A 72,089-nucleotide genomic window follows, 5' to 3' on the forward strand; every position below is an offset into this window, starting at 1 on the left:
AAACAATGGGGCTTTACACCTACAGGGTAGGCTGTAGGCCTGGTGCTCGAGCCCTAATGATAATAAAATAGAGGGGCGGTACTTCCGGTTTGCGGCTCAATAGAAGTCAATTAGGTGTTTTGTTTTGTTTTTTAACTAAAAAGTATTATAAGAAAAATATTGTCATTCTGGCGATTAGAAATATTTAAAATAATAATAATAATAATAATAATAATAATAATAATAATAATAATTTGAATGAAATAAAGTGAAGGGGTTTCCGGCTCAATAGAAGTCAATTAGATGTTTTTTTTAAAACTAAAAGTATTATAAGAAAAATATTATCATTCTGGCGATTAGAAATATTTTAAATAATAATTATAATAATTTGAATGAAATAAAGTGAAAGGGCGGTACTTCCGGTCTGCAGTTCAATAGAAGTCAATTCGGTGTTTTGTTTTGTTTTTAACTAAAAAGTGTTATAAGAAAATATTGTCATTATGGCGATTATAAATATGTAAAATAATAATAATAATTTGAATGAAATAAAGTGAAGGGGTGGTACTTCCGGTTCCCGGCTCAATAGAAGTCAATTAGGTGTTTTTAACTAAAAAGTATTATAAGAAAAAAATATTGTCATTCTGGCGATTAGAAATATTTAAAATAATCGTAATAATTTGAATGAAATAAAGTGAAGGGGCGGTACTTCCGGTTTGGGAGCGGATCAGTGCTGCGTCACAGCCTTGTGACTCCGCAGCCATGTTGGGTGAGAGGAAGCGTCCAGTCACCGCAGCAGATGTGTTTTTCCGTAACTGATAACGCTGGATATAAATTTGTTGCTCGGTCGCCTTCAGAGAGTGAATTTCTCTCGGACAGACCTCAACGCTGTGTTCGCGGTTTGACAGTGAAGCGGCGGAAGCAGGTGGGGTTTATTCTTCCGTGTCTGGTTTCCTTTAGGAAAATCACAGAAATGCAGGAGGAGATGAGCTTAGAGGCTGCAGCTGATTTATGCTTCACAGTCATCTTAATATAATAAAGTCTGTGACTCTGAGCTGCTTTAGGCACAGGATATATGGCATTAAACTTCTGCAGATATTTTCCTTTTTAAAGATTCATCTACATCTAGTATGTTAAAAAAAAGCCTTCTTTTTTTTTAAGTGTTTGTACTTGATATAATTCCATTAGGGACAAACAAATTCCCTGAAAAAAATTTATATTAAAAAAAATCTTATTTCCGCGTTTAAAATATCCCGAGAATCCTCAAGCTTTTCACATTCGTCACTGTGGATGTTTTTTTTAATGTTGTGACGTCACTGGCTTGGAGCCGCTTGATTTATTTATTGATATTTGTGGCAGCTCCAGCCTTAGCAACAGTGTTTGTGCCGAACGACCGTGTTTTGGCATTTGAAACTCTCTAATAATGGTAGTGTTGCTAAAAATAACAGCTCTGTCAATGTTCAAGCGTCCCTAACTGAGTCCTGTCCCCCCACCAAACCCTGCAGGTCAGCTGCCTTTCACTAATGATGCACCATTCCCAGAGTTCCCTTAACTCTTCCTGAGGATGAGTAGGAATCCCAGGATCTGTAAGTGGTTTGTAAAGTGAGTGATAACGAGCTGTTTGTGTCTGATCTTCAGATCTGGTCTGGACGACATGGCCTCTCGCAAAAAGGTGCTGCTTAAGGTGATCATCCTTGGTGATTCTGGGTAAGTCTCTCTCTCGCACACTCTCTCTTGCTCTCTCGCATGATTTTGGGTAAGTATATCTCTCGCTCTACATACACATGATTTTGGGTAAGTATCTCTAGCTTTCTCTCACTCTACATGCATGTGATTCTGGGTAACTCTTTCGTACACGCTCCGTCTCTCTTTCACGTGTGATTCTGGGTAGGTAATGTTTGCTTTCTCTCTCTCGATTCTGGGTAACTCTCACATTCTGTCTCTTACTCATGATTGAGTGAGTAACACTCATGTGATTCTGGGTAGGTAATGTGTGTTCTCTCTCTCTCTCATATATGAGAGTGATTCCATGCTTATGGGGACATGAACTTATTTTTAAAAATTCACCTAAAACCTTTTTTTTTTTTTTAACCATCAGGTCACAAAACATGTAATCTTTAATGAATGATATGTTAAAAGATAACTTTAATTTTCTGAGATGTAATAAAAACATTTATATGCCAAAGTCAGAACGTAACAAGTGTTGTGGACATATATATTCTCAATTTTAACAATGTAGAATTACTTTTTGAAACATAGGAAGGTGATGTTTTAGCAAATATAATTAATAAACATGTGCAGTAGAATAAACATACACATTCTTTCAATAAGATTAACATGGTATATAGCTAGATTGTCCATCTCGCGTCTGTTACAAATTACAGTCATAACAGAAGTAATGTAACAGACATCATTTTGGAACTCATAGGCTTGACTTTGGCATATAAATGTTTTTATTACATCTCAGAAAATTGGTTATCTTTTAACATATCATTCATTAAAGATTACATGTTTTGTGACCTGATGGTAAAAAAAAGAAATGGTTTTAGGTGAAGAAGTTCATGTCCCCATTTCAGTACCCATAAGCGTGGAATCATTGTGTGTATGTATGTATTTCTAGGTAACTTTCTCACATTTACTCTCACACTTGTATGATTTCTAGGTAACTCATACACTCTCTTTCACATGTGATTCTGGGTAACCTTTTTCACATTCTGTCTGTTAGGCCATGTACACATAGCCGGGTATTTTTAAAACTGACCCCCCCGGTTTATAAAAATGTTTTATCCACACCACCTCGTCTTCGAAAAAAATCCCTTCCACACATAACCGAACATCTGCGTTTTTCAATCACATTCATAAGCATTCCAAACCTGTAGATGGGATTATTTCCCCAAATCCTACCCCCTAATCACATCAGAATAGCCCTCTGTTGGCGTCACTTCCGCCTAAACATAAAACATGGCGCCAAGCTCATTCGTCTGGACAGACTCGGAGACAGAATTGCTTCTAAACACAATTTTGGAGTATAAGCTTCAAAAGACGCAAGAAAACATTGATTGGGAATCTTGTCAAAGCAAATATGTGGACATATTGACCTTGTTTTTGGAGCAGTAGTTGGGCTTCTAAAATTAAACCTGTAAATAGCACCTGCACAATAATTAACGCTTTCAAGGCACTACTCCGATCCATTACTCTTTGTCCATGCTTAATCTGGCTTCTGCAGTAAACAAAGGTCGCACGTTTGACGTCAGGGCAGATTTGTCGTCTTTTTTTTTTTTGGCGCAGATTGTGACGTTCTAAAATGCAAGACTCCGGTTATCTCTGCCTACACGAAAAGGCATACACGCAGTTTTCAAAAATCTTCACTTTGCCTGGAGTTTTTTAAAATATTCGTTTTTGATGTGTTTTCATGTGGATGACAGGCCAAAACGTAGAAAAATATCTTCGATTTAGCAGATACCCGGCTACGTGTGGACGGGGTCTTACTCATGATTAACATGTGATTCTGGGTAGGTAATGCACGCACTCATAAATAAAAAAAGAGATTCTGGGTAACTTTCTCATGTTTGCTCTCACACTCATGATTCTGGGTAACTCGCATTCTGTTATGATTCTGTGTATCTCTGTCACATGATTCTGGGTAATGCTTTCTCTCTGGGTAAGTATCTCTCCTGTCTCTCTCTCTCTCTCTCTCTCTCTCTCACAAACATGCCACACTACTACTTTCATGAGGAAATGGGCTTGTCACTAAAAAAAAAAAAGTGGCAGTTGATTTTAAATTAAGTCTTAGAAAGAGGATGAGTGTCTCTAAAGGCACCATGGAGCTTTACACTCTCTCGCTTGTTAAAGGGACAGTGTTTTTCAACCTAATCTCTTGCTACACCATGTGTCGCAATTACTGCAATCAATTTTATCACATTCTAATGTTCTTTAAAAAAAATCACTTTGCTTTTAAATACAATACAGTGATGGAACTCAAAGGGCAGTTGAGTTTTGTCAATAAAGGTTCAGCGATAGTCTGTGAATGTTGGAGAGTTGGGCAAAACTTCAGGATAACATCCCAACACTGATTCGTGCAATTCTGGTTAATTAGACATTCCTGGGAATTCCTGAAGCATGTTGATAACACGTTGATGTAACACGTGCACATTCCTTCTGAAGAGGGGGGGAAAAAAACCCCTGTATCTAAAGGAAGAGATTATAGGGTCACTCAATGAAACCTGCAGCCAAACTGCGACTGAAGAGCAACATTCCATCCAGGAAAAGGAGTTCTGTAGAATGAGTCCCATCAGACATGTGGGTCAAAAGATAACATCACATTTACTGTGTATATGTAACAAGGACACAAATAAGAATTTCAGTACATTAAAAAAAATTTAACTTTTTTTTTTTTTTTCCCCCAAGCCAGTAAGTGACTTTAACAGACAATTGAGTAATAAATTTGAACCAATCTGAAGATCTGTTAACTTGAATATTTCAAATGAATGAGTTTGTCTTTAGTCTCTGTAATGAATACATGTTGTGAAGGAAGCTGGGACTTGGTGTCTCCAGTTATCTTCAGAATGCTTGAATGAATCCCCAAGTCAAATTCAGACTGAAGTACCTTAAAGCTCGTAGGCAACAGTTTTCAATTTATGCACGCTTGAAACTGTTAAACCCTCTTTTTTTTTTTTTTTATTCTGGTCCAAAGAAGTATTAAGTAATTAAAATAAGTTGGTGCGGATCACAGCAAGTTTGTTTGATTTTTGTGACTACTTGGCGCGTGACGTCATTCAAGACAGACAAACCGCTTGAGTTGAGTCACTTGTGTTTACTTGCGTTGCCATTTGGCTTGAGTGCAGACGTGCGTTCGGGAATTTCCAAAGAAAACCCATGCCTTATTGTGCAATGGACTGTAACAACAGGACCGGTTCAGGAAGAAGTTTTTACCTTTTTCTGAGAGAGAAGAGACAGAGTGCAGTGGCTTTTTCCGGAAGAGAAGAGGCGGAGTGAGTGGGTTGGCTCTTTCCAAAAGAGGAGACAAGGTGGAGAGAGTGGATTGTGCACGTAAAGCCAGAGTTTTTTTTTTTTTTTTTTTTTCCCCAGAAGAGGTGGAGAAAGTAGATTGCTTGATTTTGTTTCACGCGCACAGTCAAAGAAGAAACGGAGCAGCAACGCTTTTTACTTTGGCTTGCAATTGACAAGTCAAGAGTCCTGAGGGATCCTGTACAATCATTGTGGAAATGAGACACAGGGATATTTCCTCGCTTAGAGTCGGCTATAAATGGTATAATGCCGCGGATGGCAGGCTAATGTGGCCTACCGGCGCACTGTCCAGTAATCGTTCCCTATATCCACTAGGGAGGGCGGTTTAATTATTCTTCAAAAGGGCTCTTATTTGGTATTATGATGAAAGTAGGAATTTATCATAACTACCAGGATAAATCGTTTGGGTGCGAGTCTTGTTGAGGTCCGGGGTCACCGCGATCAGAGTCGGCCGAGTCGCTGTCCGATTCCGAGGCCGCACGGTCAAACCAGTGAGCCACATTCACCGATTGCTTTGCAACGGCCATAGGGTCATACATGTGTGGTTTCTCCTCTCGATATTCAATTTGGAGAGTTCCTACTTCAAAATCACTATCAGACATTTTACACAACCTCTCACGACCAAAGTTCGTACACGTGTGCTCGGTTCGCAGGTAACCACAGAGCTGCTCCCAGTCTGTTTGGTTTGAATGACGTCATGACGACGGTCCCCTGGTGGTGAAAGTGCACATAAGCGAGATGGAAACAAACCTTCGGAAATTGGGCAAACCAGTATATTTTAGTCATTTTATTCAATTTTAGGGTGCAAATTGGACACTAGGAAGCTTAAGTTTGCTTTTTGGGTCGTTCTTCTAGAGAATAAAGTTGATATTCTACGTTTTGCCTATGGTCTTTAATAGGGTCCTGACATAGTATTGTGCAAAAGTCTTGGGGCCCTTTTTTCATACAATGTTCTAGGTTTCTATTTTATGATTTCTACATTATCGAGTCAGTACAAAAACACGAGTTCCAGATGTGTTTTCCAGCACAAAATTGAATGTTGCAGAGAAGTTTGTATCTGAGCAGCATATTCCATAAGAGCCCACTTTTCAGATTAAAAAAAAAAAAGGCTACTGGGTTTTGGTGCAAAATTTAAAGAAGAACTGAAGGCAATTTTTATTAATTCTATTTCTCTCACTTATAGGAATGCTTTTTTGATAGCCATTTTGTCACTGCTGTAGCAAGTTGAATGTTTGATCTGCTATGTAATATCAGTCCATATGTCAAAGCAATGGCCATAAACAAGATTCGGTGAGACCTGTGCGAGACGTCATAGGACGGAAGTAAAACGTACAGCGGAGATCAAAGTGAGCAACATCTGCCAACGTTGTCAAGACGCGCGTACCTTCTTTCGAATGCTGACGTAATCAAGCTGGAGGTTGTTTGATAGCATCAGGAAAGTTTGAGAAGTACATGGTAATTGTCATTTAAACTTGTTTTTGTGCGATATTTCGTTTGGAAAACAGTTTTCAAAGTGGTGGCGCTGACGCTTCACGTTTCGAAGTCTCGCACAAGTCTTGTGTGGATAGCGATGCCTGCCGTGGACCAAATTAACTAAATTCAACGTGGCTAAAAACCAAATAGGCCGATAAGTATATTTAATTGCAATTAGTTGCCAGTATGAGTCACGATGTAAGGTTACTAAAACCGAAAACATAATTGACTAACATGGTAAGAAATAAAGCAAGTTTAAAAATGACTTTGCTTCTCCTTTAAGAAGCAAGTGTGAGAGTGTCCAGAAGAACTGTGGCTGGTTCTGCAAGATGCTCAGTAAAACCTACAGCTCATTTTGTTATAAAACTGCACTCCTTGTACCTGAGACTACTATACCCCCCCCCCCCCCCAAGCCAGAGTTCTCACACCAAATATTGACTTGTCGCTTACTGTTTTTTGTTTTTCATTTCATTATTAAGTCTTATTTGGTCTCCAGCACTTCTATACATGTGCCCACGACTTTTGTACAGTACTGTATAATGACCTCCAAACCTTCTGGGGGGGGGGACTGGTAGTATTCAATGGTGAGAAATTGCTGCTTAAATTCATGTGTGAACATTTGCATAGTTCAGTGCCACACGAAAATGACCGAGTCTGCTGTACACTTTTTTTTTTCTAAATTTCCTGATTTCAAGAGCTGAACACAACAGTGGACACGACCCATGTTCATGTCTCCCAACATGCACATCTTTATTAAGCTTGAATGTAACCCATACAGACACTGTTACATACACAACTTTTGGAAGACCTCACACCCAAAATGGCCTCTGAACAATTTCCATGGATCAAGTAGCTTTTGTATTAAAATGGAAAGGGGAGGAGTTAAACATTGCTTTATTAGGTAAATAAAGCCCCAGTGTCCAGCGCCATGCCATAAAATTTATACTAAACTATCCTTCTAGAGACGTTACACACAGGGATGGGTTTGGACATTAATACCCTGTCCACACTAGGGATTTTGTACCGATACAAAACTACTTTCGTACCGCAACACCTGTCCACACTAGCAACTGTAGCAGTATAACTATCGGTACGAAACCCACAAATGTATGGGTTTCGTATCGGTACTGTAGCGCTTCACTGTAGTGTGGACAGATGAAGCGGCTCTGTATCGATACAAATATAATGCACATGTGCAATGAACTGGGCGGCACGGTGGTGTAGTGGTTAGCACTGTCGCCTCACAGCAAGAAGGTCCTGGGTTCGAGCCCCGTGGCCGGCGAGGGCCTTTCTGTGCGGAGTTTGCATGTTCTCCCCGTGTCCGCGTGGGTTTCCTCCGGGTGCTCCGGTTTCCCCCACAGTCCAAAGACATGCAGGTTAGGTTAACTGGTGACTCTAAATTGACCGTAGATGTGAGTGTGAATGGTTGTCCTGTGTCTATGTGTCAGCCCTGTGATGACCTGGCGACTTGTCCAGGGTGTACCCCGCCTTCCGCCCGTAGTCAGCTGGGATGGGCTCCAGCTTGCCTGCGACCCTGTAGAAGGATAAAGCGGCTACAGATAATGAGAGAGAGAGAGAGAGAGAGAGATGTGCAATGAACCATTCCTACATCTTCCGGGTTATTCATACAATACAATACGCACGTGCTTTCCAGCTGTAAATAAAATGTCAAAATGGCTCAAAACGACCGTGGAGCTACATGGAGCAAAGAAAGGGGGAGGGGGAGAAAGGAGGAGGAAAGGGAGATTCATTTTCTGTTTCTTTCTCAACTGCCTCGTGCATTTTATACGATTCGACTGAATAAATGACCACCAGAAATACACTGTACATTGTTTCATCCGCCATATTCTTGGAAGGAAGTTACTCGGTAACCACGGAAACATTTCACGCACACGCATTTCAACTACCGTGAAGGAGAACCGCAAACATTTCTCACTAGTGTGGACAGATGCACTAAACTGTACCGGTATACTTTGTATCGATACAGTTATACCACTTTCGTACCGGTATAAGTGTGAACACGGCAATAGATTCTCTTCTGTTTGAATTCTGAAGAGAAATGTCTGTCCTGGTTCCCTGTTGGTGGAATGACCTTCCCATTGAGGTCAGAACTGCTGACCACCTTTAAGTGCAGGCTGAAGACGTGCCTCTTCAGGTTGCACCTCTCCCCTGCGTCCCTGCCCACTGTGTAACCGCATGTCGATCTAGATCAACCAAGGCTGTGTACTGTCTAGCCTGCGGTTAGTCACTTAGTTTTATGTTTGTCTATTTGTTTTGTATGGCTGGTTTTGTTTCCTTGGTTGAGTGTTGGTATATCAACAGTATTTCACAAAGCATTATTCTGTCGCTTCATTTGGCACTAGGATGTTCTTCTCTAGAAGTTCAGCACATTCTTGTACCTGACTTTTGCATTTGTCGTACAGTGGTGCTTGAAGGTTTGTGAATCCTTTAGAAGTGTCTAGATTTTTGCGTAAGTGACCTAAAACAGAATTTCACACATCCTAAAAATAAGAACTGTTAAACAAATGAGACAAAAATATTAGATTTGGTCACTTATTGAGACGTGATCCAATATTGCATATCTGAGTGGCAAAGGTATGTGAACCTCTCAAATTAGCAGTTAATTTGAGGGTGAGATTAGTCAGGGGTTTTCAGTCAATGGGATGACAATCAGGTGTGAGTGGGCACCCAGTTTTATTTAAAGAACAGGGATCTATCAAAGTCTGATCTTCACAACATGTTTGTGGAAGTGGATCATGGCACGAGCAAAGATTTCTGAGGACCTCAGAAAAAGCATTGTGGATACTCATCAGGCTGGAAAAGGTTACAAAACCATCTGAGTTTGGACTCCACCAATCCACAGTCAGATTGTGTACAAATGGAGGAAATTCAAGACTATTGTTACCCTCCTCAGGAGTGGTCAACCAACAAAGATCACTCCAAGAGCAAGGTGTTGAATAGTCGGCAAGGTCACAAAGGACCCCAGGGTAACTTCTAGGCAACTGAAGGCCTCTCTCACATTGGCAGTTTGCTAAAGATAATGTGAACAAGCCAGAAGGCTATTGGGAAAATGTTTTGTGGATGGATGAGACCAAAATACAACTTTTTGGTTTAAATGAGCGGTATGTTTGGAGAAAGGAAAACGCTGCATTCCAGCATAAGAACCTTATCCCATCTGTGAAACATGGTGGTGGTAGTATCATGGTTTGGGCCTGTTTTGCTGCATCTGGGCCAGGATGGCTTGCCATCATTGATGGAACGATGAATTCTGAATGATCCCAGCGAATTCTAAAGGAAAATGTCAGGACATCTGTCCATGAACTGAATCTCAAGAGAAGGTGGGTCATGCAGCAAGACAACGACCCTAAGCACACAAGTTGTTCTACCTAAGAATGGCTAAAGAAGAATAGTGAATGTTTTGGAATGGCCAAGTCAAAGTCCTGACCTTAATCCAATCAATGTTGTGGAAGGACCTGAAGCGAGCAGTTCATGTGAGGAAACCCACCAACATCCCAGAGTTGAAGCTGTTCTGTACGGAGGAACGGGCTAAAATTCCTCCAAGCCGGTGTGCAGGACTGATCAAACGTTTAGTTGCAGTTATTGCTGCACAAGGGTCAAACCAGATATCGAAAGCAAAGGTTCACATACTTTTGCCACACTGATGTATATTTTTCTCACTTGTTTTAACTGGGTTCTTTTATCTACTTGTGTGAAACTGTTTTAGGTAGCTTATGCAGAAATATAGGAAGTTCTTGATCAACTCAAATTCTTGTGGTTTGTGTCACAGCTTTCAAAAATAAATTTTGCAGGTCAACTTTTAATCCTTTCACCACACAATGGCTTTAGATCACATGCACTGTAGCATGACTTCAGAACAGTAGTTTTGCCCATGTTCAAAGTACATGGGACGAGGCTTTACTTTCGTTTTTAATTTGCACAGTCAAAAGTAAAACTTGTTTCTAAGAGGGGGTTTTACTTTGTCATTCAGGAGTTCCCCAGGTTTTCCAGGTTTTTGTTCCACCAGTCTGTCTGGCTTTAGGTGTGGTTGGTATTTCCACAGTCAAGCCAAAGCCACAGTGTAGAAACTATCTTCTCTTCTGGGGCTTCATACATATTTTTTTTATATCCAGATATAACCAGATCAACTCCTGACTTCAGATTTGTGGTCTCAGTTATTGGGGGGGGGGGGGGGGGGGGGGGAGTTAAAAAAAAAAAATCAGCACTGCCAGAGCTGATTTGTTATTCAAATCCCAGGTTGGTGACTTGAATGAATCTGCAGTTTCTAATGCGTTTTCTTGACACAATCTCTTTTAGGCTAATAAACATTTTTGTATTCAAAGAAATGTACCGAAGCTTTGTAAGGAGATGTTTGTCCTTCCATCGCTGGAAAGTCTTCAGGAGTTTTTGCATCCTGGTTTCTCAGTAACATGACTAGCAGGGTTTACTTTTTCTTAAAGAAATGGGGCTGGAAAAGGATCAAGCGTGTTTCGTGGAGGTTCCATGACGAAATGGTTTTTAATAGTAAATTGTAATCACTGGTTATTTGCTGTAGTACAAGAGGAATAAAAGACTTCAAAACATGCTGGCTTATTCCTTCTCACATCAGAAAATTGCAGGGGCCTCCAGATGATCCTCCTCGGGTAGTTAAGGTTAAATTTAATGAGTAGCTGTTGAGTGAAGTTATGCTTTAACAGAACATAAATACCACCAGAGTGACGTTTCTGTTCCTGAGGAGAGGAATCGTATTCATTTTCCTCCTGCTTGTGTTGAGAATTTAAGCAATAATGCTCGGCTACGCTATTTGCCGAGTCATCACTGTTCAATCCCTGCTGATCGGTTTGTTTATGGTGGCCTGGCTAATTGTTTAGTGTAATGCTAGGTTGTCTTATAGATGAGGTAATGTGAATTTTCTTTTTTTTCAGGGTTGGAAAGACTTCGTTAATGAACCAGTATGTCAATAACAAGTTCAGCAACCAGTATAAGGCCACGATTGGCGCTGACTTTTTGACCAAAGAGGTGATGGTTGATGACCGGCTGGTCACCATGCAGGTTTGTTTTTCATCTTATTGCTGGTTTTGAAGATTTTCAGTTGCTAGACCTTTATTATTGTACTTGTGCATTACAGTACAATGAAATTGGTTGGCTGTCCTTTGCTGGTGTAAGTGGTATAAAAGAGAAACGGATCAATACTAAGATTCCAATACACACTTTTCAAAGTTTATATATAACTTTGATGGGTGTCCAATGTGTGTCTTCTGACTCAATTCATCAGCTAATTATGTATGCTGGATTTGTTAGGAAAAAGAAATCAAAATCCTTGTCCAGCTGTGGTTCTCCAGGATCTGTGATATAACTTTTTTTTTTTTTTTTTATATATAGTTAATTTAAACTTTAACTTTTTAATAAAACTGCACACTTGCACTATTCTGATTGCTTTCAGTAGTTAAAGGGTGACTTTTTTGGGTGGGGTTCATTTTAGTTATTCGAGCAGAGTGCACAAAGCCTTCAATGTTTTTCCAAGTCTGGCACCATAAACCGCTACGCTTACATAGCTTTGGATAAACAGCTAGTCTGACTGAATGGCAACAATTAAATTTAATGCTTCTAAATAAAGCAATTTGAAGTAGCTTTGTTTCATGTTACCAGTTTTGATGAACCCCATGGACTCTGAACAGATGAGACCTCATGATTGTCAGCCCTTGTAAAGATTAGTAAAATGGGTTGGGTTGGGGGAGCCATGTTTTGGTGAAGTTGCTTCATCTTGCACTGAAAGTGAAGTCCAACCTTTAATAGAAAATCTATTCAAAGGGGGAAAAACAAATCCCTCAAGTTTTCAATCACATGCCACTACTGGCACTCCTGAGTCTTCAGCATTTAAGGTTGGAGATGCAGGGCATCGGAGTCCATTCCGCTTTACACAATCTCTCCAGATCTTCCAGGGTCCTCAGCTCTCTTGCGCGCTCTCGCTTTCATCTGAGGACTGAGATGGCCAGGGCAGAAGCTTGATTCTGTGCTCAGCAAGTCACTTTGTTGATTTGGACATTGGATCATTGTCCTGCTGGAAGATCCAATGATGACCCAGTTTTAGTTTCCTGGTAGAGGAGCCAGATTTTGATTTAATGTCCTGGTGTTTCATGGAGTCCATGATGCCGTGCACCCTAACAAGGTTTCCAGGGCCTCTGAAGGAACAGCCTCCAAACATCACAGAACCTCGATCATATTTTACAGTTGGGATTGGGTTCTTTTTCATTATAGTCATCCTCCTTTTTACACCAAACCCATCTGAGCGTTTCTTGCCAATAAAGCTCCTTTTTGTTTTCATCAGACCAGAGAACACTGCAGCATTTCACAAAACTTGGGTGTTTAGGTTTGTGGTAAACTGACAGACTTTCCTCCCCGGCAAGCCTTCTGAATAATCTGGCATGGAGGTGGTGTCCGGAGGTTTGAGATTTGGAAACCCCAAGATTTGACGTTCTTGTAATTCACCAACAGTGATCCTTGAAGGGGTGTGGGTTTTTTTTCTCTTGCTCCTCTTACCCTCACTGTATGTGGGAGCAAAATAAACTTGGCTCCTCTTCCAGGCAAGTTTGTTCCGGTTGGTGTCCACGTTTTATTTTTTTTAAATCACCATTCCCTGACTCATGGTCAACACACTACTTCATTTGATTTGTGTGTTCTCTCATCTTTCCCATGTTAGACAACTAAGGGAATTTGGTCTCAGTCTCGTATTTGTTCCCCAGTTAATCAGGAAGTCATGGATTACAGCTTGAAAGTTCCTCCACACTCCAATCAACTCAAATGCACAATTTTAAATGGGGAACATGCTTCAATTATGTTTTACTATAATTTCCAGAGGTGCCAGTAATGGTGGTGCACACAGTTGTGTTGAAGGTAATTATTTCTTGACGAGGGATTTGGTTTTCCTCTGAAATTTTTCAAATAAAGGTTGGATTCCCCCCCTCCAGTGTGAGATGAAGCAACTTCACCAAAAGGTGAATTTATTTTTTTGAAACTTTGAGGGGGGCAATAATCATGGAGGGCTTTGTACATCTATTTTGAATTTGTTAATCTTTTAAAGTGTCTTCTATTGTGGCTCTGTTGGCAGGTCATGAATCTGACCAGAGAAGGTGCATGAAATGAAAAGGTTAAACCTTCCTTCCTTTCCGAGCCAATGTCTCAACTCGAGTCTTATAGCCAGGCTCTGGTCTGATGAGCTGTATTCAGCTAAATTTCCATAAACAAATGTGATTGGCTAAACGGAGTATCTATGACCGAAGCTGCACTAGTTTGTGTGTAGAAAACTAGTCCCTGAACTTGTGTACTCAAATTCTTTGCTGGGCCTGCAAGTAGAGGTCAGAAGTCCACCAGTTAATGATCGTTTTCTGTTGTCAGAGACGAGTAATTTAACCTTTACAAGTATTTATGGCATCTACAGTCTTATTTGGAAGTCTAAACTTGGTATGTAACAACTCATGATTTGGTTCAGTATATTGGGTTCAATTTTCCTGCAATATCTTTTTTTGAAGAAATATTAAATGAAATTCAAAGAATAAAGTTAAATTTAACTTTCTGTATAACTGCGTATTTACACATACTTGTAAAGGTTGGAGTAACATAACTTCATTAAACTTATTTTAAAGGTTAACATTTGTACTTCCTCTAATCCCTTTTTCTTTCAGCAGTCTGTAAAGGGAGCTCTCTTGTTAAATCTGTTTGTACAGTTAATCACACAGCAGCTCGTTCCCATTTTACATCTCTTTTCATGGCAATGAAGCTCTGTTACTTCCACTTACAGTGAAGTCATGTGTATTCCTGCTATTGTACCTTGTTTAGCCAACAGAGGGCAGAATGATGTAATTACAGCTAGGAAAAACGAATTACTCAGCCTGATCACAGTTCACTTTCGAATCATAAACTTGTGATTTCCTGTCACACGATATATTGTTGTGTGCCTATTATATAAACTTGTTGTAATGCACTAAAAAGCATGATACTGACTTGCATGTTAGAAGCCTCCTTAAAATCCTGTTCATTGATCTTGTGTCTGGAGATAATGTATCTGAAATACGTTTGTTTAGCAGCTTTATCAGCATCTCCAAATATCAGTAAAGGTCAATGTGAACACTAAGGTATTTCTGATATAGCTGCATGTTTCTTTTGGGTATGAGCCTTGCGTAAGACTTGTCAAGCTATAAAATTGCAAGCTCCAAGTCCCCAAGTGACAAATGTTGAGGTGGCAGTTTTGTTGTCATAGTTCCTTAGTCACCGTCTTGTTTTGGAAACCAGCCACATGCCTTTTTCTCATTTAATCACGCAAGGCAGACCGTATTGACTGACTTGTTTTGGAGATCAGGCATCTCAAAATTCCTAATTATCTTGATCTTGTGTCATAAGCAGAGTGAGCGAGTGGCCCTTTACTCACTTTGAGCTGTGATCAGCAGGCTCTGATAGACTCTCAGAGCTGTGAAATTCTGCAGATTTGATCACTCGTACCATTTTTTTGGGGGGGGGCAGTGGGGTACTCTAATGGTTGGGGACTGTAATTGCTGACGAGTACATTGTTTACTGGATGGGGGGGATCTAATGCCAGGCGTCTCGTGTGTGTATACATACGATATCGTAGACTGACACGGCACCATTTCTTAGCATTTTCAGATTACTCTCCAAATGTGTTGACAATATAGCTTGCGATAAAGTGACAAGTTTATTTGGTATGGCCGTGTCGTGGAGAGACCTTGTACAGAGGGAGGATGGTGATTAATGACTATATATGAAAAAAGTAGACAAGGAAAACAGTATAAAGAATCTGTGGAATTGGCATCGACTGACTGGAATTTAAAGTCGGAAACAAACCTCTTTATGAACATATCTGAAAGATCAAGGAAGCAGGCGAGGCGTACTGCATGTTATGCCATCAGGATGTCAAATACGGATCAGGAGGAAGAACATGCTTGGCCAATCATGTGCAGGGAAAGAAACTCGCGGAACTGGTGAAATTAAAGCTGTCAAATTGGATTACCAGGTATTTATCTTTTATCTGATCATGCATGTTTGTGTAACTTATTTTTAATTTGCCACGCTGATCGTCATAAATGCCTTTAGCATGATCTCGCAGGTTTTATTTAGTAGTGCGAGTTATCTTCGGATTTAACTTTTTTCCACAGCCCTGCACGCTATATTCACTGGAACCTGTGGAGTCAAACCTAGTCAGTGTCCTCACAAGCCCAGTGTATTTGCAATGTCTCTCATATGCCTGCCAGGTGACTTCCTGGTTTTGTAAGAACAAATTTGGTGCATGAGTGCTGTGCCATGAAATGCTGATCCTTGTCTGATGGAAAGTGCGTGACTCGCTAACCTGTGTAAAAGGGCTGTAATGGGACCAAAAAGGGAAGTACAGGCAGAAGAGTGCTTGGTTCATCTCTTGTTATTTTTATTTTATTTATTTTTTTAAATATGGGCACGCTAGAGCTGTAACTGAATAAATCATCCAGAATGTTGTAAACGGATACAAATTCTCCCCAACAGGGCCTCTGGATTAGAGTTGTGTGCACGGGGACTGGGTTTTGTTCATATTCAGGCACATGCTGTCGGATATGAAGTTTGCAGGATTTTTTTTTTTTTAATATCTGGTTTGTTTAGCTTATCTTAAGAAATGGAACTAATGGCCCTTTTCCACTACCCTTTTTCAGCTCACTTCAGCCCGACACGGCTCGCGTTTCGACTATCTAAGAACAGCACAACTCGGCTCGCTTCAGCCCTGCTCAGCCCCCAAAACTCGCACGGTTTTGGAGTGGGGCTGAAGCGAGCCGAGTGGGGCTAGGGGCGTGAAGAGACACTCCCCTGTGCACTGATTGGTGAGGAGTGTCCTCACATGCCCCCACACGCCCCGCGAGCACGCTGGGATCTGTAAACCCGGAAGAAGGAGAATCACGAATTACGAGAATTTCTGAAGCCTTATGCGCCTCGCCTCATCTATATGCTCTTGCCAGTATCTGTTGTCGGTGACAACAAGCCACAGCACCAAGACCAGCAACACTAACGACACCATGTCCTCCATGTTTATTGTTTACTATCCGGGTCGTGAGACTACCGCTTAAAAGCTCACGGTCACTGTTTGCGCCGCCTAACGACATCACGTGACGTCCACCCACTTTCGCTAACTCCACCCAATGTGTCCACCCACTTCCAGCCAGCACGGTTGTAATCGAAATGCAGCCCCCCTCAGCTCGACACGGCACGGCTCAGCCCGACTCAGCCGCGTTGGTAGTGGAAAAGTGGCATAATTGAACTGACTTAAGCCGCACCCACTTTGGGTTTAAAGCTGGATACAGGCACAAGTGTTTGGAGCAGTAAGTATATACAGTAAGCCCTCAGTATTCGCAGGGGTTAGGGACCCAACATGGCCGCGAATAAGCCAAAATCGCAAATACTTGTAATCCCCCCCCCCCCCCCCCCCCCCCCCCCGTAGTGACGAGCCACTGCTGCAAAAGTCTACCCTTCCTTTAGCATATCAATTAGTTCTACGTTCTCCTGCGGCGTCATTACCTTCTTCTGGCGCTTAGGTTCCTTGGCAGGAGCCTTAGAAGATGCAGAGCGTTTAGGAGCCATTGTAGGGCATAAAAATTATTCAAAAATACCAAGAACGCACAACATGTGAACAGGTCTGAACTACGGGAACCGCGAGACTGTACTGTACAATGCGCTCATTCGTATCAGCCAATGAGCAGCAGCCCGCCATTCAAACTTCAGCCAATAGCGAGCGAGCATTCGGCTCCAAGAATGTAGCAGTGCGTAAACGTTCGATATGTTCGCCGCAAATGACCGCGAATGGCTGAGATTTCCGTGAATGTATAGGAGATGTTCTATGTAATTCCGTGAACATGTGAATTCGCAAATACTGAACCGCAAATAGGCGGGGATCTACTGTAGTGGTAATGCATTTTAATGCACTGTCGTATACAAACCTTTTTGCAGTTTGTATGAATTCATGAACGCTGGATGTACTTTGGTGTAGTCAGGTCCGGGGATCTACAAAGCATGATCGTTTTGTGTGTGGATGTGTGCGCCGCCTTACAGTGGTGGAAATCACAACCCATTGTGTTCCTATTGCATTTTAGGGAATAGTGGGTATTTAAAATAAACCAGGTTCTGACCTTATCGACTGATTTTAGCCATATTATTAAAGAAACCTATTCATTCAAGTAGAAATGTATTTAAAATATATTAACTAGGACAAATTAAACTCCAGCCATTAGGATTGCTGCTCTGTCAGACAGTCGTGCAGGCTTGAATTTACATGGGCATTTTAAACTAGTAAACACCAGAATTACTTTAATTAGGTCTATATACGCATGTATGTGTCCCCAAATGAATTGTTTTATTGGTGGGGGGAGTTTAATCAGTCTTATGCATTCATATGTAATGTTGCTATAACTATGAAATACCTTATTCTATTATAGGAACTGTACAAATTATTTAAAACCCAAATATGAATTGTGCCGGTTAGTTTCATTTGTACACAAACTGACTTTTTTAATAGCTGGATGCTTTAATCTGTGACTGCTTGGGTCAGCTGATTGTTGATGCTTGTATTGCCAAGAGTGGAGGTGCAGTGTGCCCTCTGGTGGTTAAACTGCAGTGGTTGAAAAATCCATCCTCCAACTTTTGTTTCATTTTGTCATTGGCAATTATAAATGCTGATACTGATTTTAGTGGCAATTGGCTTATATTGGCACCAATTTATCAGGCCCTTCACTGGTTTGACTGGTTACTTGAATTGAACTGGACATGATAAACTTCAATAACCATAAACACAACTTGGACCTAATGTGCACTACCGGTGTAATGTTCTGGAGTTACTCTCTGGTGCTTATAAATATTGTAAACATTTTTAAATAATGAGCTTCCAGTATGAGTAACTGGATTATGTTCCTAATTGCGTTATCAGGTGGGTCTATGGATGGACTTCATCCACTTTTCTTACTGTGTTGATAGATTTGGGACACAGCCGGACAGGAGCGTTTTCAGTCTTTGGGCGTGGCATTCTATAGGGGCGCTGACTGCTGTGTGCTGGTCTACGATGTCACATCTCCAAACACCTTTAAGACTCTGGACAGCTGGAGGGATGAGTTCCTGATCCAAGCTAGCCCTCGCGACCCTGAGAACTTCCCGTTCGTCGTGCTGGGAAACAAGATCGACTTGGAGAACAGACAGGTCAGTGTGGGCTCCAGAGGAATGATGTTTTATAGTCAAACGCGTTCCTTTTAGGTTCTGGAAATGAAGAATTTTACTGGTTTCATTTTGCTGGACTTTATTTATACATGCTGCTCGCTGATTACAGTTGTGACAATTCTAGTCTAGTGTTTAACTCAAAGATGGTCTTTTTTTTCATCTAGAGTTGGAAAAATCTAAATTTTGGTTAATTTAAAAAAAAAAAAGCACTTGAAATGAGGTGTATGGTCACTTCATTACATATGCTCCTTACATAGGGTATAACATAATGGCATTATTTAACACTGTTGGTTCTACAGCACCATTAAGCCAGTATCTCAGTGGGCTGCGACAGTTTGTGACAAATTGCGAACATCATTCGAAAGTGTTTTGAAACATTTGCAGGGTTTCTCGATTTCCTCGCATGAGTTGCGAAGTGTTACTCCTTCGTTGCTGAAACTTTGAACATGTTCAAAAAAATTCGTGCGACAATTTCTCTCCAAATAGCCGCAAATACGTCGGTGTCGCAAACCCTTCTCAAGTCCGTTTCTATAACCCTTCCGTGCCTGCCGAGGGAAAGCCAGGCTGCAACAGCCTGCGATTAGTTGGAGACGCAATTGCGGTAAAATATGCGAATATCAAATCCGTGTGATTCCAAGTGAAAATTGCTGTTAGTTTGCATATTTTATCGCAGTAGTCGTGGGCTGTCGCAGCTCAGTGAGATGTTCCACACACAAGGTGTAGCATATGTAGACAATAGACCCCTTCGCATGTTTGTAAACAAACCGACCGTTGCCAGGATGCGTGCGCAGCTTGGACTCAAACAATGGCGCTGCCCATAGACCGGCATTATGAGCTGTCAGATTATGCAAAACAATTGTCATTACAAGATCGAGTGCTACATAAATAAGTTAACTCTAACAAGTGGACGTCGCCTACCGGATCCGTATTTAATTAAAGAGTGGACGGACGATGTTAGTAAGTTCCCTGGTATACAATGGCCAGATATATACTCGTACCTTATTGACAAGACTTCAGTGTACACCCACGAAAAACTTCATGCCTACAAGTCTTTAGACGCATATGATTTGTGCTGGCATGTACAGAACGTGTTACACTGAAATTGATAACTTCTGTGCTCTGAAGTCAAAAATCTTACCAAGTCAGCGTCAAGGTCAGAAGGTTGCCATGTATGAAGCCTGGGTGGTATACAAGAAGCTGGAAGGCTATGTTTTGACAGTCAATTGCACATGTATGGCAGGGTAAGTAATCTACTGTATCGAGCAAGTTGTCTCCTACAAACAAAATTGCATGCAAAGCTAAGTTAACATGCTAACAATTTTCATTACATTGTGTAACTATGACCCAGCTAATCAAACAAACATTACCAAAGTATTTTGCTACATCAATAAACGAAGACTAGAAAGAATAAAAAAAAAAAAGATTTAATAAATAGCCTGATCTTACCTGTGATGAAGTGGGCGCTGCAAACCCGCGCATAGTGCTTTCATCCCAGTCTACACATTTGATGGCTTGTAGTCATAGATGTTGGTGCTTTTTTGGAATGGGTGAGATCCTGCTGGAATTCTGTACATTTTAACCCCATCACTGCTACGATTCTGACACCCGACAACACAACTAGGCATTTCTTCCAAACGTTTCTTCTCGTCTCTACCGTCGCGGAGTCTTTTTTGGGTCCAGGCTGCGCGTGCAATTTCCTCTTGCGTATGAATGACGTTTACTGCGAAGGGGTTTATAGGAAACACTTTGCAGTGTGTGGTGGTGTCTTCGTTTCCCGAAGCAAGGCAGTAGCCTGTCGGTGTTGTAACAATAGCACATGAGCATTACAATCACCAGAATGGCGAATTGTGATCTCATGATACGAACATTTGATAACGAGATCAAAGGTACACAAGAACGAATGGTGAAGCCACGGTCATCGTGTTGTAAGAATGAGTCTAACGATAGTGAAACTTCGTAGCCAATCAGCACTTATCCTGATCAAGTTCGATTACCTGTTCTACTTGATAAACTTCAGAACCAGAAACGAAATAAGAGAAACTTCATAGTATCGGAAGATAATTGGCAGATAAAAAGAAACGAAATTCACCTCCTGGTTCGTCAAGGCTACTGATTCGATATCAAGTGGTGTTTATTTTAAGAAAATTGACCTTTTTCATTATCACAGCTTTTGTTTGGTCCTTCTGAAAGGTTAAGGGTTTTTTAGCGGATATATTGAAAAGCTGACTTCAAACTTCTAGTCACTTTAATTTTATTTTAGTCTTTACACTAGACTTGTGAAACAATGTGTTCATTAGTACTAAATGATGCTTCTAAGGCAATTCATGAACAGGTGCCTTCTTGCTATTTTGAATATTTTACTGCATTTTTTTTTTAACAAAATGCAGTAAACAAAACACTACAAGCCCTGATGCTGCTTGCAAGAGATGAGGTGAATATAATTGTGTGCCATAGCCTATTTACTGTATGGACATGGTATCGGAAAACAAATTTATTTATAAGCAGTAGCCATGTGTACCCACAGGGTACCTATTTTTAATTCATGAGGACAATTGGTTGATTTTATTTATGGGTCTCGATTAGTATGAGACTGTAATTAGATTTTCAGTGATGACTTGCTGTAGGTGGATAATTAAGGTGTTAATTTGTATTGTCCGTGTTTTAAGGTGGGGTTTACATTAGACCGTATCAGCGGATCATCAGATTAACGTTTTTAAAACGATTAGCATGCACACAGCAACACCAATACACAATTAGCGTGCACACAGCAACACCAATACACGGATACGCTCGGCTCCGCAGGCATCCTGCGCTCCAAATCACTCCGCCCTGAACAGCGAGTGCCCTCTGGAGGGTGTGCACTCCGGCCCTGCGCAGCTCACAGAGCGCGCGAGTGAAGCGCATGAGCAGTGATTCGGGACTGAGCCGCTGTGTGTGTGATCCCAGCGCATATCACTTACCACTTGCAAGTGGAAGGATGGCAAGCCCTAAAGACAATCGTAACTACACAATGGGCAGTATTTGCATCAGTATTTGCAGTATTTTCATACTTTTTAATGAAAGGTGATACAAGGCGGAAGTCCGTGCCGTTTTTCAGCAGTCGCATCACATGACCAACACCAGCGAATCAGGAAGGTGGATGTCAGTGACGTTGTCCAATGACGACGCCAGCTAGAGCTCAGCACAGCGTATCCGCGTATTCTCAATGTTTACACAGCACCGGACCAGACACGATCTGGATTGAATACGTGGACCCTGGCGGATTCCCGTTTCCAGGCATTTTAATGTAAACGGACAGTGCATCGCGAAGAAAACGAGACAGATACGGTCTAATGTAAACTTGGCCAAAGACAGCACAATTTTCACCTTCTTTGGTTTCTAGTATATTAATACTTGGCGTAATGCTGCTGCTCACGTTAGACTTTTTCTTTCTTGGGAATCCTAAAACAATGGGTGCTTTGGAAGTGTTCATGTATTATTGCGGTCGTTATTCATACTGTCGTCTTTGGGAGACCATTAGAAGGAAAAAGAAAATAGAATCAATGAAAAGGGTATGACCTTGGTTAAACAAGCTGTTATGGAGACAGCAGGAGGTCTGAAAACTCACTATACTTGCAAATGCTACAGGATTTAACGATTTACCGAAGGGTGAAGTAAATCTCACTGAAGTGGAGGTTTTTTTTTTTTTAAATCACCTGTGCATTTGTGCTAAAACTTTTCAAACTTCAAAAGCAGTATGCAAATGTGAGACACACAGACTTGTCCCTTATCTACACCAACTCACACATACTTTGTTTTGAAATGGATAAAATAAATTTCAACTCCACCTTTTAAATGGTTTTAGACCAAACTTCGTAGCATCTTTAGTGCTTTTTAGGAACAGCATTTCATTTCTTTTGTAATTCTTCGCTTCCAGTGACTGAGTTGGCAGCCATTTTGCTGAGTTGCTCAAGGTGATTATCAAGAAATTTCTTGACTAATCAGCGTGCGTGATTAGTATAAACACGCAGGTGATTTTTCTATAATGTATGAAATTTACCTCACCTACGTCAACCTCTCAATCGGACTCCAACAATACTCCTCCAGATGTCACAATCCTTCTTTGAGCTCTCCGAACATCTGTCTTTTTGTCCAGAGTCTTTCAGTGAAGTAGCTACAGAAGTTTTGTCTTCTGCCTTTATTCACCTTCCTGAATTTGGGCTGCCACAGAACAAGTTGTGATGCTATCTCCATCTTGTGTCTGATGCCATTTCCAGCAAATCCAAGTCTGTGTTGTCTAACTTTCTCACCCATGTGGTGGGTCCCCATAAAGCTCATCATTTGTCATGTGTTGCTGCCATGATGCATTGAGAACCATCCTCAGTATTTTGGTATGTGCTGTCTAACAACCTTTCAAAAGCATTGAGTGTCCAAATTTCCTCACCATACAGAAAGGACTACTGTACCCAGAAATGGTCTGATCTTTGACTGATGGTCCCCCCCCCCCCCCCCCCAAATATCGCTCAGTTTGTGATGTGCTTTCCTTGTGTGAGCCAAGATACTTCAGAATCATCACTTCTTTCCTTGCTTGCAGCTTCTAACTCCATGCTTGTCAGAAGTTCCTGTGCCTTGGCCTCTAAATTGTGCTTCACTCCCTCAATGAGCCTTCATGGTGCAAGAATATGGGCTGCTGATTGTTTAGGCCAACCCATTTTGGTTGGGTTGCAAGAGAGGGTCTAAAATTGGTTATACTTGATTTGGTATCTTGATGGTCTTTGCAGTCATTGAGGATGGTAGCCCCTGTAGTTGATGTCTAGACGGCCTTTCTTAGGTAGCGGAACGATGTCGATTTGGTAGACCACTGATCCAATTTGAATCGTTGATTGGCAAACAGCAAGGTGACGTCAGCTCTTGGGCCACTGTTATAACATTTTTAAAACCATTAGCAGCTGAAGTGAATAACACTTCATTCCAATGGCATCTCCAAGTTGTGTTGGAAGCAGGAGAAATGGGCAAGCGTAAGGATCTTGGAGGCTTTAACAAGGGCCAAATTGTGACGGCTGAATGACCTGGGTCTGAGCATCTCCAAAATGGCACATCTTGTGGGGTGTTCCCAGTATGCAGTAGTTAGTACCTACCAAAAGTGGTCCAAGGAAGGATAACCAGTGACAGGGTCATGGGTGTTGAAGGCTCATTGATTTTTTGCATGGGGTACAACTGATATCCCAGAGAAGAGCTACTGTGGCATATACTGCTCAAAAAGTTGCTTACTAACAGGTGTTGGCACACCTTTTGTGGTATAGTAGTGTCCGCTTGATGAGGTGGCAGTGTCTTATTGGTGTCTGCACCTGTTGACAGTTCAGAAAGTTATGCATTGGCTGTATAACTGTTGTAGATCTTGGCACTGACCAGTCATCATTCTTCCACCTTGGAGATGTTTTGCTACAGTGGAGTTTTTCACAAAAGCTGTTGCTCTACAATAGCCTGAGCCAAGATGATAAATGAGCTGTATGCTTCTACATTTGTGACGGAATTGATCCACTCGATCAAGCTGTAGTCCACCTGCCTCTCCATGCCACTTATCAAATGTGCATGTCCAGAGTTTCCTCATCTTTTTCTGACAGCTAGTGTTGGTCACTTTGAATTCACAGAGAACAATCTTGCATCAGTTTACTCTTTTGGTGGTAGCTGTAGATAGTGTTGTCTTTCCCAAAGTGTCTGAAGTCTCCGATTAACAAGACTGTTTAGGCACCTGACTAACTGCCCTTGCTAAAGTTTGATGGTGTTCCTCAACTTCATCTCCTTCCATGGGTGAATAGTGAGCTTTGATTGCAGAATTATTGCTTAAGTTTGCAGTCAATATCCTTTTTGATGGTTTTAAAGACATTTGAGTGTATTTGTAGCATTCTGGTCTAGCAGGAAACCAACTCCACCAGATGCTGCATTTTGGTTATTTCACCAAGCACTTCCTGTAGTTGGTGTGCATCTCTTGAGTGCTTCAGCTGGAGTCTGATCATGGACAATTTTGTGATTGATTACTCCAAGCACCTTCAGCAAGTGTTGAAACCTGGTTGGCTAGTTGAAGTTTTTCTTTCAGAGTTGGAATGTTCATTGACTGTGTGGTTTACAATCTGGTAAATCCCTTCCATTTGGATTTACCTGACCTTGGTGATTCCATTTTCATTCATGGTCACTTAATATCCAGTTGTATCAGGATGTGAATGTTTTAGGGGCTTTAACCCTAGTGCTGGGAGTATTATGGCAAAGTCTAGTGCACTTTTGCATTGGGTGCTACTTCATCTGATAGCTGTAGTCTCTCCCTAACTGGGAGGATTGATTTTGATCAAGCACAATGTGAATTTGGAACATCGGTTTATTGGTCATGTCCCTTTCATGCAACTCCCCTGCATTCCAAGAGTTTGAGTATTGGTGTTGGACTATTCTTGGTCTGGCCTCTTACCTTTGACTTGTCGGGCTTGGGTGGCCCTACCAGGGGCATTTGTTCCTGCAGGATCATTGAGGCAAACAAGGTGGTAGTCCATGGGGGGGGGGTTTAATATTTAGAGAACTTGGAGATCTATAAAGAAGTTTGTGATCCAGTCTAACATTCATGGCAGAGAATTGTATTCTAGAGGAGATGGGCAATATTTTATAGGAGTAGTGTTTTATGATCTAATTTGAATTGGGCGAGTTTGTTGACCCAGGGCCTTTTGTCTTGAGCAGGTTACTACAAAGCGAGCCCAGGCATGGTGTCAAAGCAAGAACAGCATCCCTTATTTTGAGACCAGTGCCAAAGAAGCGATCAACGTGGACCAGGCTTTCCAGACTATTGCTCGCAATGCACTCAAACAGGTACAGACACAAAGAAGCATGCGCACAGAGCATGTAACACCTTTCTATAACACAGTACTATGTTGGGGTAAATGAGAAGCATGCATTACTCTGCAGCCTTTGGAAACAGTGCATTTGTATCCTGTTCTTTCCATTGGTTGTAGCGGTTTTGTTCCTTTTCATTAGTGTAACCATGTATCGGAATGAAGTCATCAATCCTCTCTTCCATTTACGTTGAGTTCAGTTCCTCACGTCTCAAGCGGATTCCAATCTATACATCCCGGTCCAGTCTGATTCAAATCGGTCTCTCCAATCTAACTCCTCCAAATTACCCATCCTGAGCCATCTATCCTTCCTTGTCCAGTGATGTTTCATTCAGTCCGGTCCTGTTCCAACCCAAAATGCCATCAAAATCAAATCCGATTAAAATGCTGTGCTAATCCAGTCCATCCACTCCAATTCCAGGCCAGCCTAATCCTATCAAATTGCAATCCATCCCAATTATATCCAGTTCTAATCTCTTTAACAAATTGTCCATCCTAATCCAATTCCAGTCTCTATCCCAACGGAGTTAAATTTTGCCCCTTTTCCACCAAAGCAGTTCCAGGGCTGGTTCGGGGCCGGTGCTTAGTTTGGAACCGGGTTTTCTGTTTCCACTGACAGAACTGGCTCTGGGGCCAGAAAAACCAGTTCCAGGCTAGCACCAACTCTCTGCTGGGCCAGAGGAAAGAACCGCTTACGTCAGCGGGGGGGACGGAGTTGTTAAGACCAACAACAATAAGACCGCGAAAGATCGCCATTTTTAAGTGACGAGAAGCCGCAGCTGTACAAACCCGAAGTCACTTATTATTGTTGCTGCTGCTTCCATGTTTTTGCTTCGATATCTGCACCAAGGTTTATGCAAACGTAGCGACGTAACTGACGTGTCTTCCCTTAGCACCGCGAGCTATGGAAAAGCAAACTGGTTCTCAGCTGGCTCGCAAGTTGAACGAGTTGTGAACCAGCACCAGCCCTGGAACTGATTTGGTGGAAAAGGGGTATCCGAGTCCATCCATCACATTCCCATTCTAATCTAATTCCTGTCATAGTATCACTTTCTATCTATCCCACCCCTTTCATCCAGAAACCATGAACTATCTCTGGAACAAAGTGCATCAATATTGGCTAACTTCTTGAGCCAGATAACTTAACCTGTTTTAATCAGCCCTTCTCATTCCATCCTCCAGGAGACAGAGGTGGAGCCGTACGATTTTCCTGACCAGATCAAGCTGAAAGACAACAAACCTCCTGCCTCAAACGACAGCTGCAGCTGCTGAGGGAGGAAAACGAAGCTAATGGCAAGGAGGGACGACAGTGATCAAGCAGAGACCGGGGCAGGGGGGGGGAATAAATGCAGCTATCACCACCACCACCCTTGCCATGTTTGTCTCCTCTTCTTCCTGCAAGACCTCCAGGATTTGAAGATCATGTGATGACATCCCTTTCTTTCAAAGTCCCATGCAACACCTGGCATCATGAAGCTACTTCAAGGAAGCGGGAGAGAACAACGTTCCTGCAGCATAGCGAACCTTTTAAGAACAACTCCAGCTCTCAGTATCACTACTCTGTCAAAGACTCACTATGCCCTTTTTCCCCTTAAGCTTTTTTTTTTTTTTTTTTCCAGATCATTGTGCCTTTTGGTTCTACACTATTCCATGTGTCTATGTATTTCGATGTTGATCATGCATTCCCTACTGTATAAAGTCCACCAGTGATAGACATGCATGTCATGAATATATGAAAGGCAATCGAGGACTCTGAATACTGGCTTAACCATGAGGTTGCTTAATAATGTACCGAATGTGGTGCGAATGGTGTTCACTAACAATCCTAGCCACCTGCGATCACGTTACACAATTTTGACTTGTACACTAGAGGATTTTGCATTTACTTACTTGATGCTGATGCTTTAAACTTGGTGACACTATCAGGCGATCCGGTGCATTTAGTTTAGGAAAAAACACGTAGAAGTGAGTCACACGAGAGGAAAAGCGGAAGCACAGAACTTTACCTGCAGCCAAGTCTTTTCATTCATTGCTTCTCCTTTCATGTCTTTGTACATTTACATATTGTACTTGTATTAATATATACACCTTATATCAGAGAACTTGTTTTATATTCCAGGATGAATATGGCTTAAACAAGAGTTTAAAAAAAAAAACTTTGGCCAAATGTGCCGTTGTAACTTGGTAGTGTATATTCTAAACCAAATAAAGATACATTTACAACCAGACTGTCCGGTGTTTTACATGAAGCAGCTTTCATTGTTGGCTTGTAAAGCTGATTGGCTGTTGCCATCTGTCCACAATTCAGTTAAATCGTATCTCCCATCAATTCTCAACAGCTTTCGGTTCTGATTGTTTTGCTTGAAAGAACATCATGCCACAGAGAACATGGTCGTTGTTTTTGTCCAAGTTTGAGTTCGTTAGGCCAAATTTAATGAGGGCTTTTTTTTTTTTTTTTTTTTCCCCCTCCTCCCCAAGCGCCTCTAGACTTAGGGTACATCCACACGACAACACCAAGATTTTCAGTTCCAGGGCTGGTGCTGGTTCACAACTCGTTCAACTTGCGAGCCAGCTGAGAACCAGTTTGCTTTTCCATAGCTCGCGGTGCTAAGGGAAGACACGTCAGTTACGTCGCTACGTTTGCATAAACCTTGGTGCGAATATCGAAGCAAAAACATGGAAGAAGCAACAATAAGTGACTTCGGGTTTGTACAGCTGCGGCTTCTCGTCACTTAAAAATGGCGATCTTTCGCGGTCTTATTGTTGTCGGTCTTAACAACTCCGCCCCCCTGCTGACGCAAGCGGTTCTTTCCTCTGGCCCAGCAGAGAGTTGGTGCTAGCCTGGAACTGGTTTTTCTGGCCCCAGAGCCAGTTCTTTGTCAGTGGAAACAGAAAACCCGGTTCCAAACTAAGCACTGGCCCCGAACCAGCCCTGGAACTGCTTTGGGTTTTTTTAGCAGGTAAAAAAAAATCGCGTCCATATGGGCAACGGATCAGTAAAATATCAGGTACATATGGCAACGCTTGCTGAAAACGATGCAATACACATGCCACACCTCTACATGTGCTGTAAAGGCCAATTTATGCTGACAACCCAGTCCTTGCAGACGGTGTCAGTGTCTGCGTAGCCCCCCCACCTTCGCAGACGCTCTGCGCGCACCTCCCAAAAATTGTGACCACCGCAGAAGCCTCGCAGACGAGGGCTCTGATTGGTCCGCTGTACACGCACTTCCGCTTCTCTACTTTCCCGGTTTGGTTTGTTTTCACGACCGGCATTTTTAAAAACATGAGCGAAGATGGAACAGCACAGAGAGCAGTTGATTGAGGAAGTACGTACATCTATACGACTCCAGTTCTAGTCATTATAAAAAGTTCTAGTCATTATAAGTAACCGGAGGATAAACACTCCACTAACCACACTCACCAACTACTCCTAGCGACTTCGCGCCCCCTTGCGTTGTGCCGGTGAATAACATCGCGCACGCCTATTATCCCCGCTCAACAATAAATTACAACTGTCTGCGAAAAGCTATCTGCGAAAGCCTTGTCACACGAGCATGCAGAGGCCTTAAGACGGTCCCAGCGGAGACACCAGAACAATAGAAGTAGGACGCATGCGCAAAAACCCCTCCTACTCGGCATGAAGCACTCACAGGAACAAACACACAACAACAAGAAGATGGCTGCGACTACTATTTTGCTTCAATAATGTGAATAAACTTAGCAGCGACTGCAGCACTGAAACTACTACTACTCTGGGGTCCGCCATTGTTGCTGCTGCTGTGCGCACGAGAGTGCTGCTTGTTCTAGTCATGTGGTTGACGTCATCGTAAACAAATCCGTTCTACTCATCCAGACGACTTTGCAACGGCACCGTTGCCAGGTTTTTCCACTCTGGAAACCGTTCTCAAAAAACATCGTTTTGGGGCACCCAAAACACCGGTGCCGTGTGGACGCCAGGCCGAAACGATAAATTTTATCAGATTCACCTGAATCCGTTGCCGTGTAGACAGGGCCTTAAGGCCAATTTATGCTGACAACCCAGTCCTCACAGATAGCATCTGCGTAGCCCCCCCCACCTTCGCAGACGCTCTGCGTGCACCTCCCAAAAATTGTGACCACCGCAGAAGCCTCGCAGATAGCGTCGCAGATAAGAGGGCTCTGATTGGTCCACTCTACATCCGCTGTACACGCACTTCCGCTTCCCTACTTTCCTGGTTTGGTTTGTTTTCACGACCGCCATTTTTAAAAACACGAGCGAAGATGGAGGAAGTGAGGAAGTACGTACATCTATACGACTCCAGTTCTAGTCATTATAAGTAACTGGAGGATAAACACTCCACTAACCACACCCACCAACTACTCCTAGCGATTTCGTGCCCCCTTGCGTTGTGGCGGTGAATAACATCGCGCACGCCTATTACTCCCCGCTCAACGATAAATTACAACTGTCTGCGAAAGCCTTGTCGCAAGAGCATGCAGAGGCCCTTAATCTCCTCTCAGTTCTCACCTGATACCAGTTCTGATTGATGTTTTGGGTAGATCTTCCCATGAGGAACAAAATTTGGTTGTTTTCTTGCAAACAAATTGTTTACCACTCACTTTCAGTTAAATATTCCCCCTCCCCCCATGTTCTCATGGACTTTATTTGAAAGAACTCTATCTCCTGCACACAACTTGGTAACGGTGTTTAATTTTTTGCTAACAAATTAGTAACGAGTGCTCTGAGAGCATAATATCCCCTGTTGGCAACTATGCTGTAACTCTGGTAAAATACAGTTGAACTGAATGACATTGCAAATGTGTATTACTGACATACAGGTGCTGGTCATTAGGGTGCCACTCAAAAATGAAGTTTCTAATTTTCGTTGTCCCACCCCCTAAATGTGTTCATAATGTGAAAAGAAAAAAATGTGACAAAGTGTGGATGTATTATAATATTTACTGGTAGCTCAACAGTTCTAAAGTTATACAATATGCGTAATTTCCCGAAAAATTCTGATATCTAATGTTAAATTTAACATTATCTCATTATTTTCTCTAGCCGCTTTATCCTGTTCTGCAGGGTCGCAGGCAAGCCGGAGCCTATCCCAGCTGACTACGGGTGAAAGGCGGGGTACACCCTGGACAAGTCGCCAGGTCATCACAGGGCTGACACATAGACACAGACAACCATTCACACTCACATTCACACCTACGGTCAATTTAGAGTCACCAGTTAACCTAACCTGCATGTCTTTGGACTGTGGGGGAAACCAGAGCACCCGGAGGAAACCCACGCAGACACGGGGAGAACATGCAAACTCCGCACAGAAAGGCCCTCGCCGGCCACAGGGCTCGAACCCGGACCTTCTTGCTGTGAGGCGACAGCGCTAACCACTACACCACCGTGCCACCATAAACCAGAATACTGCAGAAATCATGAAAATCAAACAGTTACTTCAAAAGTCAACAAATGATTTTTGAACACAGTGACCAAAATGTCACAATGTAAATTAGTTGTCCGCAATTTAGTTGTCAACAGCAGCTGCAGTGAGTGCAGTCAAGGTGGATTTGTTACTGTTTGGAAAGTCATGGCGGTGTTTCTCCATGACTTGCAACAAGAACTGTTTTTGTTCTTCTTGATTGGTCAGGACTCCATTGAACGTCTGAATCAAGGCCACCCGTCGCTCAGCTGCATCGTTGACGACTTTCAGACTTCTCACTTGCTGTTGGCCAACAATGTAATCATTGTCAGTGCTCCATGTATCTGGGCTGTTCATGAGGAATTTCTGTGGTATGTTAAAGGCTGGGCGGCACGGTGGTGTAGTGGTTAGCGCTGTCGCCTCACAGCAAGAAGGTCCGGGTTCGAGCCCCGTGGCCGGCGAGGGCCTTTCTGTGCGGAGTTTGCATGTTCTCCCCGTGTCGGCGTGGGTTTCCCCCACAGTCCAAAGACATGCAGGTTAGGTTAACTGGTGACTCTAAATTGAGCGTAGGTGTGAATGTGAGTGTGAATGGTTGTCTGTGTCTATGTGTCAGCCCTGTGATGACCTGGCGACTTGTCCAGGGTGTACCCCGCCTTTCGCCTGTAGTCAGCTGGGATAGGCTCCAGCTTGCCTGCGACCCTGTAGAACAGGATAAAGCGGCTAGAGATGATGAGATGAGATGAGCTGTTAAAGGCTGTGAAAAGCTGTTTGGTGTGTTGTGATACAAAGTCAAACAACTGCTTCTGGGGTTGAAGACAATGCATCGAGGATATGTTATTTTCTTGTCAAGGGCTTTCACCATGGCTGACTTCACCTCAGCTGACACTGCAGAGTCAAAGAATGCTAAACCGACCAGGATTTCACAGGGATGAGAGTTTTCCGCTTTTCGGCGGATTTCCGCTTTTTCTGAGCGAAAATCGATATTATGCCAAATCCGTTATGTTTTTTTCATTGAGGGGGGTTGGGGTGTGTTCCTTCGTGATACTCAAGCGTACGACGATGTTTACATTTTCGCCATCTTTAGTCTCGCTAAGTCTCGCGGTAGAATACGTGTTATCTACAATGTAATTGGCCAAAACACCGCTGGCGAGAGCATGATAGCCAATCATAACAGTTCTTACAAGAGTGTGGGAGAGAACAAAAGCCAATCATAACAGTTCTTATAAAAGTACCCGCATCTGTTCTATTTTATCGAAACTTGCACATGTTCATCGTCGCTGCGCTTCAAAAATACGTTTCTCTTTCATATCGGCTTTTTTACTCAAAATGCCGAATACAATTGACGAGCGAGACGAAGCGAAGGTACGTGAAATCGATGCTGGTATAAAAAACAGAGAGAGGACTGACAAGCTCTTGTCTTTGGCCAAAAGGCTGAAGAAGTCGAAATGATTAAATGAAAATGAGGAGTGACTGCGAACTATAAATAATTGTATAAAGTGTACATAGACATTATCCCATAAACTTAGCATTCGTTTGATTTCATACATTGAACATGTATATGATGGTCAGTAAATCTGAATTAATGCTGACAGTTTTGAAAACTTAAATATTTCAAAAGACTTTGAAATCATATGCAACTAATGAGGACATAGGGTGACTGACCTTTTCTCCCTAAGAAATTTTATTTAATATAGGAACATTTTGATAATTAATAAAACTTACGTTTAATGTGAATTTAGTTTGTCATTTTTGTTGATCATAAATTATAACCGTACCCTTGAATGTAGAATGTGATTTTATTTTGAATTCAAACAATACTCCTATTGATTTGAAACATTTTCATGTAAATATTAGTGCTGTCAAGCGATTAAAATATTTAATCGTGATTGTCGCGACTCTCATAGCTAACTCGCGATTAATCGCACATTTTTGTCACATGAAAAAACATTGTAATTCTCTTATCAGCATAAAAAAGTGAATGGGCTTGCGTTGTACCAATGTTTTTTTTTTTTACTGCAGAGCATAACACTACGGAGCCGTAGAGGGGACATGGTGAATAAAAAAATAAAGCGTGGGAATGACTTATAAGGTGTGTGCACGAGATATTAATGCGTGCGCACGAGTTATAACCCGTGCGCACGCTTTGCGTTAAGGCGTGTGCTCGGGTAATTAAAAGTGAGGGGACGAGTTACTACGGCTCCGTATAACACGTCTTGTCACAGCCACTGCAAAGTTGGGCTGGAGCCGCCGATGGGAAAACGAAACCTAAGCCGAGCACCGTGGCTCTTCGTCCCGAGGCGCGGCAGCGTGAGCTGCCCGCGCTGGTTCTTTGGGGGGAGGGCAGAGGACTCTGGCTGTGCGGGGTGTGACATTACAGTCTAGCTCCTATCATATTTCTAAGCAAAGTCTCTGTTCTGTTCCAAGTTCCTGGCAGTTTCAAAAGCTTATGAAAAACCTACATCATGTCACAGAGCGTTAATCTCGCGATAAAAAAATTATCGCCGTTAAAGTTGAGTCAAGTTAACGCGATAATAACGCGACATTTTTGACAGCACTAGTAAAGATATAAAAAAGACAACAGATTTTTTTATCTACTACAGCTCAGATTGCAGGAAAAGTGGTTTGTAAGGCCTTATTTTTCAAAATTTTCCTGGGGGGGTATCCCTCCTAGACCCCCAGCTTTGGGCGCCATCTTGTTTTCTGCTTTTTTGGTGACCACCCACTCTCATCCCTGATTTCACTTAAGTACCACAAGTGTCCAGAGAATGATTTTATTGCAGCTTTAGCAACAGCTTCATGTTGTTTCTTGTAGCTCTCCAGCTCACGCAGCAGCTGCAAATCATACTGCAGAGCAGATGATGCACATGCGCATGTGAACCAGGCTTTTAGGTAGACCTTTATCACAAACGTGTTGAATAAGTGTTAATACATGCATGCAACAGCTACTGAATAGTTACTCTATGAAAACATTTCAGCCCATTGAGCTACCAAAAAATATGCATATATTTGTATGAAACTTGGAGTAATTACTATGCTTCATAAAAGGAACAAAATGGGAGGGTGGGACCTGGAAAACATTGAAAAAAATGTTTGGCCATTAGACTCAGTGGCGCCCTACTGGTCATATAATCAGAATATCATGAAAAAGTTGATTTATTTCAGTAATTCCATTCAAAAAGTGAAACTTATATTCATTCACTACACACAGACTGATATAGTTCAAATGTTTATTTCTTTTTAATTTTGATTAATGAAAATCCCAAATTCAGTATCTCAGAAAATTAGAATATTACTTAAGACCAATACAAAAAAAGGATTTTTAGAAATGTTGGCCAACTGAAAAGTATGCGCATGTACAGCACTCAATACTTAGTTGGGGCTCCTTTTGCCTGAATTACTGCAGCAATGCGGCGTGGCATGGAGGTGATCAGTCTGTGGCACTGCTCAGGTGTTATGAGAGCCCAGGTTGCTCTGATAGTGGCCTTCAGCTCTTCTGCATTGTTGGGTCTGGCGTATCGCATCTTCCTCTTCACAATACCCCATAGATTTTCTTTGGGGTTAAGGTCAGGCGAGTTTGCTGGCCAATTAAGAACAGGGATACCATGGTCCTTAAACCAGGTACTGGTAGCTTTGGCACTGTGTGCAGGTGCCAAGTCCTGTTGGAAAATGAAATCTGCATCTCCATAAAGTTGGTCAGCAGCAGGAAGCATGAAGTGCTCTAAAACTTCCTGGTAGACGGCTGCGTTGACCTTGGACCTCAGAAAACACAGTGGGCCAACACCAGCAGATGACATGGCACCCCAAACCATCACTGACTGTGGAAACTTTACACTGGACCTCAAGCAACGTGGATTCTGTGCCTCTCCTCTCTTCCTCCAGACTCTGGGACCTTGATTTCCAAAGGAAATGCAAAATTTACTTTCATCAGAGAACACAACTTTGGACCACTCGGCAGCAGTCCAGTCCTTTTTGTCTTTAGCCCAGGCGAGACGCTTCTGACGCGGTCTCTTGTTCAAGAGTGGCTTGACATAAGGGATGCGACAGCTGAAACCCATGTCTTGCATACGTCTGTGCGTGGTGGTTCTTCAAGCACTGACTCCAGCTGCAGTCCACTCTATGAATCTCCCCCACGGTTTTGAATGGGTTGTTTCGCAATCCTCTCCAGAGTGCGGTTATCCCTATTGCTTGTACACTTTTTTTCTACCACATCTTTTCCTTCCCTTCGCCTCTCTATTAATGTGCTTGGACACAGAGCTCTGTGAACAGCCAGCCTCTTTAGCAATGACCTTTTGTGTCTTGCCCTCCTTGTGCAAGGTGTCAATGGCCATCTTTTGGACAACTGTCAAGTCCGCAGTCTTCCCCATGATCGTGTCGCCTACAGAACGAGACTGAGAGACCATTTAAAGGCCTTTGCAGGTGTTTTGAGTTAATTAGCTGATTAGAGTGCGGCACCAGGTGTCTTCAATATTTTCACAATATTCTAATTTTCTGAGATACTGAATTTGGGGTTTTCATTAGTTGTCAGTTATAATCATCAAAATGAAAAGAAATAAACACTTGAAATATATCAGTCTGTGTGGAATGAATACAATATACAAGTTTCACTTTTTGAATGGAATTACTGAAATAAATCAACTTTTTCATGATATTCTCATTATATGACCAGCACCTGTATAACAAAGAATCCTGTCAAGTTTTGTGAAATTCCTACAAAAATTGTGAGGGGAGTTGATTTCAGAAGGGGAGTTCCCTTCCTGGGATGGATGGACAGAGCCGTGACATAATCCCCCTTCGGGCCTTTCAGCAAAGCGAGCACATCTTGATGAAATTCCCAAAGTACAAGTTTATTAACAATCAAGGGCATAACCCTGGTAAAATCTGCCCAAATTAAACAATTTCAATCTGTGTATAACTGTTGTATAACAAAGCCTTTTACCAAGTTTGGTGAAATTCCTCCAGAAATTGTGAGAGGAGTTGATTTCAGAATGAAAAAACACTCGTGAAATTGTCAAATTATAATTTTGTTAACCAAGGGCTGTAACTCTGGTAAAATGTGACCCAGTTTAACAAAATATCTGTATTACCAACATAAAGAATCCTGCCAAGTTTGGTGAAATTCCTCCAGAAATTGTGAGGGGAGTTGATTTCAGAAGGAAAACACACTCGTGAAATTGTCAAATTATAATTTTGTAAACCAAGGGCTGTAACTCTGGTAAAATGTGACCCAGTTTAACAAAATATCCGTATTACCAACATAAAGAATCCTGCCAAGTTTGGTGAAATTCCTCCAGAAATTGTGAGGGGAGTTGATTTCAGAAGGAAAACACACTCGTGAAATTGTCAAATTATAATTTTGTAAACCAAGGGCTGTAACTCTGGTAAAATGTGACCCAGTTTAACAAAATATCCGTATTACCAACATAAAGAATCCTGCCAAGTTTGGTGAAATTCCTCCAGAAATTATGAGGGGAGTTGATTTCAGAAGGAAAACACACTCGTGAAATTGTCAGATTATAATTTTGTAAATCAAGGGCTGTAACTCTGGTAAAACGTGACCCAGTTTAACACAATATCCATATTACCAACATAAAGAATCCTGCCAAGTTTGGTGAAATTCCTCCAGAAATTGTGAGGGGAGTTGATTTCAGAAGGAAAACACACTCGTGAAATTGTCAAATTATAATTTTGTAAATCAAGGGCTGTAACTCTGGTAAAACGTGACCCAGTTTAACAAAATATCCGTATTACCAACATAAAGAATCCTGCCAAGTTTGGTGAAATTCCTCCAGAAATTATGAGGGGAGTTGATTTCAGAAGGAAAACACACTCATGAAATTGTCAAATTATAATTTTGTAAATCAAGGGCTGTAACTCTGGTAAAATGTGACCCAATTTAACAAAATATCCGTATTACCAACATAAAGAATCCTGCCAAGTTTGGTGAAATTCCTCCAGAAATTGTGAGGGGAGTTGATTTCAGAAGGAAAACACACTCGTGAAATTGTCAAATTATAATTTTGTAAATCAAGGGCTGTAACTCTGGTAAAATGTGACCCAGTTTAACAAAATATCCGTATTACCAACATAAAGAATCCTGCCAAGTTTGGTGAAATTCCTCCAGAAATTGAGAGAGGAGTTGATTTCAGAATGTGAGTAGCCACCGGTTGGTTGGGCAGACTGACAGACATCGCCACAACAATCCCCTTTTTGGTCGGGGAGGAATTAGGTCAACTTACATTTTCTTCTGACTAGAATTGGATCTGGTGGCACAGTGATGTAGTGGTTAGCACTGTCACCTCACAGCAAGAAAAGCCTGGGTTCAAGACCACCAAGGGCCTTTCTGTGTGGAGTTTGCATGTTCTCGCCGTGTCTGCGTGGGTTTCCTCACAGTCCAAAGACATGCAGGTTAGGCTAATTGGTGGCTCTAAATTGACTGTGAATGGTTGTCTGCGTCCATGTGTCGGCCCTGTGATGACCTGGCGACTTGTCCATGGTGTACCCCGCCTTTCGCCTATAGTCAGCTGGGATAGGCTCCAGCTTGCCTGCGACCCTGTAGAACAGGATAAAGCGGCTAGAGATGATGAGATGAGATGAGAATTGTATCTCCTCTCTCATTCATCATGCAAATTTGGTTCTGATTGATGGGTTGATCTTCCCTTTGGGAGCAAAATTTAGTCCTTTGTTGAGTTTCCTGTTGTAAACAGTTTGGCATGGAGGTTGGTCCTCTCTCACATTTGTCACATTTCAGTTCAGTTTTGATGGCAAGCCAGATGAGCGACTACGTCCTGGACGTTCTAGTTTATTATACCACAATGCTGCTGAATTCTTAATTCTGATTGGGCAGAACATGTTGATCGATTTAATTTTCTATAAGTGCAGCTCAGCCAGTAGCTCCGGCTGTAATTCAGATTGCAGGTTTGTGTTAATATGGAAGGGTTACTACAGTAATAGAACAGCTGATTCAGAGGAACTTGATATGACAAAAGGTGCTGCTCTTCAAGAAAGAAAAACAAACCACATCAGTTAGTCATTATTCGGAAGGACTCTCTGGTGTTGGCGCTTCGTCTGTATGTTTTCCGCCATGGGATGTAACCTGATGTGGTCTTATTAACTTTCACAAGAGAGGGAGTTGACAAATACAAACAGATTTAAAAGTTGGAACTGTTGGCAAATCGCCGTGGTATAAAAAACACTTTATGGATAACTTCTCCAAAAGAAGTAAAAGCCAGTCGAATGAACGTTGTCTTTAATAATAAACAGTATTTACAAAGTGGGAGTGCTTACACACACACACACACGGCCCGACACTAACTTTGTGGTCAGTAGTGAAGAACGTAACTCCTGGACTATCATAAATAGGTTCATCAACCATCCTAACATAACATAAAGCAGCATATGTGGATATAATATCATTCGAGCTAAATACATACATTTAAAATTAACCCTGTGTTTCAATAACGCTGTTCTTGGGTTTGAAACGGATTTTGGTTGAAACACACTCGGCAGTAAGAACAAGGTAGTCAAACAATTTCCATAACAAATTGCTCGGTCTACTTCCTGTGAACATACTAACTAGCCAGCAGGATAATGTACACTGAGACATACTATTTTTATACCATTTCCACCTTTTTTTTTTTTTTCCTGGTTTAAAAAGAAAACTGCACCGCACCCACCACATTTCACCTTGGGCAAGTTCTGTTCCTAAAAATCCTACAAGTGTGTTGACCCAAATCCTTTCCTCAAGCCTCCAGTGGGTCATCACCCAAAAAACAAAACAACCACACTTGGCCTGAAAGTACTGGAGCGCGCCTTGAAAATACATGACGGATTTTGCCCGAATGAGGAAATATACAGAGGAAGTTAGCAAGGGCAAATTAAAAATAGTATTCGAATGCAGCCTAAAATCACACCAAATCAAAACACCACCTCTTTTCATGCACGAGGCTTAATCAGTATTCATGTTATTATTATATTGACTTCCTGCATAAACCAGCTCCTCTTGTAGGCAATGCAGGAGGTTTATCCCTTTAATCAAAAGTATGACACTCAAAGGAGAGCGCAGCTCTGCTAAAACGCTGAATTTAACTCACATGTAAAGAAAAGGAAACCTATAGCATGCTGATGGCCACCATATTTGGGGAAAAAAAAAAAAAAAAGCAGGATGTCCAAAAGCAAGAAAAAAGTAATATGGTGCGAATAAAAAAAGTGCTGCTCAGGACACTTAATGACTATTCAAAAGACTGGACAGGAATCGTCTGTTAAAATTTTTTTTTTTAGTGAGCCACGGTCACCAAAACAGTGGCCGACCTGAAGCGAGCTGATGTGGTTTTGCAGTCCCGGTCGTTCCTAAATGTCCTCCTCACATACGTTTAACCAAACATCAGGCTGCTGCTGTTAAAGTGTGCTCGTGTGGATATACTGTAGCTCGGTTCAGTCCATGTACGACGTGTCCATTCCCTCTGTCTCAGGGTGCAGCAGACGTCCAGCCAGGCGCTCGATATCATCCAGACTGAGCTGTCGAATAGAGCGCTCGTAATCCTGTACAAAAAAAATTATATATCAATAAAAGATATAGACTGACTAACCCTGGGTCTGAAATCGCTCACTACTCCCTATATAGACCCTTCCCGCATGACGTCACCGCGCCGCGAGATTTCGGTAGGCGCCATATTGGAAGACCAAGTACACATCTATGCAAGTACATACATACATAAAACAAACTAGACCTGAAATGTAGCCAGGGCCGGTTCTGCCCTAATCTGGACCCGGGTGCAACATCGCGCAACCCCCCCCCAAAAAAAAAAAAACACCAGTCTAAATCAGGACAACCAGTGTTCGAACTACGGGGGTACTCGGGGGATCCGAGATCCCCTGAAACAGACATGAGATCCCTTGAAAACATGATTTGGGAAATGTTGGGGGGTCTCTAAAATATTGGCAAAATGATGTTTATTGACATAGCAATCGTGTGTAACGGGAAGCATTTGCATATCCGAAGTGTTGTGTTTACATCAAAGATAAAATTAACCGATATGACAACGACTGCTGCCACCAGGTTGGTTGTTGAGTAGCCTGACTGTTTTTTTTTTCTTGCGTGTGGTATCATTGTTGACGCGAGGTTGTTTTTTGAACATGCCAATGCGGACACGATTTCCCCTGATGAGTTATGACTTCAGACGCGATGCGTGTGTGGAGTCCGCGTGATATGTGCGTAAGATAGGCTTCTCATGTGTTTGGAGATCCGCGCTCCGAGACAAGCGCAAACACACACCCCCAAGGGGAAAAAAGGGACCCCCCGAAAATATCGGCATAGTTCGAACACTGAGGACAACCATCACATAACTATAAACATTTTAGATCAACTATTTTAACTAAACGGGCTATAATAAATAAGCCTGCAGGCAGCCATGGCGGGCTGCCTCAGAAAAGTAACCATTCAATGACACGACTGAAAGCCTGCAGCCACGGCGGGCTGCCTCAGAAAACTAACCATTTGTCCTACCTTAACTCGTTTTGCTTTTTCTGCCTCCTTTTTTGTATTTTCGACCCTGCGTTTATTTTCTTTCCTTTTCTGAAAACCCGATTTGTGTCCAGACATTTTGTTCTGCTACCAACGAACTAACTCGTCAGGTCTCGTCTCTCGAGTCCGCGATGAAGGGCAACAATTGATACATTTTTACAAACAGGCTCTCCTTTGCTCACAGACACTCAGTAATGCACTTATTCTCTGTCTCCTGGCAGAAAGCTCCTTGGTTTGCTCCCCTTGTGTCTCAATCACAGCTGGTATTCTGTAGAAAGACTTCTTTTCACCTTTCCCCATCAGCTTTGTTGGAACACCCTAACACAGCACAAAAGTTTACCATTGTAGGTTTATGATGAATCAAGTGCCTCGTGGGTTTAAATTCCGCGCGCTGCCGTTATTTCCCCCTAATCACGAGTTTGTTGGTCTTCCAATATGGCGCAGGGTTTGTTTACTTCCGGTTTCGTCAGTGGGAAGGGTCTATATAGGGAATTACTATATAGAGGACTATACAGTGAGCTCATTGGTAAAATGAAAAAAAAAATGCTTTCGGGCACTCCTCCGTCGCGCCGTTATTTACATCGTTACTGTCACGCAATTAAAACGTGTCAGATCAGTCGGCTGGTGGGTTTTCAAAATAAATACGTACACGCATGTATTTTTGTGATAAATCCATTTTATACTGAGCGCATTTCCGACGTTAATCAATACAAAGTAGCTGCATCTTTCAGTTCTTTTAAATCCAGGCGGAATACTTTCTTCTTCACCGCAGCCTTTTATTAAATCAGATTTGAGGCTTTTGATTTGATTTCTTTCAGCGCGACCACAACGCATGATGGGATATATCGCTTTGGTTAGTGACCATCGGTTGTACACTACTTTTCATGATGCATTGTGGGATACTTTGAGTGCACTATATAGGGTGTAATAATTCTCACTACACGTTTGGACAGCACTACAGAATGGCGACCGCACTATATAGTGAGTAGGGAGCGATTTCAGACACAGGGTAAACTGTCCATTAGTGTATCCCAATTACTAGTGAATTCTTCAATCTGATTGGTCAGAAGGTGCTGGAAAGGTGGTCGTCGTCATCGTCTACTACTACTATTATTATTATTATTATTATTATTATTATTATGGGGCAAGCCATGGCCTAGTGGTTAGAGAAGCAACTTTTGGACCAAAAGGTCATTGGTTCAATTCCCTAAACCAACAGGAATGGGTGAGGTGCCCTTGAGCAAGACACCGGACCCCTAATTGCTCCCTGGGTGGGGTGTACCAGGGTCCTGTTGTACATCGCTCTGGATAAGATGCCTGTAATGTAAGGTAATCATTTCTACAGCAACAATTTACAAAAGGTACCTGTATAGCAGACGCTCCACAAACAGATTAAAAACGCATAATCTGATGTGATCCTGTAAAGTCGTCTCTGAGAAGTTTATTTAACATTAATGGAAGGAGTCTCGAGTGTCAGCGCTTTGTAACGGTCAGAGGTAAAGCTGAAACTGAAATTTTCTGACTGACATGGGAAAGTCTTCAGAGATGGAGGACTTTACGCTTTCTCAGTAACATGATAAGCTTGTCTTATGAACGTCGAGAGAGGGAGGCTGGTGATAGAATGACCATTTATAGCTTCTATAACTAAAGTGATAACAGGAACTCACTCGTTTGGGGATTTTCCACAACATTAAATGTAATTATAAATAGATTTAAAAAAAAAAAAAGAAAGCAAGACATGATGTTCACTGTTGCCCCTTTTCCACCAAAGCAGTTCCAGGGCTGGTTTGGGGCCAGTGCTTAGTTTGGAAACGGGTTTTCTGTTTCCACTGACAAAGAACTGACTCTGGGGCCAGAAAAACCGGTTCCAGGCTAGCACCAACTCTCTGCTGGGCCAGAGGAAAGAACCGCTTACGGCAGCGAGGGGGCGGAGTTGTTAAGACCAACAACAATAAGACCGCGAAAGATCGCCATTTTTAAGCGGCGAGAAGCCGCAGCTGTACAAACGCGAAGTCATCCATTATTATTATTAGTAGTAGTAGTAGTAGTAGTAGTAGTAATGCAGTGCAAAGCACGGCATCAATTGTTAGTGATGCAGTGCAAAGCACGGCATCACTATTGTTCTTCTATGTGTTGTTTCTTCTTCTTCTTAAACTTATTCCTACGCAATTTCAATTCGTAATAACTCAATAACCGTACATCGCACACAGACAAGCAATATATCAAAACGTGTGGCTCGATCGGACTCGCCATGCTATTACTTTGTTCATCAGAATACGATTTTTTCGCGACATAGTCGCGAAAAAATCGTCCAAAATTTCCCATTCATTTCTATGGAATTATTTGAAAAACTTTGCCGGCCCCAGAACCGTCTGGTGAAAAGTTGGGAAATTTTGCACACTGATTCTTGGCTGCCTCAAGGTTCTTCTCAGCAAGTTTCAAGTCACCACCTTAAACTCTCTAGCGCCACCAGCAGCTCAAAGTCGCAGGTACATTTCTGCTTGTAACTTTTGAACCGTTGGTCCGATTTTCAAAAACTTAGTATCGCTGGAATCCTTGGGCCAAGCCGAATCCAGCACACCCTCTAACAAAATTTTCAACCTCGGAAAGTTTTCGCGCTATTTTGAATTTTGTGAAAAACAATTAAAATGCTTCTCCTCCCTCAATTTTTGACCAATTTCTCCCAAACTTGGTACATGCCAACTTTGGACTAGGCTGCACAAGAGCCTCAACCGGTGTTTAGAATTTCATAGGCGTTTGGCCATGGCAGCCAATCAAAATTGCCTTCACGGACGCGCAACAGGAGGTGTGCTCATATCTCGGCCGCCCTTTGGCGTATCTTAATGAAACTTGGTGGCAGTATGCCGCACCCCACCAGAAAGGCCCACAAAAAATTGGAGCAAATTGGACGCTAGGGGGCGCTATACCTAGGAAAAATGGGATTTTTTGGAAAAACTACACACATTTTCAGACATCCGCTGCTCTGGCATGCTTTCACCTAGAGGCGTGGCTATGCGCACTGCATCACTCTCTCAATTTCCCCCGGGGAATTGTCAACTCTAGTTATTGTTGTTGTTGCTGCTGCTGCTTCTTCCGTGTTGTTTTTGCTTCAATATTCGCGCCAAGGTTTAAGCAAACGTAGCGACGTAACTGATGTATACAGCGACGTAATGACGTATATAGCGACGTAATGACATGGCACCGCGAGCGATGGAAAAGCAAACTGGTTCTCAGCTGGCTCGCAAGTTGAACGAGTTGTGAACCAGCACCAGCTCCGAACCAGCCCTGGAACTGATTTGGTGGAAAAGGGGTAAGAGTGTTGTAGTGTTTGAGGAATAAAATACTTCAGGATATTCTGTAGATGGAAATGAATCATATTCAGAGTGGTAGCATCCCATCGGTGATTATTTTCCTACAGACGCACACGCCAAAGTGCAGGAAGAGGCGAGCTGTGGAACTGAATGGACCTTAATGAGCTGCTCCTGGACTTTGGCCGCATCTGCCGGATTGAAGTGTTTGGCCAGGACGGTGGACAGTAACTGCCATACTCCACTTCCAGTGCTCCCACTGCTGCTGCTACCAGTGGTGGTGGTGGAGTTACTGCTGACCGCCGCCCCGCTGTTTCTCTCTCCTGTCGGCCGCACCACCAGGTTCAGCTTGGCCTCTGGGCCGATGGCGTAATCGCTCAATCTGTATTCGTCTGCAAACACAACAGTGTACTTTACTAATGATGAATATTCTTTAGGTTTGAGCCTTCCACCAAAACAGAGACCAAGTCATGACCAAGACTTTTAGGGGCTTGAGATCAAACCATGACCAAAACCAAGGCAGGACGAGACCAAGTCAAGACCAGTGAGGTGGGGGATGGGTGGCCGCCGTTAACAGAGCGAAAATTTTCAAATTAGCACAGAGTCACGTTATTGGTTGCATTCGAAGCAGGAAATTTTACACCCAATCACAGTAACGATGTTAACAAATAAATCAGACAATGCACAGGCAATTTAGTGAAATCCCCACAGCTGTGGTCTTGAAATAAAATCCCGGGTCCTCTATGTCCGAGACCTTCATAAAAAAAAAAAAAAAAGTAACCAAGACTGGTCTCAAATCCTACAACACTACCATTTGATCAAAGATTGTATTGCGGAGCAAAATAGCTTTTTTTTTTTTTTTTTTAAACAGTACAAGAATTCTGAACTTGATTCCTTACTGTGATTCAGCTTAGACTGTCGTTATTCGTACCTGCCAGGGCTTTTCCTTTGTAGAGCAGTCGCTGCTGATGTGGCGGTATGTTCAAGTGCTCGAACACCAGTTCCTTCACTGTTGACACCTTCTCGTTTTCTGTAACCTGACAATCAACAAAACAAATGCTATGAGATCCACACGCATCCAGCCATTCCTAAATAGAGTACAAGACAAAGAGAAATAAAATGGAACATTAAAAGTGCACAAGGCAAGATTAGTCTATCCATCTGTTATCTCTAGCCGCTTTATCCTGTTCTACAGGGTCACAGGCAAGCTGGAGCCTATCCCAGCTGACTACGGGCGAGAGGCGGGGTACACCCTGGACAAGTCGCCAGGTCATCACAGGGCTGACACATAGACACAGACAACCATTCACACTCACATTCACACCTACGCTCAATTTAGAGTCACCAGTTAACCTAACCTGCATGTCTTTGGGGGAAACCGGCGCACCCGGAGGAAACCCACGCATGCAAACTCCACACAGAAAAGCCCTCGTCAGCCGCTGGGCTCGAACCCAGGACTTTCTTGCTGTGAGGTGACCGTGCTAACCACTACACCACTATGCTGCCTATAAGCTTAGCCTCTAACAGTTATTTAGGTTGGTTTTACTTTTCAGTGTATTGTGGTGGGGTTTTTTTGCCGCCCCCCCCAAACTCCTTGAGCCTACCTCCCCCTCAATTCTCACCCATGTTCATATCTCCACCCCAGGAGCTACAGTGTCTCAGAGAGCAGCATATTTTAAAGACTGGCAGCAGGCAAAAATACATTTTGATTTTTATAAACATAGAAGCAGAAATTCAGCCCACTGAAATGTCATGGGGAATCACAAAACTGTACAAAAATGTTATACAACTTAGCTACTGTTTTATATATTAAACAAATAAGTAATAAAACCACTGAATATCTCTACATTTTGCTCCTGTCAGAAATTGCTGTTCCTGATCAAAATGTCAAATAATATTCATGCTTTGAGACAGTACAAGTATATTGTATAAATTTTCATATTAGCTAAATACCACGTCTTTAATTTTTTTTAAGAAATATGTACTGTATTTGGATGGAATTAGACATGTCCGTATGAATGTGATTTATTTTTTTTTTTTAACATTTAGTTAAAAATAATCTCAGGGACCATTCAACTTTGCATTGGTGGCACAATGGTGTAGTGGTTAGCACTGTCGCCTTACAGCAAGAAGGTTCTGGGTTCGAACCCAGCAGCCGATGAGGGCCTTTCTGTGTGGAGTTTCCATGTTGCCTGCGTGGGTTTCCTCCCACAATCCAAAGATATGCAGGTTAGGTTAATTGAAAGAAAGAAAGCACAACTTTATTCATCACACACTTGTGAAATTTCCTCTCTGCATTTAACCCATCTGAAGCAGTGAACACACACACACCCACACCCAGAGCAGTGGGAAGCCATGCTAACAGCGCCCGGGGAGCAGTTGGGAGTTCGGTGCCTCGCTCAAGGGCACCTCAGTCCAAGGCCGTCCCATATTAACCTAACTGCATGTCTTTTGGACTGTGGGGGAAACCAGAGCACCCGGAGGAAACCCATACAGACACGGAGAGAACATGCAAACTCCACACAGAAAGGCCCTCGCCGGCCGCTGGGTTCAAACCCGGAACCTTCTTGCTGTGAGGCGACCGAGGCTCTAAACTGACTGTGAATGGTTGGTGTGTGTGTGTCAGCCCTGTGATGAGCTGTTGACTTGTCCAGGGTGTATCCTGCCTCTCGTCCATGGTCAGCTGGGATAGGCTCTAGCTTGCCCCGCGCAACCTTGCACAGGATAAACGGTTACAGACAAAACAACAATTTTGCATTGTTTAAATTCAGGAACACATTTAGTGACTTGGTTCAAAACCTCATTCTCATTATCTCTAGCCGCTTTATCCTTCTACAGGGTTTGCAGGCAAGCTGGAGCCTATCCCAGCTGACTACGGGCGAAAGGCGGGGTACACCCTGGACAAGTCACCAGGTCATCACAGGGCTGACACATAGGTGGTGTTTACATTAGACCGTATCAGCGGATCATCAGATTAACGTTTTTAAAACGATTCGCGTGCACACAGCAACGCCAATACACGGATACGCTCGGCTCCGCAGGCATCCTGCGCTCCAAATCACTCCGCCCTGAACAGCGAGTGCCCTCTGGAGGGTGCGCACTCCGGCCTTGCGCAGCTCAGAGAGCGCGCGAGTGAAGCGCACGAGCAGTGATTCGGGACAAATAGCAGGAAGTGAAAGTCCGTGCCGTTTTTCAGCAGTCGCGTCACATGACCAACGCCAGCGAATCAGGAAGGTGGATGTCACAGTGACGTCGTCCAATGACGATGTCAGCTAGAGCTCAGCACAGCGTATTCTCGTTCCTCAATGTTTACACAGCACCGGATCAGATACGTAATGGATTGAATACGTGGGCCCTGGTGGATTCAAGTTGTTCCGCCTGTGGAGTCGTTTCCCGGCGTTTTAATGTGAACGGATAGTGCATCCGCGACGAAAACGGTCTAATGTAAACACCACCATAGACACAGACAACCATTCACACTCACATTCACACCTACGGTCAATTTAGAGTCACCAGTTAACCTAACCTGCATGTCTTTGGACTGTGGGGGAAACCGGAGCACCCGGAGGAAACCCACGCGGACACGGGGAGAACATGCAAACTCCACACAGAAAGGCCCTCGCCGGCCACGGGGCTCGAACCCAGGACCTTCTTGCTGTGAGGCGACAGCGCTAACCACTACACCACCCCGGTTCAAAACCCATTTTTTCTTTTTTTTTGTGAATACATTTAGATCATCATCAATTCAGAAAGCATTTTGGGGTTTTTTTTTTCCCTTTACAGTTGAAGTTGCGTGCATTTTTTTCTTCCTTTTTTAATAGCTGAAGTTGTGTGTGTGCATTTAGTTAATTTTACATTCAGAAAACAATACTTAAAAATTTCACCTTTTACAATTTAAAAATTGTGTGTGTTTGAGTATTTAGTTAATTATAAAGTTCAGAAAGCAGTTGTTATTATTTGTGGGTTTCAAGTTCTGTGTGTAAATAAATACATTTAGCTAGTCATAAATTCAGAAAGCAGTTCTTGACTGGTGTTTGAGGGTCTGGAAGGCCTTTCTGAGTTTCTCCTTCCTGACCTAAAACATTTAATCATCGTGAAACATGGCCGAATTCCAAATGACCCCATGCATGGTGTATACGTGCACTACATGGAAACAGTACGAATAATGTCTCCTACACCCTACATAGTGCACTACACATCCAATTAAGCGCTGTTTCGGATTCTAACACAAATTCGTCTCGCGAGCTAGCTGCCTGTTATTAGGAACCATATTTTAAACTGTACAACTACTGACCCGCTTCAATGTCTCTATAAAATTAGACCGAGCCTGTTAGGGAGAAATCTAAATAACGTTCCCAAAGCAGCTACTTATTCTAGCTAACCTAGTCCTAGTTAGCTTAAACACGGGAAATGGCCATGTAGCTAGCTGGCTAGCTAACATTACTAGAGCTCGATGTTCAAAACCTACCTGGACGTTACATTCTTTCCCCTGAAGCGGTTTAACTGTAAGCATCATCTTGACATCTATTTAAAAAAAATAATAATAATAATAGCAGCAATTTTTTTCAACGTTATCTTCCAAAAAAAAAAAAACCAGCTTCTCACGGATATGACGTCAAAAACACCGACCTGCTTTTGCTCATTCGTTATGTATTTTCCCACCCGTTTTACTTGTCAAAAACCCCGCCTCCTTGTTCTAGGATTGGCTAATAGGACAAACTCAGTTCACCGATTGGACCAATACGACCTACTGGCCAATCCGAGAGCAGGAGGCGGGATTTATCAGATTAAAAACCCCAACATCAACTAATTATTTCGTCACCAGGGGGTGGAGCGATGGTGCCAGGGAATATTCTCGACTATTCTGTATCTGGGACTAAAAGAAAACGTTCCCTCAACTTGGAATTCCGACTTGGAATTCCGGTTTCTGTGGCTGGTGCCGACCCACTTTACACCGCGCATGCGCACTGAGTTTTGCGCCATGATGAAATACATGATAAAGTCATGATCAGTGCTATCTACAGGCGAGCTGTTTACAAAGCACGCTTTCAGGGAAGTGTCCATATTTTAACTCCACTTTGTAGTTCGAACGCACAGAACTTGAAGTTTACGTAAATCTTAGTTCAGACTTCCCACTTCCGAGTTAAATCGAATTTAGGATTATTTTTTAATTAGACAAGAAATAAAGCACGACAGGGCATGCTCTTATAGGAAAATAATCAGTGATGAGGTCGCAAAAGGAAGTTATCACCCCAAAGTTGATTACTTTCCAAGCACATTTGAAGGGTTTGATTCATTTTATACCACAACAATTTGCTAAAGATGACATTTTAAAAAAGAATGACACATAGTTTTTTTTTATCCATTTATAGTTACATTGAATGTTGTTAAATCTCCCTGAAACAAATTTGTTCCTGTATAAGCCCCATCCGTCAACATTTTTATTCTGAAGAGGATGTTAATAACTAACTAACTAACTAACTAACTAACTAACTAACCATCAAAGTTCCTATTCTGAAGTCTTTCATGGGTTGACAGCTTAGTTACAGCTTTACTTCTGACTGTTACACAAATTCCTGACACTGGAGACTCCTTCCAAAAATAGTGTCTGTGAAGATTCTCAGTCATCCAGGTCATGGTAAACTGTGGGCGGTGAAAGAGAGCAACTGGATTTGCTTGAAGATTCTTGAAGACGTTTCACCTCTCATCCGAAAGGCTTCTTCAGTTCTGTCTGACTGGAAGGGAACATCAGGTATTTATCCTCTCATGGATGAAAAGCTCATCTAAGGTGTCATTGAGTCATCCTGCTGGTGGGTCACTGGGGGCTGGTTGTGAACGGCCTCGAGAGTCGTTAGGATGATCAATGGAATGCTGATTCTCTCTGTCCTCCTGTGAGTCACTGAAAACAGCTGGGTTTTGGTGTGCATTCAGTTGTCTGGGAAGTGTGCCAAGGACTGCATTGTAGGTGGCTGATAAATGATGTCTTAGACCCCCACCTCTGTTCAGTGATGGCCGTTCCAGGTTGACAAAAATGGCTTCTTTAACTCCTCGCTCATACCAACGATCCTCTCTGGCTAAAATGCATACGTTACAATCCTGAAATGAGTGTCCTTTGTTGTTAAGATGAAGATAGACAGCAGAGTCCTGGCCTGAGGAACTGGCTCTCCTGTGTTGAGCCATGCGCCTGTGAAGCGGTTGTTTTGTTTCCCCAATATACGAATCCGTGTATTCCTCACTGCACTGAATGGCATACGCTACGTTGTCCTGTTTGTGTCTCAATGACACCTTAGATGAGCTTTTCATCCATGAGAGGATAAATACCTGATGCTCCCTACCAGTCAGACAGAACTGAAGAAGCCTTTCGGATGAGAGGTGAAACGTCTTCAAAAATCTTCAAGCAAGTCCAGTTGCTCCAAAAATAGTAAATAATCATCTTATGAATCAACCGAATCAACATTTACACACATTCTTTATGTAGCACGTTCACTGTAGAGGTCCCTGTGTAAGTACAGATGAGTGTCGGGTTTGTTGACGGTGTAGTGGCTGGTTGCTTTATGTCCCAGGGCTCCCTCATGTCTGTGTTACCTTCTGGTTCTCCCTTTTGGTTATGCTGTCGTAGTTAGTCATGCCAGAGTCCCTGCTTGCACTCAGTGCAAAATGTATTCTGTTCTTACTCATTAGGTGACAAAGGGGATACAGTGCCTTGAAAAAGTATTCATACCCCTTGAACTTTTTCACATTTTTCCACCTTACAACCACGAGCTTAAATTTTTTTTATTGAGATTTTATGTGATAGACCAACACAGAGTAGCACATAATTGTGAAGTGAAACGAAAATGATAAATGGTCTTCAAAATTTTAAACAAATAAAAATCTGAAACATATGTGATGTGCATTAGTATTCAGCCCCCCTGCGTCAATACTTTGTAGAGCCACCTTTTGCTGCAATTACAGCTGCAAGTCTTTTGTGGTATGTCTCTACCAGCTTTGCACATCTAGACACTGAAATTTTTGCCCATTCTTCTTTGCAAAATAGCTCAAGCTCAGCCAGATCGGATGGAGAGCGTCTGTGAACAGCAATTTTCAAGTCTTGCCACAGATGCTCAATGGGATTTAGGTCTGGACTTTGACTGGGCCATTCTAACACATGAATATTCTTTGATCTAAACCATTCCATTGCAGCTCTGGCTGTATGTTTAGGGTCATTGTCTTGCTGGAAGGTGAATCTCCTTCCCAGTCTCAAGTCTTTTGCAGCCTCCAACAGGTTTTCTTCCAGGATTGCCCTGTATTTAGCTCCATCCATCTTCCCATCAACTCTGACCAGCTTCCCTGTCCCTGCTGAAGAAAAGCATCCCCATAGCGTGATGCTGCCACCACCATGTTTCACAGTGGGGATGGTGTGTGCAGGGTGATAAGCAGTGTTAGTTTTCCGCCACACATAGCGCTTTGCATTTAGGCCAAAAAGTTCAACTTTGGTCTCATCTGACCAAAGCACCTTCTTCCACATGTTTGCTGTGTCCCCTACATGGCTTCTGGCAAACTGCAAACGGGACTTCTTATGCCTGTCTTTCAACAACGGCTTTCTTCTTGCCACTCTTCCAAAAAAGCCAGATTTGTGGAGTGTACGACTTATAGTTGTCCTGTGCACAGATTCTCCCACCTGAGCTGTGGATTTCTGCAGCTCCTCCAGAGTGATCATGGGCCTCTTGGCTGCTTCTCTGGCCAGTGCTCTCCTTGCTCGCTCTGTCAGTTTAGGTGGACGGCCATGTCTTGGTAGGTTTGCAGTTGTGCCATACTTTTTCCATTTTTGAATGATGGATTGAACAGTGCTTCTTGAGATGTTCAGAGCTTGGGATTTTTTTTATAACCTAACCCTGCTTTAAACTTCTCCAGAACTTTATCTCTGACCTGTCTGGTGAGTTCTTTGGTCTTCATGATGCTGTTTGTTCTTCAGTGTTCTCTAACAAACCACTGAGGCCTTCATAGAACAAGTGTATTTATGCTGAGAGTAAATTACACACAGTAGGACTCTATTAACTAATTAGATGACTTCTGAAGGCAGTTGATTGCACTGGATTGTATTTAGAGGTATCAGAGGACAGGGGGCTGAATACTAATGCACACCACATTTTTCAGATTTTTATTTGTTTAAAATTTTGAAGACCATTTATCATTTTCGTTTCACTTCACAATTATGTGCTACTCTGTGTTGGTCTATCACATAAAATCTCAATAAAAAAATTTTATGTTCATGGTTGTAAGGTGGAAAAATGTGAAAAAGTTCAAGGGGTATGAATACCTTACGGCACTGTACCTACAGTGCTGAGCATAAATGAGTACACCTCCTTTGAAAAGTAACATTTTAAACAATATCTCAATGAACACAAACAATTTCCAAAATGCTGACAAGACAAAGTTTAATATAACATCTGTTTAACTTATAACGGGAAAGTAAGGTTAATAATATAAACTCAGATTACACATTTTTTCAGTTTTACTCAAATTAGGGTGGTGCAAAAATGAGTACACCCCACAACAACTACTACATCTAGTACTTTGTATGGCCTCCATGATTTTTAATGGCAGCACCAAGTCTTCTAGGCATGGAATGAACAAATTGGCGACATTTTGCAACATCAATCTTTTTCCATTCTTCAACAATGACCTCTTTTAGTGACTGGATGCTGGATGGAGAGTGATGCTCAACTTGTCTCTTCAGAATTCCCCATAGGTGTTCGATTGGGTTCAGATCAGGAGACGTACTTGGCCACTGAATCACTTTCACCCTGTTCTTCTTCAGAAATCCAACAGCGGCCTTAGATGTGTGTTTAGTCATGTTGGAAAAGTGCACGACGACCAAGGGCACGGAGTGATGGTAGCATCTTCTCTTTCAGTATAGAGCAATACGTCTGTGAATTCATGATGCCATCAATGAAATGCAGCTCCCCGACACCAGCAGCACTCATGCAGCCCTACATAAGGACACTGCCACCACCATGTTTCACTGTAGGCACCAGGCATTTTTCTTTGTATTCCTCACCTTTGTGACGCCATGCAGTTTTGAAGCCATCAGTTCCAAAAACATTTATCTTGATCTCATCACTCCAGAGTATAGAGTCCCAGTAGTCTTCATCTTTGTCAGCATGGGCCCTGGCAAACTCTAGGTGGGCTTTTTTGTGCCTGGGCTTTAGGAGAGGCTTCTTTCATGGACGGCATCCATGCATGGCATTCCTCTGCAGTGTACGCCATATTGTGTCACGGGAAATAGTCACCCCAGTTTGGCTTTCTACTTCTTTAGATAACTGCAGTGAACTTGCATGCCGATTTTCTTCAGCCCTTCATTCCTGTGTTGATAAGAAATAGAAAACATAGAGCATATTTAACCCAGGGGGTAAACCAGTCTAGTCTCCTTCCTGTTTCAAAACAACATCAGAGTGCCCAAGCGGATATTACGTCTAGACTTTCTGTAAAGCTAGCTTTTCTGAACGTTAGATCACTTTCAAACAAGTCATTTTTAATTAATGATCTTATCTGCAAACACAATCTTGATTTTTTGCTTCTAACTGAAACTTGGCTGGATCAAGCAAATAGTGCTACCACCCTTATTGAAGCAGCTCCCCCAAATTTTAATTTTATGAATGTTACTCGACAGGGGAAAGGTGGAGGGATCGCAAATATATTCAAAGCCTCTTTTCAATGTAAACAATCCTCACTTGGTGATTTTACATCCTTTGAACACTTATGTGCACTTGTTACATGCTCTCCTAACATATTGTTATTAACTATTTACAGGCCTCCGAGACATTCAGCCAAAGTTTTTCTGGAAGAGTTTGGTGAACTGTTGTCAGTCATTTGCTTAGAGTTTGACTGTCTTATTATATCTGGGGATTTTAACTTGCATGTAGATAATCCTGAAAACACTTATGCCAAAGAACTACTTGCACTTATTGACAACTTCAATCTAGTACAACATGTACAGGGGCCGACCCACTCTCGTGGTCATACCCTTGACCTCGTCATCACAAAGGGTCTTACTGTTTCTACTACTGTTGTTGACCTGGCCTTATCTGATCATTTTTGTGTTTTCTCTGATGTTTCTATGTCTCCTCACATTCAGAACAGCTCAACGACTATGGGTAGGAGAGTCATAAACGACAACGCGTGTTCTCTTTGAGCAAGCTCTCTCTCGGATCTCAACCAAAATGTCAGACTCTGTAGATGATTTACTGGAAATTTTTAATTTAAATATGACCCAAATTATGGATGATATTGCTCCATTCAAAATCAAAAGAGTCAATGACAAGCAGAAAGCACCATGGAAGCAATACCCAGCTGTTAAACTGCTAAAGAGAGAATATAGAAAGACTGAAAGAAAATGGCGCAAATCTAAACTTCACATCCATTATCAAATCCATAAAGAGATGCTTTGTAAATATAATTATGAAATTCTTAAAGCAAGACAGTCTTTCTTCTCCAACATCATAAACAGGAATATGAACAATGCCCATGTGCTATTTTCAACAGTAGAGAAGCTAACTAATCCCCCACCACAATTAGCACCTGAACTTCCCTCAGTTAATAAATGCAATGAGTTTGCATCCTTCTTCAAAGGTAAAATTGATAAAATACGGCAGAATCACACATCACACACACATTATCTCTAGCCGCTTTATCCTTCTACAGGGTCGCAGGCAAGCTGGAGCCTATCCCAGCTGACTACGGGCGAAAGGCGGGGTACACCCTGGACAAGTCGCCAGGTCATCACAGGGCTGACACATAGACACAGACAACCATTCACACTCACATTCACACCTACGGTCAATTTAGAGTCACCAGTTAACCTAACCTGCATGTCTTTGGACTGTGGGGGAAACCGGAGCACCCGGAGGAAACCCACGCGGACACGGGGAGAACATGCAAACTCCACACAGAAAGGCCCTCGCCGGCCCCGGGGCTCGAACCCAGGACCTTCTTACTGTGAGGCGACAGCGCTAACCACTACACCACCGTGCCGCCCATACGGCAGAATATTGCTCATAATATATCTCAGTTGCAAATAATTGAAAAACTGCAATCACCAGTGACACAAACAGATAACTTCAACACAATGTCAGAATTTTGTTTAATTGATTACGAGACTCTTGAAAAAACTGTACAAAATCTCAGTTCCTCAACATCTGAATTGGACATTCTGCCCACTAACTTTTTTAAGTCTGTTCTTCATCTTATAATTACAGATGTGCTTCAAATCATAAATACATCCCTAGAGACTGGCATTGTTCCTATGTCCCTGAAAAAAGCCGTTGTAAAGCCCCTACTTAAAAAGAATAATCTGGATGCTTCAGTATTAAACAACTACAGGCCAATATCAAATCTACCATTCATCGGGAAAATCCTTGAAAAAATTGTCTTCAATCAATTAACTGCCTTCTTGATGTCAAACAGCTGTTTTGATAACTTTCAGTCAGGATTTCGTGCTAATCATAGCACTGAAACAGCGCTGATTAAAGTTATAAATGACATACATCTTAAAGTGCCATTCCACCATTGGATGTATTCTTTGGCATAAAATACGACAACATATATAAACGGTATCACTAGATAGAGAAATCTTTTAGCTTCAAAATGATATATCAAACATAATTTTTTGACAACGACAAGTATATTAATTTTGCGACCAAAGTCACCTACCCTTTTAATTTCCGCGCGGTAGTGAAACGTGACGTCATCGGCAGGTTCCCCTTCTTGTGTACCACGTGATGTATCCTACCTCTTGGATTTGTCCTACCAAGCCTACTGCGCATGCGCGAAATCGCCTACTGCGCATGCGCGAAATCCAGGAGGGTAGGAAAATTCAACAGTAGTAGTGATGGGAATTTCGGCTCTTTTTCGGGAGCCGGCTCTTTTGGCTCTTCTTACTATAAGGAGCCGGCTCTTTCGGCTCCCAAACGGCTCCTGAGATTTTATTTTTGATTTAATTGCTGCAGTTAGCTAGTTAATGAATTACATTATTATTTATATTTTATCAATAGGATGTTTTCCATTATTTTTTTAGTTTTTGTAGCCATTGTAAAGCTTTGTAAAGTATAGCAGTGTAACAATGTTCTAGCTATAGAAATAAAACTTACTTACCAATTAATAAATTATTTTCTCACAAACATAATGCAAAACTGTGTTATATTACCAATATAAAATACACAGAAGACATCAACTGTTTATCCTTTATGGCTTTATTTCACAATCGACCTTGAACAAAATGCCACAAAATAAATTATGAAGTATAAATCAGGCCTAAGAAACTATGAAGCAAAGTTGGAAATTATTTTAACAAACACAGAACAATGTGCAACAAAATATTTTATTAAATAAAATATTAAATAAAATATTAAATAAGTATATAAAATAAGTATAAAAAATATAAAGTACAATGAACAAAGAAGTAAAAATTACAAAGAAGTGTTAATAACAAAAAACTATTTACATTAAGGCTGCACAAACTCCCAGAATAAGTCTTTAGTGGAGATTGGCATTGAGGAAAACCAAGTGTCTCAGCTTGGAAGGGCTGATTCTATTTCACCTCTCAGTTATAATCTGTCCTGCTTTTGAAAAGATCCTCTCTGAGGGGACAGATGTTGCCACTATACACATCCTCCGTGCCATCACGTGTGTAAGCCGTGGATAGAGTGCAGCCTTGGTCTCCCACCAGCTTAGTGGGTCTGCGTTTCGCTGTAACAGGGGCTCCTTTGAATGGTAATAGACAACACAAAGACGCAATCGGACAGCAACTTTTTTTTGTGAAAGTCTCTCTCTCTCTCTCTCTCTCTGAGGCACCTAAGGACAAAAAACTAATTCGGCTCCCCAACTCGGCTCCCACCGAAGAGCCGGCTCCCGTCGTTCACTTCAAAGAGCCGGCTCTTTGAACCGGATCGTTCGCGACCGACACATCACTAAACAGTAGTTTTGTCCTACCGATCAGCTGGGCTGATAGAAAATCGGTGAGTATTTCACGCATTTGCCGATTTTTATGTTTTGTGCGTATTGGTCGAGTCTTTGGCCGAGTCAAATAATTTGTAATGACTTGTTGTGAATAATAAAACGGTCTGCATGAGAACTTGCTAATTGTAATGGCGTTATGTGTTCTGCGCATGCGCAGTAGGCTTCGCGCATGCGCAGTAGGCTTGGTAGGACAAATCCAAGAGGTGGGATAACTTTACAGAACACCGACACGTGGTACACAAGAAGGGGAAACTGCCGATGACATCATGTTTCACTACCGCGCGGAAATTAAAAGGGTAGGTGACTTTGGTCGCAAAATTAATCTACTTGTCGTTGTCAAAAAATTATGTTTGATATATCATTTTGAAGCTAAAAGATTTCTCTATCTAGTGATACCGTTTATATATGTTGTCATATTTTATGCCAAAGAATACATCCAATGGTGGAATGGCACTTTAATACTGATGCAGGCAAAACATCGGTGCTGGTGTTACTGGACCTCAGTGCAGCTTTTGATACTGTTGATGACAACATACTGCTATATCGACTTGAACACTGGGTTGGGTTTACTGGTAAAGTTATCAATTGGTTAAAATCATACTTAAAAGATAGAAGCTTCTTTGTTACCATGGGAAATTGTACCTCAACATCAATGTCCTTGACCTGTGGTGTCCCCCAGGGGTCGATTCTTGGACCATTACTATTCAACCTTTATATGCTCCCACTTGGACAAATTATCAAGAACAACTAAATTTTGTATCACTGCTATGCAGATGACACCCAAATTTATTTTGCTCTATCACCTAATGATTATACCCCCCTTGAATACCCCCTGTGGCAGCGGGGGCGTGGTCAAGCACCGGTCTGTGACAGGAGGGCGGAGTTGGGGAAGGTAAGTGGCAGAATCGCTTCACCTGAGTGTCATTAACCTGTGTTTTGTGTGTTCTCCCCAGTAAACCACCCTATTTAAGGAGGGAGAGCGAGAGCAGAGGAGTTCAGCCCCGGACGAGACGCTGTGTGTGTGTGTCTCTCTCGCTATTTTCGAAACATTATTGCAAACCTGAAAAGTGTGGCAATAAAGCCGATTAGACAAACCTGATCTCTGTCCTGCCGTCCTCTGTGCTCCACCCACACGCGATTCTCCCTACAGTGGTGCCGAAACCCGGGACCGTGGAGCACCTGTCCTGCAGCCCCATGGAATCCTCCCCGTTCGCGGACTTGGTCCACGCCCTCGCCACGGCTCAGCAGAGCCAGCACCAGGCGCTCGTCACACTCCGGAAGGAGCAGGAGCGCCGCTTCGAAGCCCTGGTGCTGGCTCAACAGGAAGACCGTGAGGCGTTCCGGCGCCTCCTCGCGTCGGCGGGGTCCACCAGCGCCTCGGCCGCGGGCCCATCTCCCATCACCTTGACTAAGATGGGCCCGCAGGACGACCCCGAGGCGTTCATCGCGTTGTTCGAACAGGTCGCCGAAGCCTCGGGGTGGCCGATGGAACAGCGCGCGGCGCGCCTCCTCCCCCTCCTGACGGGAGAGGCGCAGTTAGCCGCACTACAGCTCCCCGCCGACCACCGGCTGGCCTACGCCGACCTTCGCCGGGCCGTCCTCCAGCGCGTGGGGCGCACGCCGGAGCAGCAGCGCCAGCGCTTCCGCGCGCTGCGAATGGAGGAAGTCGGCAGCCCGTTCGCGTTCGGCCAGCAGCTCCGGGACGCCTGCTGGCGGTGGCTGAGGGCCGAAGATCGCGACGCCGAGGGGATCATCGACCAGGTGGCGCTGGAGCAGTTCATCGCCCGCCTACCCGCCGGAACTGCGGAGTGGGTCCAGTGCCACCGCCCGGCGTCGCTGGATCAGGCCGTAGGACTGGCGGAGGATCATCTGGCGGCGGTCCCGGCGGCAGGACAACGGATGTCATCTTCTCTCTCCTCTTCTCTCTCTCTCTCTCTTCCCCCTCCTCCCGTGTCCCGTCCTCGCCCCATTCCCCCACCACGGAGGCGGGGGCCGGCCCCACCCCAGCCGGCCCGCCGCACCCGTGGTGCCCTCCCGTTTCTCCCTTCTGTGTCTGTCTCTCCCCCCCCTCAGGTGAGTGACCCTCAATCCACAGCTGCAGAGGGGAGGCCCGGGCCGGTTTGCTGGCGCTGCGGGGAACCGGGCCACCTGCAGCAACAGTGTGCCGCGATGGAGGTGGGGGCGGTGGTGCGGATCCCCGACGCGCCAGAGGCTGCCCTTGATCAGGCCGGAGCATATCGCATACCGGTAAGTGTACAAGGGGCGACCTATCAGGCGTTGGTGGATTCGGGTTGCAACCAGACCTCGATCCGCCAAAGCCTGGTGCAAGACGAGGCATTGGGGGGAGCACAAGGGGTGAAGGTGTTGTGTGTGCACGGGGATGTTCACTGCTACCCGTTGGTGTCGGTCCACATACATTTCAGAGGGGACAAATCTATAGTGAAGGCGGCGGTTAATCCTCGCCTTACCCACTCTTTAATCTTGGGGACTGATTGGCCGGGATTCCGGGGGTTGATGGCACACCTAGTAAAGAGTGGGTCCTGCCGGTTAGCCGGGGGGGGGGGGGTCCCGGTGTCGTTTTGGCTGGAGCTGCGGTCGCAGAGCCGTCTACGTCATCTCCGCGACAGAGTGAGGAGCCCCCGGCTCCTCCTCTTTCTATTGGGGAATCCCTCGCGGATTTCCCACTGGAACAATCGCGAGACGAAACTCTGCGACACACGTTTGACCAAGTGAGAGTAATCGATGGTCAAACGCTCCAGCCGAATGCCACCCCGACCTTCCCTTATTTTTCCATTTTAAAGGATAGGTTATACCGAGTGACGCAGGACACTCAGACGAAGGAGCGTGTCACCCAGTTGTTAATTCCAAAGAGCCGCCGGGAATTGGTATTCCAGGCGGCTCACTTTAATCCCATGGCGGGACACCTCGGGCAGGATAAAACACTCGCCCGGATAATGGCCCGATTCTATTGGCCGGGGATTCGCGGCGACGTCCGTAAGTGGTGTACGGCGTGCCGCGAATGCCAGTTAGTAAAACCAGCGGCCATTCCAAAAGCGCCCTTGCGCCCCCTACCATTAATCGAGACCCCGTTTGAACGAATTGGGATGGATCTCGTCGGGCCATTAGATCGGTCAACACGAGGGTACCGCTTTATATTGGTTCTGGTGGACTATGCAACGCGATACCCGGAAGCGGTGCCTCTTCGCAATATCTCCGCACGTAGTATTGCAGAGGCCCTCTTCCACGTCATCTCCCGAGTCGGAATCCCGAAAGAGATTCTGACTGATCAAGGCACCACTGTAGGGAGAATCGCGTGTGGGTGGAGCACAGAGGACGGCAGGACAGAGATCAGGTTTGTCTAATCGGCTTTATTGCCACACTTTTCAGGTTTGCAATAATGTTTCGAAAATAGCGAGAGAGACACACACACACACAGCGTCTCGTCCGGGGCTGAACTCCTCTGCTCTCGCTCTCCCTCCTTAAATAGGGCGGTTTACTGGGGAGAACACACAAAACACAGGTTAATGACACTCAGGTGAAGCGATTCTGCCACTTACCTTCCCCAACTCCGCCCTCCTGTCACAGACCGGTGCTTGACCACGCCCCCGCTGCCACACCCCCCTACCAGTGTATCAATCAAATCAACAACTGGATGTCACAAAATTTTCTTCAGCTGAACACAGATAAAACAGAAGTAATTCTATTTGGGAAAAAAGATGAAAGACTCAGGATTACTACTATTCTTGACACAAAGGGGATTAAAACAAAAGAAATGGTTAAAAATCTTGGTGTTTTCATTGATAGCGAGCTAAATTTTGACAGTCACATGAAAGCAATCACTAAAACAGCATTTTATCACCTAAAAAACATTTCCAAACTAAGAGGACTTATGTCAAAAAATGATCTGGAAAAACTTATACATGCCTTCATCTCTATAGGGTTGATTACTGCAATGGCCTTTTCACAGGCCTGGCAAAAAAGACCATCAAACGACTTCAGCTGGTTCAAAATGCAGCGGCGAGGGTTCTGACACGAACAAAAAGAACAGAGCACATTACTCCAATTCTAAGGTCCCGTCACTGGCTTCCAGTAAGCTACAGAATTGACTTTAAAGCATTGCTGCTGGTGTACAAATCTCTAAATGGTACAGGGCCCAATTACCTGATATGTTGCAGCGGCCTAACCCAATCAGATCTACCAGATCGCAGCAGAAAAATTTACTGGTAAAACCTGTTGTTAAAACAAAGTGTGGTGAAGCAGCTTTTAGCTACTATGCAGTACAGCTATGGAACCAACTCCCAGAGGACATCAAAAATGCTCCTGCTGTTGGCAGCTTCAAATCTAGACTAAAGACCAAGCTGTTCTCAGATGCTTTCTGCTAAATTATTAATATTGTCATCTCTACATGTTTTAAACTCTTAACTTTTACAGTCTCTGCATGTTTTAAATTTTACTTAACTTTTATTCTATTTTATTCTGCTGTTTTTTTCTTTTACTGAACTTTTACTTCATTTTATTTTATTTCTACTATTGTTTAATTCTTATTATTTTTCTTCCCCATTTATTTTATGTAATTTTATTTTCTATTGTTTACTGTTTTGCTTTTACTTCTGTAAAGCACATTGAACTGCCACTGTGTATGAAATGTGCTATATAAATAAACTTGCCTTGCCTTGCCTTCTCATCAGAAGACGCTCGTGTCGAGGTGTTAACTTCCGTGGACGACCTGGACGTCTCTGTGAGATGGTTGCAGTTCCATCTTTCTTAAATTTTTGTACCGCTTTTGCTACAGTATTCTGACTGATAAGTAAAGCGCTGCTGATCTTCTTGTAGCCTTCACCTTTGTGGTGTAAAGAAATTATTTTCTTTGGGGAATTCTGAAGAGACAAGTTGAGCATCGCTCTCCATCCAGTATCCAGTCATTAAAAGAAGTCATTGTTGAAGAATGGAAAAAGATTGATGTTGCAAAATGTCACCAACTTGTTCATTCCATGTCTAGAAGACTTGGTGCCGTCATTAAAAATCATGGAGGCCATACAAAGTACTAGATGTAGTAGTTTTTGTTGTGGGGTGTACTCATTTTTGCACCACCCTAATTTGAGTACAACTGAAAAAATGTGTAATCTAAGTTATATTATTAACCTTACTTTCACGTTATAAATTAAACAGATGTTATATTAAACTTTGTCTTGTCAACATTTTGGAAATTGTTTGTGTTCATTGAGATATTGTTGAAAATGATACTTTTCAAAGGGGGTGGACTCATTTACGCTCAGCACTGTAACAACTTGTATTCCCCCCTCCCCCGTCTTTTTCTTCGGTCTGTCTCTCACTGTCGAGTTACATGTCGATCCTGAGACACCAGTGATGCTGACCTTTTCTGCTCCTCAGACCTGCCTGATCCATCCTGATGCCCTACTTCTAGTTGAAGCCTCATCACGTCTCTCCTATAGAGGACGGCCCCATATGGACAAGTCAAAAGTCTGGACACTTTCAGTTTTCCCATGATGACTGAGGACTACACTTGACATGCTCACTTTAGGACTGCAGTTGTCATGAACAGTTTTACACTCAAGTCTCCATCAATGAACGGTTGATAACTTCAACAAAACAGACTTAATGCTAAAACTATAACGAAGTTTCCTGGTTACACAGTTATACTTTGTGACTATATAGGACACAGTTATACAAGCAAGTTATTTATAATCATGCTATCTGTTATCACCCAGATGAGGATGGGTTCCCTTTTGAGTCTGGTTCCTCTCAAGGTTTCTTCCTCGTGTCGTCTGAGGGAGTTCTTCCTTGCCACTGTTGCCTCAGGTTTGGTCATCAGGGATAGATAAATCTATTAGCGATAAAATTAGCTCATGCTTAAAGCCTAATTTTTTGCAAAGCTGCTTTGCAACAATTTCTGTTGTTAAAAGCGCTGTACAAATAAAAATTCATGTAAACTTTGCAGCCTGAGCTACTGTCAGAGCGGCTTTTACAGAAAATGAATCAGCACCTTCTGACCAAAGAATTGAACAGCACTGTGATATAAATCATTATATCAAGTATATCTTTCTATTTGTTTCATGTTTATTAACTTACCAAATTAGGTATCTAGCTGAAATAAGTAATGTCTATAAATATGTAATAAGCCAGGCATTCTGTACAACAGACACAAATCTCTTTCTCTCTCTCACACACACACCAATAACTATCAGTCAGGTTGGAGAGGGGGACCAAATTTTATTAATTTATTTTAATATTACCATCATGATTTATTGAAACATTCAATAGGAAAAATGTATAGAGAATGATGTAAATTATTACATGTTTCAAGATAAAACAAAGGCAATGAAAACAGAAATATAGTTATCCAACTTTACACACTGTGATAGAGCAGAAATAAAAGAGGACAGGCAATTATATAACATTTAAAAAAAAAAAACCCAAAGCATTCTCTACCTCAGAATAGATTTAATCCAAACCGCATAAAGTGATAGTTCTTACATTAAAACTGTAAAGTTATTGCTTTATTAACTAAAAAGAGGACAACACAAAGGGCTGGGCGATAGGACTATGCATATGTTGTTGTATTGTTTTATTAGTATTTGTTCTTTTATAATTCCACTGTGGCTCACTGGAACAAATACATTCGATCTTTAACAAATATTTCAATCATTTGTGAAAGCCAAATCAAATTATTTATGCTTTTTCATTAATAGTAGCAATATTTTTGGTTCTTTGTTCGCAGAACCTAAGCGTATCTCAACATCTTGTTCCATACTGTGTGTCTATGAATTTTACATACACATCATTTTGTTTTTTAAATTCAGGAATACATTTAGTGACTTGGTTCAAAACCCATTTTTGCATTTATTCATTTTTCTTTCTTTTTTTGTGAATAAAAATGTCTTTGACATTTTTAATCACGTTTTTATCATATAGCCCAGCCCTATAGTGACAGATATATAGAGAAGTTCAATTTATTGAGGAGAGATGAATTAATGATAAGAGAGCGGTGTCTCTGCTGCAAGTGACAGGCAGCGTAACCTGTGGAGCAATAAAAAAAGAAAACTGTAATATTTATTTCCATTTGTGCAAACAGAATAAACTATTCAAAGTGCTAGTGATGCTATCAACAACACTTTCTTTACGTGTGGGAGTTTTTACTTACGGAGCCGAGGATGTTTACATGTCAGGCTCTGCAAGGAAAGAAAACCGAGCCGTCAAACAAAGCTGTGATATTATCATAAGTCTCAGAAATGAAAGCGTATCAATAGTAACAGAATAATGTGGGAAGGTTTACTGAACACAGATTCCAGGTCAGTCTTACCCCAGGTGATGGTCCTGTCAGTGCCCACGTGTTTGACCTTGCAGGTGTATGTTTCACCGCTTTTGGGAGTGAATTTGACACTCCTGGTCAGATGAAACTTCCAGCCCTGCTCGAAGGCCAGGTCGGTCTGGTTGGCATTTGGAATCTCGACGTCATTCTTCAGCAGTTGGATTGTAATGTCTGGAGGGTGGAAGTCACTCACGTGGCAGATCAGCGTGTTGTCTTTGTTAAACTCACCAGGGCTGTGGCTGTAAACTTGGATCTTTGGTGAAGCTAGAGATGAAGATACGTATGCATGAATAATATGAACATATAACATGTATACGTTTGTTTTCAATACAGAATCTAGTAAAATAGGCCTGATACGAAATCAGTATCACAAAACATTTACACCCTGACCCACTTAGTATCGTCAGGTGGCAGGGTTATTTTATGTCCAAAGTATGTTTTATTTACTTTCCTGTATGAAGAAATTGTTTCATATTCCATTTTTTTTTTTTTTAGAAATGAGTAAAACATTTTTTCAGAAAGTGTTTTCATACTATGGCTCCACTATTGCTACGATCACATCTAAAAACCTTTTGTAAATGGATTGCCTTCATGTTACGTCATTGTATTGGCATCAGTGGTTTTTTCGGTGGCAAAATGTATGATTTAGGGGGGTTTTTTTCTTCAAAAGAAATATAGTTTTCCATATGTAGTTTTATTATTGTGGTTAGATTTTAGGATCACTTTGATTTTTAGTACCAAGGACAATCCAAAGGAACAAAGGGAGGAAAAATTTAAAAGGAAAAAAAAAAACCTGATTTGGATGATCAATTAGTTTTTTTTTTGTTGTTAATAACATAACTGGGTTGTTTTTTTGTACATAAATTTAACATTATAGAAAAGAAGAAAAAACAACACCCAAAACACTTCCTTCAACACTAAAGTGAAAGTAAATATGAAAGGGGATTTCCAAACGCAGCACTCCTGTAGGTTGTAAAATATGGAAAAAGGGGATAAAAACAAGCATTAAAAGGAATAAATGCGTGTTATTTATTAAAAAGAGGGTTTAAATGTGATATTTGTAACATGTAGGTGAGTATCTTCCTGTTTACAAAACAGGCACAACTACGTCATCAATATAAAACAAACATGAACTATCTCCAACTAATAATAATAATAATAATAATGACATGAAACATCACAGTCTGAGACCTACTGAAGAAACTTTCCATATAATCATATACTTACAGAATTTAGCAAAGGCAGTCGCGCTGATAACAGCAAGCACGACGACACAAAGAGGCAACTTCATGTTTTTAAGGACGGAGAATAAAAATTTGCCAAATAAAAAAAATGTTTTTGACTCAAAAGCTGAGCGCTCTGTCCGGATCTCCTGCACCCTTCTCTGTCCTTCAACAGTTCAAAGAAACTGAAATGAAACCACCGCCTCACACAGCATTAAGGGCTCCTAAACCCCGCCCCAGCCTAATTTACAACCAATCAGAATTCGTCTCGCTGCTGTTCCCAGGCAGATATCAGTGCTGAAGGTTTTGCTCGCGCTTCACACATTGCACGCAGAACGCATGCGCGCATGTAGTGTGGGTTTAGAGGAAATCACGTGACCCTTGCTTGTTTCTGTCTGTCTGTTGTCTAAATACCAACTTGTCGACATTTTTCACTTCAATAAACACATAATGTGTTTTTTAAAAAGGCAATTTGAAAGAAAAAATACATTTGTATTACTAATATACTTATTTTATATATAACACTGTATATAGTCTATCAGCTAAGCCATGTTCAAGTCAACAATGGAAGCTTATGACTACTAGCTAGCATCATGTAAACATGAGGCAAAACTTTAAACCTTTTATTTATTACACTTGTTAATCACAGTCATTGAATATACGTTGAACTTTTTTTAAAAAAAAACTTTTCTAAATGTTTATTCACAGGTGATTAACATACTACACAATAATATATATATATATATGAAAAAATTAGAATACCATGAAAAAGTTCCTTTTTTCATAATTTAATTCAAAAAGGTAAACTTTCATATATTCTATATTCATTACATGTAAAGTGAAATATTTAAAGCCTTTTTTTGTTTTAATTTTGATGATTATGGCTTATAGCTCAAATAGTATCTCAAATTATTAGAATATTCCCTAAGATCAATCAAAAAAAGGATTTACAATACAGAAATGTCCAACTTCTGAAAAGTATATTCATTTATACACTCAATACTTGGTTGGGGCTCCTTTACCATGAATTACTGTATCAATGTGGTGTGGCATGGAGGTGATCAGTCTGTGGCACTGCTGAGGTGTTATTGAAGCCCAGGTTGCTTTGATAGTGGCCTTCAGCGTATCTGTATTTTTGGGTCGGGTGTTTCTTATCTTCCTCTTGACAATACCCCAGAGATTCTCTATGGGGTTCAGGTCAGGCAAGTTGGCTGGCCAATCAAACACAGTAATATCATGGTCAGCAAACCATTTGGTAGTAGTTTTGGCACTGTGGGTAGGTGCTAAGTCCTGCTGGAAAAGGAAATCAGCATCTCCAAAAAGCTCGTCAGCAGATGGAAGCATGAAGTGCTCTAAAATCTCCTGGTAGATGGCTGTGTTGACTTTGGACTTGATAAAATACAGTGGACCAACACCAGCAGATGACATGGCACCCCAAATCATCACAGACTGTGGAAACTTCACACTGGGCTTCAAACACCTTGGATTCTGTGCCTCTCCACTCTTCCTCCAGACTCTAGAACCGTGATTTCCAAATTAAATGCAAAATGTACTTTCATCTGAAAAGAGGACTTTGGACCACTGAGCAACAGTCAATTTCTTTCTCTCCTTAGCCCAGATAAGACACTTCTGACATTGTCTCTGGCTCAGGAGTAGCTTGATATTAGGAATGCGAAAGTTGTATCCCCTTTCTTTTAAAGATTTTTTTTGGCTTTTTCCACCTTTATTGGATAGGACAGTGTAGAGACAGGAAATGAGCAGGAGAGAGAGATGGGGAGGGATCAGGAAATTACCTTGGGTCGGAATCAAACCCGGGTCCCCGGATTTATGGTATGGCGCCTTATCCAACTGAGCCACGATGCCCCCAGTCTCATCACATCGCTCCTGTGGAGGACGGCCCCATATGGACAGTTGAAAGTCACACTTGGAAGATGCTCTGGACACTTACAGTAATGCTTTTATGGCTGAGGCCTACTTCCTAACTTTAGGACTGCAGTTGTCATGGACAGTTTTGCACTCAAGTTTCCATCAGTGAAGAGTTTATAACATCAACGAAAACAGTTAAAACTGTTACTGTTATAGTCATGTTGTCTGTTATCACCCAAATGAGGATGGGTTCCCTTTTGAGTCTGGTTCCTCTCGAGGTTTCTTCCTCATGTTGTCTGAGGGAGTTTTTCCTTGCCACCGTCGCCACAGGCTTGCTCACTGGGGATAGATTAGGGATAAAATTAGCTCATGTTTTAAGTCGTTCAAATTCTGTAAAGCTGCTTTGCGACAATGTTTATTGTTAAAAGCGCTATACAAATAAACTTGACTTCTTGTCCTTATTAGATGGTGCATATTTCATGATATGCTAAGCAAGGGGAAAGCCATGGCCTAATAGTTAGAGAAGCAGCTTTGGACCCAAATGGTTGCTGGTTTGATTCCCTAGACCATCAGGAATGGCTGAAGCACCCTTGAGAAAGGCTCCTAACTGCTCCCCAGGTTACCCTGGGTATGTTGTATGTCACTCTGGATACGAGCGTCTGCTAAATGCTGTAAAGGTGAATGAAACTCCAGGTGCTGTTAGCTCATATTTTTACCTCTCTTTCCTAATTAATAGAGTACAGTATTGTAGTTTAATGTCCTTTTGCCATAAGGTTGAATGTTAGAATGAGAACTGCAGTAATACATTATTCATGTGCTTATTTACATTTATTTAGAAAATATGTACTGTACAAGTAAAGTCAGGGCGGCACGGTAGTGTAGTGGTTAGCGCTGTCGCCTCACAGCAAGAAGGTCCGGGTTCGAGCCCCGTGGCCGGCGAGGGCCTTTCTGTGCGGAGTTTGCATGTTCTCCCCGTGTCCGCGTGGGTTTCCTCCGGGTGCTCCGGTTTCCCCCACAGTCCAAAGACATGCAGGTTAGGTTAACTGGTGACTCTAAATTGACCGTAGGTGTGAATGTGAGTGTGAATGGTTGTCTGTGTCTATGTGTCAGCCCTGTGATGATCTGGCGACTTGTCCAGGGTGTACCCCACCTTTCGCCCGTAGTCAGCTGGGATAGGCTCCAGCTTGCCTGCGACCCTGTAGAACAGGATAAAGCGGCTAGAGATAATGAGATGAGATGAGATGAGACAATAAATGCAGGTGTCAATAAAATACTGAAATTAATTGGTGCCCAAGGACGATATAAAAAACACCTAGGAACTAGAAAACAGGGGTAAACATGGTTTAACATAGAAATATGCAAGACTTCACAAATTAAACATGCACATTATAATGTATAATAACATTTCTTACAAAAATGAGCTTTGGACGTTATTCAGCATAATAATAATGTTTATGATGCCACTGTAGAAAGATAGGGGAAACCCAGGAAGGAGGAGCCAGGAGATAAACAGGCAAGGTCTGTGACGACTGGCTCTCATTTGCCCCACCTCCAAAAAAAAAAAGGAGCAAGTGAAACAAGCTTTGTTGTTTTTTTCCTCTCGATAAATGAACGAATCATTGAAAATGTTAGACTATATTCAGATAATTTTATTCTAAAATAAGTGGACACTCTGATGACATATGACACATAAATGAGAGCTCTGATTGTCTCATGTATTCCAGGCAGATGATTTCACACAGATATGAAAGTGTGCATAGTACATTAATGAGTAAGTATACATTCTAAACTGAGTACTAAACAAAGTACATAAATAAGAATGGATGGACAATTTATGCATATTCAGTCAGAAATTAGCATGAACGTAAATGAGCAAACTTAAAAACAAAGTATTGCAAACTACATAGGTGGACTCAGTACCAACGTACAGTTGTGGTCAGAAGTTTACATACAGTGACATGAATATCATCTTGGATATGAATGTCATGGCGATATTTGGGCTTTCAGTAATTTCTTTGAACTGTTCTTTTTCTGTGGTAAAATGGTTGTACAGCATACATCTTTAATTTAAAAAAAAAAAACATTTAGAATTTGGTGCACAAGTTTTAATTTTCTTTGGGCTTTCTGAAATCAACACAGGGTCAAAATTATACATACAGGGTCAAAAGTATACATACAGCACACCTAATATTTGGGTAAAATGTCTTTTTGCAAAATTCACCTTGACCAAACATTTTTGCTTACCATGAACAAGCTTCTGGCAGAATTCTGGTTGGATATTTCACGACTCTTCATGGTAGAATTGATAGAGTTCAATTAATTTTTTTTTCTTGGCATGGACTCGACTTATAAGCACAGTCCATATATTTTCAATAGGGTTGAAGTCAGGACTTGTTTTAAACTTAATGTTAGCCTGCTTTATCCTCTACAACCAGCTCTGATGTGTGTTTGGGTTCATTGTCCTTTTGTAACTTCCAAGTCCCAAGTCATGTTCAAGTTTCTGATGGTTTATGCTGAAGAATTTTGAGGTAGTCATCCTTCTTCTTTATTCCATCCACTTTGTGCAATGAACCAGTTCCACTGGCAGCAAAACAGCCCCAGAGCATGATGGATCCTACCACCACCACCAGCTGGTACAGAATCCCTCTGTACATGGTGGTCATTGTGACCAAACAACTCAATCTTTGTCTCATCTGACAATATAGCTATCCTCCAGAAGGCTTTTTTTCTTTGTCCGTGTGATCAGCTTCAAACTTTAGTTAAGCTTGAAGGTGTCAATTTTGGAGCAGGGGTTATTTCTTGGATAGCAGTCCATGGTGATCTGAACTGTAGACAGTGATCCATCAGCTTCCAGGTCATGGCAGGGCTTTGTCATGGTGGTTCGCAGGTTGTTCCTGACCATCCAAACCAATTGTCTTTCAGCTGAGGGTGACAGTTTGGGTTTTCTTGAAGCAAAGTGGCTTGGCAAAGTGACTACACCTCACAATAACCTGGATACAATTGTTTGAACTGATCTTGGAATTTGCAGTTGTTTAGAAATGGCTCCAAGAGACATTCCTGAGCTGTGTATATCTGTGATCCTCTTTCTCAGATCTGCACTGAGCTCCTTGGACTTTCCCATTTTACTGTGTGTTGGCCAATCTAATGAGTGCTGTAAACAAACCCTTTTTATGAAGGCACAGAGAAGCTACCAGCTGTAGTCAATCATGATCACTAACAGGAAGTTAATAGACCTCGGCCTTGGCAAGATAATAGACATTTTGGAAGGTTCAGCTCCTCTAAATTAAGAATCTAAGTGAGCGGATATAAATTTTTGACCCTGTATGTATAATTTTGACCCTGTGTTGATTTCAGAAAACCCAAAGAAAATTAAAACTGGTGCACCAAATTCTAGTGGATTTTTTTTAAATTAAAGATGTATGCTGTACATTCTGCCACAGATAAAGAACAGTTCAAAGAAAAGCTCAAATATTGCCATGACATTCATCTCCAAGATGACATGTCACTGTATGTAAACTTCTGTCCAAAACTGTGTGTAAAAGAAGCATAGATTCTTTAAAAATATATTACGTAGAATGCAGAAAAAGAGAGGTGGGATTCACCCTGGGTAGGTCATCAATCTATCGCAGGGCTAATTGAGAGCGACGAACAACCATTCACACTTACATTCATACATAACTATGGGCAATTTAGAGTAGCCAGTTGACCTAATCTACATGTCTTTGGACTGTGGGAGGAAACCAGAGCACCCGGAGGAAACCCACACAGGTTTAGGAGAACATGCAAACTCCTATGGACCCTTTTCAGTCACGTGACCTTCGTAAACGCGACCGCCATTTTGGACATGTAGTGGACTTCGGCTCAAATCGGTTTGAATGCGAGGAAGGCGACAAACATAAAAGAAAAAGGAGCGAGATGCAGAAAACTGTATTTACTAGCTTACTGTAATTATGATCTGGCAGCTATTTACACCGGATCCAGTGTAAATAGCTGCCGGAGCCAACGTCCGGCCGGGCCGTGAGCGAGCGCACGCTGGCTCCGCGGCCGCCGGCTCCGGCCGGGCCGCGAGCGCGCTGGCTCCGCGGCCGCTGGCTCCGGCCGGGCCGCGAGCGAGCGCGCTCCGGAACCTCGGACGTTGGCTCCGGCGGCTATTTACACTGGATCCGGTGTAAATAGCTGCCAGATCATAATTACAGTAAACTAGAATGGAATGTTAACAGCAATGTAATGCCTTTTCTGGCTAATTTTATTCGTCTTACCTCCAACAAAGTGGTCACTACACAAGCGCTGGTATGCCGCTATCCATCTTCTCCGTCGGTCAGCATCTACCGGGATCCGATAAAATGATAACCCTTGCCTTGTTTGTTGATGGTTACTACATCCAGGTGCACAACAACATAGTGGCATGATGGAAGTCTTGCTGAAAATAAACACTTTCTTTGCTGCCGTTCCTCAATGCTGGCTGTGGTAAACTACTGGTAGTACATGTCCAAAATGGCAGCCGCGTTTGTCGTGACATCACGTGAAAAGGGTCCATAGAGGATGTGCAGTCACATGACCCATCCGTGTTTACTCCGCCATATTGGTCGGCTTCAGGATTGTTTACCTTGCGCGAGCGTAATGGATCCAGGGAGTAATCCCCAAGAAAATTCGGAAAATATCCCATCTACATCACGCGATTACTTGTCTAAGTTTGTTCAGCATCTTGAAGGTGACGTGAGGCAGTGTTACGTGGAAAAGTGTTCCAGGTTGGGGATTACAGATCCGTACAACTTGCCACAATCCTTGTTCAGGGAAATTCGGAGCTGCGGTGCCGGCGTTTTGCCCGATCTGGCCTACCACGACATTTACAATTTTCTTGTTAATCATGAATCGTGTT

General features: G+C 42.4%; 3 protein-coding genes across 3 annotated transcripts; 1 reads left to right on the forward strand and 2 right to left on the reverse strand.

Annotated features, from left to right (window-relative positions):
* Positions 1-724: 724 nt before the first annotated feature.
* Positions 725-27,790, forward strand: rab7b (RAB7b, member RAS oncogene family). The gene is made up of 6 exons (XM_060931320.1): positions 725-901; positions 1,615-1,683; positions 11,400-11,526; positions 18,472-18,690; positions 25,411-25,539; positions 26,745-27,790. Exons 2-6 carry the CDS (start codon positions 1,631-1,633, stop codon positions 26,832-26,834), a joined length of 618 nt encoding a protein of 205 aa, XP_060787303.1. The 5' UTR covers positions 725-901; positions 1,615-1,630; the 3' UTR covers positions 26,835-27,790.
* Positions 27,791-38,196: 10,406 nt separating this feature from the next.
* On the reverse strand, positions 38,197-48,429 carry ubl4a (ubiquitin like 4A). Its single transcript, XM_060931322.1, has 4 exons — positions 48,264-48,429; positions 44,727-44,832; positions 43,955-44,187; positions 38,197-39,505 (listed from the first exon to the last, which is right to left on the reverse strand). Exons 1-4 carry the CDS (start codon positions 48,309-48,311, stop codon positions 39,398-39,400), a joined length of 495 nt encoding a protein of 164 aa, XP_060787305.1. The 5' UTR covers positions 48,312-48,429; the 3' UTR covers positions 38,197-39,397.
* A 14,573-nt stretch (positions 48,430-63,002) lies between these two features.
* b2ml (beta-2-microglobulin, like) lies at positions 63,003-65,539 on the reverse strand. The gene is made up of 4 exons (XM_060931323.1): positions 65,349-65,539; positions 64,113-64,385; positions 63,954-63,981; positions 63,003-63,829 (listed from the first exon to the last, which is right to left on the reverse strand). Exons 1-3 carry the CDS (start codon positions 65,410-65,412, stop codon positions 63,968-63,970), a joined length of 351 nt encoding a protein of 116 aa, XP_060787306.1. The 5' UTR covers positions 65,413-65,539; the 3' UTR covers positions 63,003-63,829; positions 63,954-63,967.
* Positions 65,540-72,089: the final 6,550 nt, after the last annotated feature.

Source organism: Neoarius graeffei, chromosome 10 (assembly GCF_027579695.1).
Source record: "Neoarius graeffei isolate fNeoGra1 chromosome 10, fNeoGra1.pri, whole genome shotgun sequence".
Lineage (NCBI taxonomy): Eukaryota > Metazoa > Chordata > Actinopteri > Siluriformes > Ariidae > Neoarius > Neoarius graeffei.

Coding starts and splice junctions, on each gene's coding strand:
- b2ml (XM_060931323.1), bottom strand. CDS start 65,412: ATGAAGTTGCCTCTTTGTGTCGTCGTGCTTGCTGTTATCAGCGCGACT. Junction 64,386..65,348: donor GACTGCCTTTGCTAAATTCT/GTAAGTATATGA, acceptor CTTCATCTCTAG/CTTCACCAAAGATCCAAGTT.
- rab7b (XM_060931320.1), top strand. CDS start 1,631: ATGGCCTCTCGCAAAAAGGTGCTGCTTAAGGTGATCATCCTTGGTGAT. Junction 11,527..18,471: donor ACCGGCTGGTCACCATGCAG/GTTTGTTTTTCA, acceptor CTGTGTTGATAG/ATTTGGGACACAGCCGGACA. Junction 18,691..25,410: donor TCGACTTGGAGAACAGACAG/GTCAGTGTGGGC, acceptor TGTCTTGAGCAG/GTTACTACAAAGCGAGCCCA.
- ubl4a (XM_060931322.1), bottom strand. CDS start 48,311: ATGATGCTTACAGTTAAACCGCTTCAGGGGAAAGAATGTAACGTCCAG. Junction 44,833..48,263: donor GGAAAGAATGTAACGTCCAG/GTAGGTTTTGAA, acceptor GTTGATTGTCAG/GTTACAGAAAACGAGAAGGT. Junction 44,188..44,726: donor CAAAGGAAAAGCCCTGGCAG/GTACGAATAACG, acceptor TTGTGTTTGCAG/ACGAATACAGATTGAGCGAT.